The sequence below is a fragment of the Pleurodeles waltl genome, unplaced genomic scaffold, assembly GCF_031143425.1.
Source record: "Pleurodeles waltl isolate 20211129_DDA unplaced genomic scaffold, aPleWal1.hap1.20221129 scaffold_67, whole genome shotgun sequence".
In the NCBI taxonomy this organism is placed as follows: Eukaryota; Metazoa; Chordata; class Amphibia; order Caudata; family Salamandridae; genus Pleurodeles; species Pleurodeles waltl.
In genome coordinates this window covers 763,373-819,438 of record NW_027150384.1, presented here as the reverse complement: position 1 = coordinate 819,438, position 56,066 = coordinate 763,373, and the positions used below count along the sequence as shown (strand labels likewise).

At 45.0% G+C, this 56,066-nt stretch overlaps 7 non-coding genes across 7 annotated transcripts; 3 read left to right on the top strand and 4 right to left on the bottom strand.

Moving 5' to 3' along the window:
* Positions 1–9,070: 9,070 nt before the first annotated feature.
* On the bottom strand, positions 9,071–9,153 carry TRNAL-CAG (transfer RNA leucine (anticodon CAG)). The gene has a single exon. It is a non-coding gene; the product is annotated as a tRNA-Leu (tRNA).
* An 8,985-nt stretch (positions 9,154–18,138) lies between these two features.
* TRNAP-CGG (transfer RNA proline (anticodon CGG)) lies at positions 18,139–18,210 on the bottom strand. The gene has a single exon. It is a non-coding gene; the product is annotated as a tRNA-Pro (tRNA).
* Positions 18,211–19,954: 1,744 nt separating this feature from the next.
* Positions 19,955–20,027, top strand: TRNAF-GAA (transfer RNA phenylalanine (anticodon GAA)). The gene has a single exon. It is a non-coding gene; the product is annotated as a tRNA-Phe (tRNA).
* An 11,930-nt stretch (positions 20,028–31,957) lies between these two features.
* On the bottom strand, positions 31,958–32,040 carry TRNAL-CAG (transfer RNA leucine (anticodon CAG)). Its single transcript has one exon. It is a non-coding gene; the product is annotated as a tRNA-Leu (tRNA).
* A 4,515-nt stretch (positions 32,041–36,555) lies between these two features.
* On the top strand, positions 36,556–36,628 carry TRNAF-GAA (transfer RNA phenylalanine (anticodon GAA)). The gene has a single exon. It is a non-coding gene; the product is annotated as a tRNA-Phe (tRNA).
* Positions 36,629–40,257: 3,629 nt separating this feature from the next.
* TRNAP-CGG (transfer RNA proline (anticodon CGG)) lies at positions 40,258–40,329 on the bottom strand. The gene has a single exon. It is a non-coding gene; the product is annotated as a tRNA-Pro (tRNA).
* Positions 40,330–42,251: 1,922 nt separating this feature from the next.
* Positions 42,252–42,324, top strand: TRNAF-GAA (transfer RNA phenylalanine (anticodon GAA)). Its single transcript has one exon. It is a non-coding gene; the product is annotated as a tRNA-Phe (tRNA).
* The last annotated feature ends 13,742 nt before the right edge of the window (positions 42,325–56,066 follow it).

Sequence of the window (56,066 nt, the reverse complement as noted above, 5' to 3'; positions counted from 1 at the left end):
GTCATGGAGTGGAGTAGAGTAAAGTGTCAGAGTGGAGTGGAGTAGAGTGCCATAGAGTGTTGTGGAGAGTCATATAGTAGAGGATCATAGAGTAGAGTGGCTTAAAGTGAAGCAGAGTGGCGTAGAGTGGAATAGAGTGACATAGTGTTGAGTGGAGTACAATGGAGTGGCATAGAGTGGCATAGAGTGTAGTAGAATGGAGGCGAATAGAGTGGAGTGGAGTGTCATAGATGGAGTGGAGTGATGCAGAGTGGAGTAGAGTGAAGTGGTGTACAGTGGCATAGAGTGTCGAAGAGTGTTTGAGAGTGGAGTAGTGTAGAGTGGAGGGGCAAAAAGCGGCATAATGTAAACTGAAGTTAAGAGTCATAGATTGGAGTAAAGTGTTGTGCAGTGGAGTGGCAAAGCGTAGAATGTAGTAAGGTGCTAGAGTGGCCTAGAATGCGTGGAGTGGAGTAAAGTGGCACAGAGTGTCTCTGAGTGGAGTGTCGTAGAGTGGCGTAGAGTGGAGTGACATAGAGTGCTGTGGAGTGCCATTGAGTGGAATGTCGTAGGATAAAGCGGAATAGACGGAAATAGGATCTAGTAGGGTGGCCTTGAGTCATATGGCATAGAGTCAAGCAGAGTGTCGTAGAGTGTCATATAGTGGAGTAGAGTGGAATGGAGAAGAGTGTCGTGGAGTGGAGTGGTGTGTCGTATACTAGAGTAGAGAATAGTAGTAAAATATAATTGAACTATCCATCTTTTGTCAAATTAATTTGGGAACTTCCCCTGTAAAATGACATTTAAATTGTATTTAGTTTCCACCCCTATTGCAGCCCTAAAATGTTTAAAATAAACTATTTGCCGCTATTTCCCTAAAATGTATTTGATGGAAATGCTCCAAGGTCCCTGTGAAGTTATATTAAATTTGTGGTGAGTTAAATGAAGACTTAATTTATGAAGTTGGGCGGGATTAGGAAACTCCACACTTTTCAGAGTAGGTTAAGTCTCCTAACTTTACTTGAGATAAGGTTTATCCTTTGTGGCCTTCCATGTATGATGTCCTGATGCTGAGTGTCTCATGTAGGACATCCTCCAGCAAACACATGGAGGCAGGGCACCCAGGACTCAGGTAAGAGGAGTGGGATGGAGGGCTCTGAGCTGAGGCCAACTTACATTTATTTGTTTAAAGAACTTCATAAGCTTTGTATTTCGCAAAGCTGGAACAGTTTAGAAAATACACAAAATTGCAAATTAGCTGGCTACAACTGAGTCGTGCAGAATAGTCTAGTTGTGTAAAGTGCAGTGGCATAGAGTGGTGCGGAGTGGAGTAGTGTGGTGTGCAGCTGTGTAGAGTGGTGAAAAGAGCAGAGTGGTTGTGGTGTTATTACTATTTCTTTATTGTGTTTATCTCAGCATGGTTTCCCTTTATATGTATTGTGTTTCTTTTAGTTATGTATTTCTCTTAGTTGGTTTCTCCCAATGCTTCCCCTGCCTTCCTTTAGGCTCATAGACTCTCTGGAATTTGGAATGCTGGGGGAGTCTGGGAAGGAGATGTGAGGAGATTGGAGGATCTTGACTTGTGGGTGGATGAAGTTTCTTTTACGCATCAAACTGGAAATAAACGTACATTTAATCAACTACAAGTGTCAACTTGAATTTCTGCCTTGGATGACAGATTCACTACATTTTGGCGACAAGGGTGGTTCGAGACTTCTGAAACTGTACCTTGGAAACTTCAACATCTTCATTTATTCAGCTTCTAACGTTAAGAAAAAAAAAGGTACTGTAATTTTTTTTTCCTCTGTTTTTTGTGGCTCACATTTTTTTTATTTTTATTTTTTCAACCTGTTTTTGAGCCACATGGTAATTCTTTTTGTGTCTATTTATAAATTTAATAGACGCGTCTTTCAACTGTCTCCTTTCCTCGTGCCTCTGGAGACGCGTGCTGTTGATTTTGTTGCCAAAGCAACGTGAACGCAAGCCTTTCTTTCCCGGCCGCGCTCTCTTGAGATACACGCGCTGTTTATTTACCTGCTGTTGAATTTGTTGCCATGGCAACGTGAACGCGTGCCTTTATTTCCCGGCCGCGCTCTCTTGAGATACACGCGCTGTTTATTTACTCGGCTGTATTCAAGGGAAACACGCTCCACAGGGGATACGACGACTCGTTTTTCAACTCGAGTTATTCAACAAATAAACAGAGTTTAGCTCTAAATTATCCGTTTAAAACTGCTATTTTATTACGTTTATTTTTGGAAACAAGTTGGCCTGCTCTACTCTGTCATTGTTTTTTTCTGGATATTTTATTTCTTTTAAGTGGCACTTCATTTTCTGTGTTACATTTTTTTGTAAATTTTTTTTTCTTTCCCTGTAATAATAAGTGATTATGCAGAACATTACACCTCCACCATTTTTTCTTGCGCTTCCTGGAGAACCTCCTATATCGTGGCAAAAATGGAAAAAGGTTTTCCTGACTTACATGCACGTCTGTGGCAGCAACCTATCCTCTGAAAGAAAGACTTCTGTTTTACAACATTGTCTTGGTGCGGAGGGTCAAGAAATCTTGGAAACTTTACCTGCAATAACAACATCAGATGGTGCGGAAGGTGACAACTCTTTGAATGAATTTGATTCTACTTTACTTAGACTGGACAATCACTTTCTTCCCAAAGTTTCTATCATTTTACAACGTTACTATTTTGGGAAACGTAAGCAGATGGATGATGAATCTATTGAAGATTTTGTCACAGCTTTACGCAAACTAGCTTCATCATGTAACTTCGGAGAAAATCTAGAAGAACGTATTAGAGACCAATTCATGCTTGAATATAAATGCGACAAAGTAAGAGAAGCATTATGGGTCAAAAGTGATCCATCACTAGATGAAGTGTTAATCATTGCTAAGCAAGTTGAACATTCGATGGCTTGTATTGATAATTTGAGGAAATCCAAAGGTGTTTCTATGGAGGTCCAAGCTATAAATACAAAAACTAATAACAAGTTTCAAGCAAACATTAGAGCAAAACTGATGTGTTTTAGGTGTGGTTCTACAACTCATTTAGCTAATAGCCAAGATTGTCCTGCTATTCATATTATTTGTAACAAATGTTCCAAGAAGGGACATTTTGCTAAGTATTGCAAATCATTTTCTAAGTCTAAAGTCAAAGTTCAGGAAATTGATTGTAATGATGATCGAGATTTTGTTCTTCAGATTATTTATGATGTTAATTGTGTGCCAATAATACTTGTCAGTACCCTTCGGATTTTGTGGATGTCAACGGAACATCTATTTCTATGATGATGGATTCGGGCGCGAAACTTTCCTTAGTATCAGTTTCGGATTTCACTAAGCATTTTATGGGAAGAGTTTCTTTACTGGATCCTGATATCATTCCCTACAGTTATGGCGGTAAACCTATTGAGCTCAAGGGTTACTTTGAAGCCGCCATAACCTTTAAAGGGAACACAATTTCAGAGAAAATATATGTTCCAGTTGTTGGTGACACAATTCTGAGTTGGCCACATCAGAAGATGCTTGGGATTATATTAAATCCCAATTCTATTCCTCAAGTATTAGTTCAAAATGTTTGCAGCATCAAAGACGACATCATAGGTGAATTTTCTGATGTATTTTCTTCTAAAGTAGGGTGCGTTACGGGATACAAACATCGTATTTGTCTTAAGGAGGGTGTCAGCCCTGTAGCGTGCAAAGTAAGAAAAATTCCTTTCACTTTACAAGACAAGGTTAAATCTGAATTACAAAGGTTACAATCTGAAGGCATCATTGAAGAAGTCGAGGCTGCACAATGGGTCGCCCCCATTGTTGTTGCTGTGAAGAAATCGGGAGATATTAGACTGTGTGGACCTTAGACATCTCAACAAAGCTGTGATTGAAGACAAATTTCCTTTACCAAACATAAATGAAATGGTCTGTCTTTTAGGAGAGGCAAAATATTTTACGACATTAGATTTGAGTTCAGCTTATCACCAAGTTCAATTGTGTGAAGAATCAAAATTGTTGACATCTTTCATCACTCCCTTTGGTGTGTTTAAGTTTAATAGGATGCCATTTGGTTTGTGCTCTGCTGCTTCTGTATTTCAAAGACTAATGTATCATATTCTTGGGAAAACTGATGGTGTTAGATTTTTTCAAGATGATGTTCTCATTTTTTCTAACACTCTTGAACAACATCTTTCCAAAGTTAGAGAAGTCTTAAAACAATTTCGTAGTAAGGGAATCACACTCAAGGGAGAAAAATGCAAGTTTGCATGTTCAGATATCACGTATTTAGGACATGTAATTTCTTCTCAAGGTGTTAAACCGAAAGAGGATCTAGTTAAAACTGTAGTTAATTTTGCGGATCCTGTTAAAAGAGAAGATGTACAAGTTTTCTTAGGCATGGCGGAATTTTATTCCAAATTTGTTCCTAATTTTGCCAGTAGGTCTTGCTGCATTAGAGAGTTACTTAAGAAAGGTGTTGATTTTGTATGGTCAGAGGCTTGCAAGAAAGAATTTGAGGATCTAAAAAATGCACTATCTTCTGCTCAATGTCTCAACAGTTTTCGTCCAGGGTTTCCCTGTTGGATTATAACTGATGCCTCAGAAAAGGGTTTAGGAAGTGTTCTTAAGCAAAAGTATGATGGTAAGGATGTTACTATGGCATTTGCTTCCAGAGCGTTAAGGGGAGCGGAGTCGAGGTATTCCACCATTGAAAAAGAAGCACTAGCTATCTACTGGGCTATAAAGAAGTTTAAACAGTTTCTATGGGGATCTAGGTTTGTTGTGCAATCTGATCATAAGCCTTTACAAGAGATTTTTGATAAGAAGGGTCTAGACTGTATTTCTTCACGTATTTGCAAGTAGATTGTTGGTCTTCAAGACTTTCAATTTTCTGTCAGATATGTCCCTGGATGTGAGAACCGCACAGCTGACTGTTTGTCAAGGTTAAGATCTTTTAGCTGGGACCAAGATACGGATTGTAGCACATGGTGGGTTGATGAGGATGTGAAAGTGTGCATTTTGACTGATGGTTGTATCACGGAAGATGAGTGGTTAACGGAGTTTAGTAATGATACTAGCTTGAAACGGGTAAAGGATTTGATCGAATCTAATTGTGTTCCTGCTGACTGTGATGAAGAGAATGTGTATAAAAAAATTTGGAATGAACTTTCAGTTGAGAATGGTTTGGTTTTTAGGAGTGGAAGATTAGTACCTCCATCTGGTTTGCGTGAAAGATTTGCAAGACAAAAGAATGGTTGAGAGAATTTTATTGGTGGCCGAGAATGGATTTAGCGTTGGAAAGAGTTGTTCGCGACTGTGTGGAATGCAAATTTGCAGATAAAACTTTCAAGTGTAGGTCACGTCCATTAGAAATCAGGAAAATTCCTAATGAAGTGTGGGAGGATGTTGCAATGGATATTATGGGTCCTGTTGTGTGTGGTTCAACTTCTAAGTATATTGTTGTTGTAATGGACATGTTGTCTCATTGGCCAGAATCAATTACTAATTTTCTTTCAGGGGTATTTTCTAGAGAAGGATATTCCAAATGCATCATAACAGATAATGGGGTTCAATTCACCTCTAAGCACATGTCTGAGTTTTTAGCATCTAGAGGCATATTGCATAAGAAAAGTGCTCTATATCATCCTGAAACTAATGGTATGGTTGAGCGCTTTAACAGGACATTGAAGGAAACTATTCAAGTAGCAAGATTAACAGGATGTAATTGGATGGAAGCTGTTAAATCTAAAGTTGAGAGTTATAGGTTTACACCACATTCCAGTACTGGCCAATCTCCATTTGTATTGTTCAAGAAAAGAGTGCCTAACACTAGCATAAATCCTTCACGGGTGAATAAATATGTTAGTAAAGAGTTGAACCATGAGAAAATAAAAGAACTAGCTGTGACCAGGGATGAGATTTTACAGGAAAAAAGGAAATTGACATATGATCGTCGTAAAGCAGTCAAACCTCTTGTTGTTGCAGTTGGTGATTCTGTTAAGATTAAGTTGCCGAAAATAAATTGTGGAACATTTTCTCATTATAGTAAAATCTTTAAAGTTATCAAAGTGTTTAAAGGTGCTATTAAAGTGGATGATGGGTGTATTTGGAATTTGAATAGAGTTGTGAAGATGTAAAAAAAAAATGTATATATATGTATTTATTTATAATTTAGGGGGAAGATAGTGTGGTGTTATCACTATTTCTTTATTGTGTTTATCTCAGCATGGTTTCCCTTTATATGTATTGTGTTTCTTTTAGTTATGTATTTCTCTTAGTTGGTTTCTCCCAATGCTTCCCCTGCCTTCCTTTAGGCTCATAGACTCTCTGGAATTTGGAATGCTGGGGGAGTCTGGGAAGGAGATGTGAGGAGATTGGAGGATCTTGACTTGTGGGTGGATGAAGTTTCTTTTATGCATCAAACTGGAAATAAACGTACATTTAATCAACTACAAGTGTCAACTTGAATTTCTGCCTTGGATGACAGATTCACTACAGTGGTGTAAAGTGGTGAAGAGTAATGTGGTGTGGAGAAGAGGGGCAAAGAGGACACTGGTGTAGAGTGGTGGATTGAAGAGTGTAGTGGTGTAGAGTAAAGTGATGCAGTGTAGAGTAGAGTGCAGTGGTGTAGAGTAGAGTGGTGCGGAGTAGAGTGCAGTGGTGTAGAGTAGAGTGGTGCAGAGTACAGTGCAGTGGTGTACAGTAGAGTGGTGCAGAGCAGAGTGCTGAAGAGTAGAGTGCAGTGGCATACAGTGCATTGGCATAGAGTAGAGTGCAGGGGTGTAGAGTAGAGGGGTGCAGAGCAGAGTGTTGAAGAGTAGAGTGCAGTGGCATACAGTACAGTGACATACAATGCAGTGGAATACAGTGAGGTGGCATACAGTGCAGTGGCATACATTGCATTGGCATACAGTGCATTGGCATTGAGCAGTGTGCAGGGGTGTAGAGTAGAGGGTGGGAGTGAAAAGAAGCAACACAGAGGGGTAGAAAAGAATGGAAGCAATATAGAAGGGGTGGGTGGGAGGGAATAGAAGCTACATAGATGGTGACTGGGGAGATGGACTGGAAACACCAGCACTAATATGGAGTGCTTGAACAAAGAAAATTAGCACCAAAAACAGGAGCAGTGGATGGACACAAGTACTTGGTACATGCTCCAAGGGAGGGCCAAAAACAAGAAGAGGAAGTGAGGCCTACATGTTGTGACAAATGGGGATGAAGGACTTGTCTTTTCTTATGGTTTTCACTCTATGGTTATATGCGTTCTAACCAGGGCAATGTGTGTGTGGTGGTTTATGGGATATTAAGTATGGGGCTGCCTGTGTCGTACGCAAAACAACAATTTAGGGGTGCAGGGGCTTAGTACCGCATTCCTCTGTCCTACGGCACACTCCCTCACCCCCATGACCACGTTGCCTGGGGGGGTCTAAGATGTTAGAAAAGGGACCTGTCCACTCTCCCTGGGCTGCAGGCGTCCAGTGGTAGTGGGCAGCTGGGAAGGGGCAAAGGGTTAAATACCTGTTGACCTTGGCTCCCATCCTCTTTTGACAGCTTCTAGACAATACCCATCCTACCCTCACCCACTGGATTTATTTAAAGAGTATGATTGCCTGTATATTGGCAACGTTTTTTTCCATTGTTTTGTTTCGCAGCCTGAGTTACAGGGCGATCCAAAGGAATTTGGTGCAGAAAGCAATCATGGCGGAGCACAAAGGGGATGCTCCATGCCAGCTCCTGGGGAATCTTTACGGCAGGACCGCGGGATGAAAGCAACAGTGCCCCGTTAGTCCAATGGACAGTTGTAAATCTGAGCAACCGGGGCCTTGCCTTGGACAGCTTTGTCACTACACGTGAGTTTGGTTTTATCGGATTTACAGTGTGGGAAACCCCCAAAAATGTATAACTCTTGATGGTGTGTAGTACAGGCACTCATTGTCTAATCAGGTGAGTGATGAGCATAGGTTTCTCATCCAATGGCTGCGCTTGGATCATCAGTAAGTTAACCCAATTTTGTCTTGCCTACATAAGCAATAATAAACCTGCAGTCAACTTCTCTCCAACAACTGGTGTGGCCTTGTCTTTTCTTATGGTTTGTAATCTATGGTTATATGCGTTTCAGCCAAGGCAGTATGTGTGTGGTGGGCTATGGGATCCCGGGGCTGTGAGGGAAACGCTGAAGCTAACAAATGATAAGCTGTGGGCGGGCTGTAAGCCCACTGAATGTAAACAACATGTCTCACAGAGACAGGGCATGTGCTGTCCAGGTGGAACCTAAAAAGGACCTGGACTGCTCATCTGGACTCATGGAGTTCTGAACGTCCATGGCCAGACTTTATTTGAGAAGTCACTAAAACAGCTCTCTATGTATACTGGTCCTAGAGATGAGAAGTAACGGGATATGGATCTAAAGTGGTCAGATTACTTAACATTCGGAAAACTTGTTAAATAGCACCCACGTGGCGTGGGAGAGTTGTGAGGGCCTCTAGTAAACCCTAACTTTTTGGTAGTTTTACATAGCGCCAACGTAGCACGGGGCATTGCAGCGCTTTACATGAACACCGGATTACTTACAGTAGGTCAGAATTTAAGTATTAATTAAGTGATAATTTCTCTGAAAGAATGCTGTCCAGTGCCCACTAACTGTTATTTATTTACAACACTGAGAATATCTATTCAAGTTATTTCAGTAGGTTATGTCATTCATTTCTGAATCTGAATTCTTGTCTGAAGATAAAGTGCCACCTTGCGGCTGGAAAATGAATGGTTGCTAGAAAGAAAAAGATAAACAGCGGCTCTGGCAACAGCCTGAACATTTGTGCAACTGTCAGAGAAAAATAATTTGGTTGGGACAAAATGTACACTCACGGTTTACGATGTCACTTCCCAAATCATTTTCTAAATACAAATTTATTCGATCTTTTCGAGTTCCTTACTCGAACTATTTATTGTTCAATAAAAAGATAAATCTTACACTTTGCTTACAAACTTGAATGCATAGCACTCTCAATTGTGACTTCCACCCGTGTTTCTACATGCAGACAGCCAGAACACACATGAAAATTTATAATATTCCAAAAGGGATGGTTGTGTCAGAAGTGGGATTCGAACCCACGCCTCCAGGGGAGACTGCGACCTGAACGCAGCGCCTTAGACCGCTCGGCCATCCTGACAGATGTACATTGCTCTTTCAAGTCGTTTTATAATATGTCACAAGAACCAAGAGTTCATGGATGGATTTCTTGTATCTGCGAACCACGACTGTCCCTTCAGAGGCCTTTGTGTGTCTGAATTGTACTCGGAGAAGGAGCCCCCCACTCTTTCAGCAGGTGCACGAGCCAGGCTGCCTTTGCTCATATCAGCTTCAGCCTCCTTCAAAACCTTCGCAAAAGAGACTGCCAGGTGTGAACCTGAGGTGAGTGGAGTCAATTAGAAGGTGGCTGGGCTGTGCTAACAAGAGTAACAGATGGGGTGGGGGCAGGGTGGGATTGGTCAGGCGGGCAATGGCCAAAGGGCCTGTGTGAGTTGTAGTTGTGGGGGCCGCTTTTTAGGGCAGAGTGGGGGCCGATTTGAGATCCATTTCTGCCTGTTCAGATGCTACCAGCGGCCCAGTGGGGGTCTAAGCGGCCTTTCTGGAGGCCTTGTTACCTTCCCTTCACCAACAGGACAGGAGTCATCAACCCCAGCACCCCCCACTCCACCCCAGGCCCGCACATTGATCCAAAAAGCTAACTTGGGCCGGCTACGGGCACATTAATGTATGCAGATTGAGCAGGGGGCCTGAACAGGAGTTGCCTCAATGATATTCAGCTGTGGTTCACTAGTGTAAAACAATCCATGCACCAGGAGTGCTGGCAAGGTTTACTTTTTTAAAAATCTCAGTGGAGCTAAGAAAACAAAAGTTATACTCATAGATCTTGACAGCTAGACAGATCATTCTGTTTATCCCAGGAGATTGATTTTAAATGATGGTACGTACTCAGTGCTTAATTTGTGCTTGTTGTTTCCGGTGTGGGGTGCCGGCACTTATTTTTGAGGGTCAGCACTTATTTTGTCTGCCTCAAGCATTTACTGCGAGCAAAAGACATATGGGAAAGACGGAGGAAGAGGAAAACGAAAAAGCATCACGAAAGGAGAAAGCAGAAAGCTGCAAGAGTGAGCTGAAGGGGCAGGGAGTGGCTGTAAATAGATTGAAGAGGCCCGAGGTGGCTTCAGGATTACGCTGCCTCAGTATTCCATCTTCGCACATTTAATTGCAGCAGTCACGTGTTTTAGAGGAGAGCTTTGAGCACAGGCATGTTTTTATTTACAAATTAAGCACTGTACATAGTATTTATACACTCTCACTTTCTCATGTACCTTAGGCTCCTATGTTAATGTTGCTTTAAGCTAGTGCCCAATAGAGTGTATGGTAACTCCTTATCTTAAGAAAATGATTTGAAATGTAGTATGCATTTCTTATGCACTTTACTTGCCTATCCTATGTGGATGATATGAATGATGGAATGTACTGTTTATGCACTTTCACTTTTTCATCGATTTTAGGTTTTTATGATAGTGCAGGATAATGCGCCCTTTATCATCTCATGGCGGCGGGTGAATTGCTACGAGGTATTCATCTTAAAGGAGGTGGCTGACTTCATCATAATGAAATACGGCACTTTGCTAACAGTGTAGCATGTTCACTCCTGATAGCAGCTCTTCTCACAACTTTTTCCACCGATTGTTGACAGGTGAGCTGTCCTAGAGTGGTCATCCTTAATTGCTTATACATAGGTAAATGGTGATTTATGATGAGAGAATGTATCTCTGTTTGTATATTTAACCTACATAATCTGTTTGATTTTATTTTGTTCTACTTGTGCAATATAGTGTTTTAGATATGGGCAGAAGATGATTTTTGATGTGGGGATGCGCCTTTGGTCGCATATATCACTTTTCTTATCTTCTTTTAATGTTTTGCCTGTGCAATTATTTTAAGTAATCACAATAAAGCTCATTACACACTTTTCTCAGTAAGGAGTCACACCTCGCTCTTAATAGGGTGGGAGGGAAACAAGAGAATCAGTGTGCCAGCCTGGCTGTAAAGTGCTGGGCCGGGGGCTGGCATCTGCCCACAATGCCCACGCCTAGCGCCCGCCCTGCGTCATTACATAATCACAGCAGACCTAAGTGCATGGCCTAAGAGGGAGCCGAGAGAGGTGCCTGGCTTTGTAGGAAAGCACCCCAGATTCTGATTGGCTAGAGATAACAGACTCAACCCTCACAACCAGGGAAGAGGGGGTGAATTCTGAGAGACCAGATAAGTAGACGCCCCCTGGCGGAGAGGTCGGGCATTGCACCTATAAGTGCTCCTTAAACCCTGTCGCCCTTTCATGCTGCTCTGGAGCACACACCGGTCCAGCCCTAACCGGGCATTATCTCTCATTAATGCTATACCCTGACGTCATAACTATTTGGTGTCCGTGTCTATATCGAATTTATGTGGTCAAAAACCCCAACTCATCTGTGACTGACCTCTAAATAATTTACAAATATCTCTGAAAGAGAAACACATTTGTCTTTTTCTAATAAAAACCTTTAAGGCCCGGGTGAAATAGGGATTAGAGTTGCATTAAATTAACAGGCTCAGACCGTCGCAAGTAATAATGTGTGTAGAGTTGTGTGAAGGCTGTTGCCTTTCTCTCTGCAGCTTTGAATAAAAGGAATCAGATATTTCCTAAAATGAGACTCTCTGTGTCAGAAAACCAACCTCCTCCTCCTGTTCTCTGGGATTGCCAGGCTGTGTCCAAGGGAAATACGGACAAAAATAATATTCAGAATACTGTACATCACGAGGGATGGTGAACACAACACATCCCACTTAACTCTCACACACATCTGGCTCGTTGGTCTAGGGGTATGATTCTCGCTTAGGGTGCGAGAGGTCCCGTTTTTAAATCCCGGACGAGCCCTTTAATATTTTATCATATCACTAAATGGATAATTTGAAAAGTAACAAACTAAAAAACAAGCGCTTTTAAGATAAAATACCCTGGGACGGTTTTGTATTTTAAGCCAGCACGTGTCGCGCTGAAAGGAAGAAACGGAGCCCTGGACCAAGAGGCAGCTGCAGGGGCCGCCGGGAGGCAGGTCTCCATCACTGCCACATCAGCACCCGGGACATTTGTTAATGTTGCTTGGAGACGAATCTTATTACACCGGGGGCTGCACGTCTTTTGTTAAACCACACTGTGGGACAGCGATGGCAGAGGCTTATTTAGAGGTTTAATTTGTAACAAGTCTTTGTGAGGGGTATATTTCGTGGCACAATAATGACACCAGGAATACTTCGAAGTGTTAGTCCGTGGCAGTGGTTGTGATGGGCATATTCTGGGCAAAATGATTTTAATCTGATATTCTGTCTCACTCTCCTGCCATTGGGTGTTGGGGGAGGGGTCCCGTATAGCTATCACGTTTCCCAGACCCATTCGTGATGTGTTGCTCCAGTCCAGTTTTATTCCTTTGAATTGTGGGACTTGTAGTCCTGTTTTATCATAGACTAAAAACGACTACAAGTCCCAGAAGTCAAAGGAAAAATCTGGCCTGGAGCAGGAGATGACGCATGGACCTTGGCATCGACTTCCTCCACTGTCAGAGGGCCACTCAGGTACCTGGACCGTTGCAATGGACCCCTGGCTGAAGCGGGCACCCAGACCTCTGTGGAGAAATGTGTCTAGTAGGCTGTCTCCGGATGCTTGAGGGGGTGTCGCCTCTCTCACGCCCCCTGGGCTCTAGGATGGATCTACATTACCTGAAGAGTTTATATATAGCCAGCTAAAAAGAAATAGCAATGATGGAAGGAGACAATAGACCCTACAATTTAAATTCTCGAAACTTCCTCGTGCCTGATAAGAGGACGGTGTGATCCATGACCTGCCTGCTCGTGAGACGCACGTGTAATACATATGACCCGTACTGCCCTGCTCTGCCCCCTCGCGAGTGTCTGTACTTATACACATGGGCACTGGAGTAACAAAGGCCCCCGCGGTGAAGAGGGAGAGCGAGCTCTAGGGGGCCCTAGAGCTCCCGCGTGAGTCCGGAGGGGGCCCCTGCGTGCACTGTGCAGGGAAGTACGGGAGGGGGCATGAAAGGGTGGTCCCGTGCAGGGAGAGGTCAGACACCTGTGAGGCTGGCGGCACCGGCAGGTGATGCTGGAGTCAGCTGGTGACTGAGGTCCGATGACAGAGCAGCCCTCCCGGCCAGGCTTTTTAGGGTGGGGGCACCTGTAAACTCTTCACTACTGCACTGGACCTCCAGGGTGTTTTTCATGCGAATCAGCACAGTCACTGATAGCGATCAAAGGCCGCCGAAATAGCTCAGTTGGGAGAGCGTTAGACTGAAGATCTAAAGGTCCCTGGTTCGATCCCGGGTTTCGTCAGAAAGTGTTTTTATTGAATGAAAAACTTAGAAATATAAGATATTGTTTAAACAACAATAATATTTTTTCTCTGTCGTATCCCAGCTCCTCATTGGTTTGTGTCCTTCCTCCTTTGCCCCATCCCTTGTTCTTTCTTCATTTTCTTTGCGCTCTCCCTTCCTCCTTCCGGGCCTTCCTTCCTTCGCTTCTCACCGCCCTCATTTCGTTATTTACACGTTTCTCATAATTCTGTCTCCCTCCGTCTCACCCCCATCGTTGTGCGTGCGCCTCACACCAGCGGCCCCATCACACTAAATGCGTGACAGATGTGCACCTAGGAGCTCAGTGCCACGTGCTGTGACGTTCACACCGTGGAGCACATTCCCCCTCCTGGGAGTAAAGTACACTCGTGACATGCAGATCTGGAACAGCGGAGGGTGATCTCACGTGTGCCCTGTGACTGAGGACACACTCGACTCTCACTCACCGTGTGTCTGTAAATCAGGACACCCTCTACTCTCACTCACTGTGTGTCTGTGTACTTAAGGACACACTCCGCTCTCACTCACTGTGTGCCTATAACTCAGGACACACTACTCTCACTCACTGTGTGTCTATAACTCAGGACACACTCTGCTCTCACTCACTGTGCGTCTGTAACTCAGGACACACTCTACTCTCACTCACTGTGTGTCTGTGTACTTAAGGACACACACTGCTCTCACTCACTGTGTGCCTATAACTCAGGACACACTCTGCTCTCACTCACTGTGCGTCTGTAACTCAGGACACATTCTACTCTCACTCACTGTGCGTCTATAACTCAAGACACACTCTACTCTCACTCACTGTGTGTCTGTGTACTTAAGGACACACTCTGCTCTCACTCACTGTGTGCGTCTATAACTCAGGACACACTCTGCTCTCACTCACTGTATGTCTATAACTCAGGACACACTACTCTCACTCACTGTGTGTCTGTGTACTTAAGGACACACTCTACTCTCACTCACTGTGTGTCTATAACTCTGGACACCCTCTGCTCTCACTTACTGTGCGTCTATAACTCAGGACACACTCTACTCTCACTCACTGTGTGCGTCTATAACTCAGGACACACTACTCTCACTCACTGTGTGTCTATAACTCGGGACACACTCTGCTCTCACTCGCTGTGCGTCTGTAACTCAGGACACACTCTACTCTCACTCACTGTGTGCGTCTATAACTCAGGACACACTACTCTCACTCACTGTGTGTCTATAACTCAGGACACACTACTCTCACTCACTGTGCGTCTGTAACTCAGGACACATTCTACTCTCACTCACTGTGCGTCTATAACTCAGGACACACTCTACTCTCACTCACTGTGTGTCTATAACTCTGGACACCCTCTGCTCTCACTTACTGTGCGTCTATAACTCAGGACACACTCTACTCTCACTCACTGTGTGCGTCTATAACTCAGGACACACTACTCTCACTCACTGTGTGTCTATAACTCTGGACACCCTCTTCTCTCACTTACTGTGCGTCTATAACTCAGGACACACTCTACTCTCACTCACTGTGTGCGTCTATAACTCAGGACACACTACTCTCACTCACTGTGTGTCTATAACTCGGGACACACTCTGCTCTCACTCGCTGTGCGTCTGTAACTCAGGACACATTCTACTCTCACTCACTGTGCGTCTATAACTCAGGACACACACTACTCTCACTCACTGTGTGTCTATAACTCAGGACACACTCTACTCCCACTCAGGACACACTCTACTCTCACTGTGTGTGTCTATAACTCAGAACACACTCTACTCTCACTCACTGCGTGTCTATAACTCAGGACACACTCTGCTCTCACTCACTGTGTGTCTATAACTCAGGACACACTCTACTCTCACTCACTGTGTGTCTATAACCGGGGACACACTCTACTCTCACTCACTGTGCGTCTATAACTCAGGACACACTCTGCTCTCACTCGCTGTGCGTCTATAACTCAGGACACACTCTACTCTCACTCACTGTGTGTCTATAACTCAGGACACACTCTACTCCCACTCAGGACACACTCTACTCTCACTGTGTGTGTCTATAACTCAGAACACACTCTACTCTCACTCACTGCGTGTCTATAACTCAGGACACACTCTGCTCTCACTCACTGTGTGCGTCTATAACTCGTGACACACTCTGCTCTCACTCACTGTGTGCGTCTATAACATGTGACACACTACTCTCACTCACTGTGTCTATAACTCAGGACACCCTCTACTCTCACTCACTGTGTACTTAAGGACACACTCTGCTCTCACTCACTGTGTGTGTCTATAAGTCAGGACACACTCTGCTCTCACTCACTTTATGTCTATAACTCAGGACACACTACTCTCACTCACTGTGTGTCTGTGTACTTAAGGACACACTCTACTCTCACTCACTGTGTGTCTATAACTCTGGACACCCTCTGCTCTCACTTACTGTGTGTCTATAACTCGGGACGCACTCTGCTCTCACTCACTGTGTGTCTATAACTTAGGACACACTCTGCTCTCACTCACTGTGTGTCTATAACTTAGGACACACTCTGCTCTCACTCACTGTGTGCGTCTATAACTCAGGACACACTACTCTCACTCACTGTGTGTCTATAACTCAGGACACACTCTGCTCTCACTCACTGTGTGTCTATAACTTAGGACACACTCTGCTCTCACTCACTGTGTGCGTCTATAACTCAGGGCACACTACTCTCACTCACTGTGTGTCTATAACTCAGGACACACTCTGCTCTCACTCACTGTGCATCTATAACTCAGGACACATTCTACTCTCACTCACTGTGTGTCTATAACTCAAGACACACACTACTCTCACTCACTGTGTGTCTATAACTCAGGACACACTCTGCTCTCACTCACTGTGCATCTATAACTCAGGACACATTCTACTCTCACTCACTTTGTGCCTATAACTCAGAACACACTCTACTCTCACTCAGGCCACACTCTACTCTCACTGTGTGTCTATAACTCGTGACACACTACTTTCACTCACTGTGTGTCTATAACTCAGGACACACTACTCTCACTCACTGTGTGTCTATAACTCAGGACACACTTTGCTCTCACTCACTGTGCGTCTATAACTCTGGACACCCTCTTCTCTCACTTACTGTGTGTCTATAACTCGGGACACACTCTGCTCTCACTCGCTGTGTGCATCTATAACTCAGGACACACTACTCTCACTCACTGTGTGTCTATAACTCAGGACACACTCTGCTCTCACTCACTGTGCGTCTATAACTCAGGACACATTCTACTCTCACTCACTGTGCGTCTATAACTCAGGACACACACTGCTCTCACTCACTTTGTGCCTATAACTCAGAACACACTCTACTCTCACTCAGGCCACACTCTACTCTCACTGTGTGTCTATAACTCAGGACACACTCTGCTCTCACTCACTGTGCGTCTGTAACTCAGGACACACACTGCTCTCACTCACTGTGTGTGTGTAGTGTACACTGATGCACACTTTTAAGCATCGATTCTTCTATTTGCACTAGTGTTTCTTTTACCTCGTGGTACAGAGTATGCAGATCCCTGTGCCCAGAATATGCCCATCACAGCACCGTGGTTCAGAATAACCCTATATAGTGTGCGTGACAATTACGGTGGCACCAAATATACAGGGACCGGAATGGAAACGAGGATCAGCTCAGTCTGGGCAAAAAGTTCAAGCCAAACTCTTTCCCATGCAGCCCGCATGGCAGTGCCAGGGGACCGAGCGGGCAGTCCGGCCCTGGCACATGCCTAGCAAGAGGACTGCTCTGCGGAATAGCCCCAGGAAGCGCATCTACGGGGGTTATTGTGCCACCCAATGTACCCCGACGTTGGCACGGCACCTGCCAATCGGAACGGACACGTTCACCAGAATGATTGTGTCATTTCACCTTTAATGTGCCACGGAGGACGCCCGGACAGCTGCACCGTGGAATGCACCATTCAGACTTACCGTCGGTGGCACAGAAAATGCCCCTTTTAAATACGGTCATAAAAGTTATAACTTTGGCAGGTCTCAGAGGAGCGCCCCCTGTAGGAGGAGGGCCTCTGCAGCTCTTACTGTCCAGCCAGTGCTTAATTTGTAAATAAAAAGCTGCCGGTGCCCACAGCCCTCCTCTTAAATACGCGGCTGCAGCGTAATCCTGAACCCATCTCAGGCCTCTTCAATCCATATAAAGCCACTTCCTGCCCCTTCAGCTCACTCTTGCAGCTTTCTCCCTTTGTGACACTTTTTCGTTGTTCCCTTCCTTCGTCTTCCTCATTTGTGTCTTTTTCTCGCAGCAAATGCTAGAGGCAGAAGAATAAGCCCCGGCCCTCAAAAATAAGTGTCGGTGCTCAGCACCGGAAACAAGCACAAATTAAGCACTGTGTCCAGCGCACTTTTCCTAGCGTGGCTCACACTCACGTGCGCCCACACAGCTCACTCAACAGCTCCACGAAGTGTAGCGCCCAAGGTGAGTTTCAACTGCATGTAAGAGAAATCCTCTCTTGGCTGCTGATGTGGCAGGTGTAGGCACCCCCGCCCCCCACCCAACACACACACACATCTGAGTGTTGGGATGAGTGTGACATATTCTGGATTAAAATCCGAAACCAGGCCAGGGTCTTTTTAAAAGATGATGTTGTTTGATAAACCACTTGAAGCATCTGCTTTTTTTAATTTAAAAAAAGAATTCCAAGGAGGGCTCGTCCGGGATTTGAACCCGGGACCTCTCGCACCCGAAGCGAGAATCATACCCCTAGACCAACGAGCCACTCAGATGTCAGTGGAATGTGGACATGTGTGAGGTAGGGTACAGAGCTCCAGACAGCAGCACTTCTGTTTTCACAAGGTGTCTGTTTCCTTTTATTCAAAAGCCGAAGGAGAAGGAAACTTCAATCATGTACCAAGAATACTGTGCGAGAGGCCTCCCTGTGGGTCTGTCACCTTCATACATGTGTGGCCCCATTTCACCTGGAACCCAAGGGATTCCGAGGAGCAAATATGAAAATGTATTCCACCTACAGGGGTGTATTAAACTATTGCCCACTGGCATCAGAAGTGTTTCTCTTTTCTGCGGCTCACAGTACTTTTCAGTCTCTTAAAGACCACAGGCACCAAATAATGAATACGTCACACTCACGGTGTGACACTAATGAGGGATAATGCCCGGTCCGGGGTGGGGCAGATGTGTTTGTTCCAGAGCAGCTGAAAGGGCATCAAGGTTTATGGCACAGGAAGAGGCGCAGTGTCCGAGCTCCCCGCCAGGGGGCTCCTACTTATCAGGGGGGTTCGGATTCACATCGACCCCCTGGTTGTGTGCTCACTGTGAGGCCGTGTGACAGGTTGTGTCTGTCCTCTTTGGTCAGTCAGTGTCTGGGGAACGTCTGAAAGAGAAAGTCCCCTCTGCGGGGGTGGTGGGGACATCACACCTCCTGTTACCCTGGACATCCCCACGCTTACACCCCGGAGGCAATGACGAGGGCCGAAAAGGACAGAGGCCGGGCCGTTATCGACGGTGGGTTCGATGCTTGAATCACCCGTGGAGTGAGATCTGACGAGTCAGACACCAACCGGGCCCTGGTGAGAAGGGGGCGGTGTGGAGGGTCTGAGTAAGATCAGACACCGAAGGGGCCCTGCAGAGAAGGCGGCCAGTGTGGAGGTTACTGAGTGAGGTCTGACAGGTCAGACACCTACCGGGCCCTGGTGAGAAGGGGTCAGTGTTGAAGGACTGAGTGAAGTCTGACGAGTCAGACACCGAAGGGGCCCTGGTGAGAAGGCGGCCAGTGTGGAGGTTACTGAGTGAGTTCTGACGGGTCAGACACCAACCGGGCCCTGGTGAGAAGGCTGCGCGGAATGGAGGGGCTGAGTGAGGTCTGACGGGTCAGACACCGAATTGGCCCTGGAGAGAAGGGGGGAATGTGGAGGTTACAGAGTGAGGTCTCCGAGGGTCCCATGGAGGGGAAGGGGTCGGTGTGCAAGCACCGAGTGAGGTCTCTGAGGGTCCCGATAGAGGGGAAGAGGGGCCGGGGTTAGGTCAGGGGCAGTTTCTCCTGCTCGGATGTGGTTGATCTTCGGGAAGAGTCGGAGCATCGATGGAGTTACTGCTTAAAATGTCAGCTCAGTCTCTGGTCTTCAGTGCTGGGAGGAGGCAGCGACCCCCGGCGAGGCTTGTCAGTGTAAGGGAGGGAGTGATGGTGGTGGTGGATGAGTCCTGTGACACTAGGGGTGAACCCTGTGACCCTGGAGTGAGAATTGTGACCATGAGGATGATACCTTTGAATCTGGGGTGAGACCCGTGTACCTGGGGTGAGACCTCTGAACCTGGGGCTGTCCTGTGACCCTGGGGAGGAGACCTGTGGCCCTGGTAATGAGCTCTCTGACCCTGGCGGAGAGTCCTGTGACCCTGGCGGAGAGTCCTGTGCGTCTGGGGTAAAACCTGTGAACACTTTAGGCCTGTACATGCCCCCCACGGTATCTGCAGTAAAATCATTATGATCACACAGGAATACATGGTCGCCGAAATAGCTCAGTTGGGAGAGCGTTAGACTGAAGATCTAAAGGTCCCTGGTTCGATCCCGGGTTTCGGCAGAAGTCTTTTATCAGTTCTTATCAGGCAAACATTGCATCACATTATTAGAAACCTGGAGAACCACAGGCTCTCGTATTCCACCTGTGCCCTCCTTCCACGCCTCTCGCTTCTTCCCTTCTTTATCCCTCTTCCTCCCCACCTTCCTTATCTGCACTCCCTCTCTCCCTGCCCTTCATTCCTCCCCCCTCTGTCATTATTTCAGTCTCATCAACTTGTATCATTCCGGCACAATCATACTGCTAGCTTGGGAGTTTCCAGGTCTCCAGACACTGTATGCATACTCCACAGTCCCACTCTTGATGTGACTCACACACTGCAGGTACACTCACACCCAGAGTGACTCCACAGTCCCACTGTCTGCGATGTGACTCACACACTGCGGGTGCACTCACTCCCAGTGAGTGACTCCACAATCCCACTCTCTGTGGTGTGATCCGACACTGCGGGCGCACTCAACCAGGAGCGGATGCGTGGCTGGGTGGGGCAGCAGGGATGGGGGGAGGGGGTGAGGTGGGGGGGGGGGGGGGCACGGGAAAAATAATCAAAGAATAATTTTTTTTTTTTAAAACGTACCTCTGCTCCCGTGCCGTGCGCCGCTCCTCTCCCGTCGCTGCTGCAGACACAGGCTCCCAGCCTGCCCTGCGCCGATCCTGACAGCACTGGCTGGGAGCGCCCTTGGAAGCGCCCAGCCAGGGCTCTCCCTGGCAGACTGGGAGATTGTGCTGCTCTCTCCAGCCCGGCAGCAGTGCGCATGTGTGTTTGGCCGCCTGAGACATGGGCAGTGAGGGGGAGCACTCGGCCCGTCACCCCCCAGTGCCACGCCACTTTTACACAGAAAGGATAATAAACCGAGTTTATCATCCTTCCCCTGTAAAAGGATTTGCAGCGGTTGCTGCTGGCGGGGGGGGATGCTCCTCCCCATACTGAGGAGCCGCCCCATGTTTTCTTTTGCATTTGGATAAATTAAAGATTAAAAAAAATCTGTGTAGTCCGTGTTTTATGAATGATATATGCAACATTTCGGACAGTAACTATGCATTGGTCCCTCAACAACCTCGCTTATTACAGACCCGTCTCACACGGTGAGATCTCACACATTTGAGCTGTGTCCGTGGTGGGCCTTGGGAGAGGGTTCAGCATCCTCCAGAACCGGGGGTCTCCCTGTAACGCAGCCCCCGCAGTTTCTGCATCTTCATCCCCCAGACCGCCCTTTAACCACCCACTGAACATCTAAACGCCGAGGAAAACACGTGCAGGTTTGCAGAGCCAGGATCCATCCATCTCTCACTATTACAAATAATTGTGGTTTTACCATTTGTTTTTTGACACTCAAACCGCCAGGCACTCAGTCCTGGTCATATGTGAGGCTTTCATCCTACCTGACTTTTTGTTTTACAAGCACGATTTTTCTTTCTGGGAATTGCACTTTCTTACATTATTATGTGTTTATTTTTTATCTTTATAATGATTATTTGCTTGCTAAGTGCACGTGGTTTGAACATTAGCTGATGGGACCAGTTTAGGGTTGTACAGGCCACTGTTGTTTCACAAATCATTGAAAACAGAGCTCTCAAGTCTCCCACTGTGCTCTAAGTGATGCTCTAGGCCGGACCTTCTTCCCGTTGTAATGTCAAACTCATTATAAAGAGACATTGGCAAAGCCAGTGGGTCTCACCCATGCACGAGCTATTGACTTTGCCAATGTGTTTTTCATCCATAATGTACATCAGCATGGCTGCTGTTCAGCATGGCTAAGTTAGTGCCAAAGAGGAGAGTGGCGTGGAGTGGCATGGCATAGTGTGGAGCAAAGTGTCATAGAGTGTAGTGGTGTAGCATGGAGTGGAACGACGTAGAGTAAAGTGGCCAAGAGACTAGTGTCGTAGAGTGTCATGGAGTGTGGCAGGATGGAGAGGACTAGAGTCAAGTGGCGTAGAGTGTCATAGAGTGGAGAGAGGTAGAATGTCATAGAATGGAGTGGAATAGTGTGGAGTGGCATAGAGTGAAGTAAAGTAGCATAGAGTGTCATAGAGTGGAGGGGTGTAAAGTGGCATATAGGGTCATAGAGTGGGGTGTTTTAGAGTGGAGTGTAATAGAGTGGGGTGCAGTGGCCTAGTAGAGTGGAGTAGAGTGTCATGGAATAGAGTGTCGTAGAGTGGAGGGGCGTAGAGTGGAGAAGAATGTCGGAGATTAGAGGGGTATACAGTGGAGTGGCATCGAGTGGAGTAGAGAGTTGTATAGTGTTAAGGAGTGGTTTAGGTGGAGAAGAATGTCATATAGTGGAGTGGCATAGAGAGGCATGGCATAGAGTGAAGTGTCATTGAGTGGAGGGAGGTCATAGATTGTCCTGGAGTTGCGTAGAGTGGCAAAGAAAGGAGTAGAGTAGAGTAGAATGGAGTAGAATGTCATAGAGTGGAGTGGCATAGAGTAGCATAGCATAGAGTGGAGTGTCATTGAGTGGAGGGCTCTCATAGATTGTCCTGGAGTTGCGTATAGTGGTGTAGAGTGGTATAGAGTGGAGTGTCATAGAGTAAAGTGTCGTATAGTGGAGTGGAGTAGAGTGCCATAGAGTGTTGTGGAGAGTCATATAGTAGAAGATCATAGAGTATAGTGGCGTAAAGTGAAGCAGAGTGGCGTAGAGTGGAATAGAGTGACAGAGTGTTGAGTGGAGTACAATGGAGTGGCATAGAGAGGCATAGAGTGGAGTAGAGTGGAGTGGCATTGAGTGGAGGGAGGTCATAGATTGTCCTGGAGTTGTGTAGAGTGGCATAGGTAGAGTAGAATGGAGTAGAATGGCATAGAGTGGAGTGTGGTAGAGTAAAGTGTCATGGAGTGGAGTAGAGTAAAGTGTCAGAGTGGAGTGGAGTAGAGTGCCATAGAGTGTTGTGGAGAGTCATATAGTAGAGGATCATAGAGTAGAGTGGCTTAAAGTGAAGCAGAGTGGCGTAGAGTGGAATAGAGTGACATAGTGTTGAGTGGAGTACAATGGAGTGGCATAGAGTGGCATAGAGTGTAGTAGAATGGAGGCGAATAGAGTGGAGTGGAGTGTCATAGATGGAGTGGAGTGATGCAGAGTGGAGTAGAGTGAAGTGGTGTACAGTGGCATCGAGTGTCGAAGAGTGTTTGAGAGTGGAGTAGTGTAGAGTGGAGGGGCAAAAAGCGGCATAATGTAAACTGAAGTTAAGAGTCATAGATTGGAGTAAAGTGTTGTGCAGTGGAGTGGCAAAGCGTAGAATGTAGTAAGGTGCTAGAGTGGCCTAGAATGCGTGGAGTGGAGTAAAGTGGCACAGAGTGTCTCTGAGTGGAGTGTCATAGAGTGGCTTAGAGTGGAGTGACATAGAGTGCTGTGGAGTGCCATTGAGTGGAATGTCGTAGGATAAAGCGGAATAGACGGAAATAGGATCTAGTAGGGTGGCCTTGAGTCATATGGCATAGAGTCAAGCAGAGTGTCGTAGAGTGTCATATAGTGGAGTAGAGTGGAATGGAGAAGAGTGTCGTGGAGTGGAGTGGTGTGTCGTATACTAGAGTAGAGAATAGTAGTAAAATATAATTGAACTATCCATCTTTTGTCAAATTAATTTGGGAACTTCCCCTGTAAAATGACATTTAAATCGTATTTAGTTTCCACCCCTATTGCAGCCCTAAAATGTTTAAAATAAACTATTTGCCGCTATTTCCCTAAAATGTATTTGATGGAAATGCTCCAAGGTCCCTGTGAAGTTATATTAAATTTGTGGTGAGTTAAATGAAGACTTAATTTATGAAGTTGGGCGGGATTAGGAAACTCCACACTTTTCAGAGTAGGTTAAGTCTCCTAACTTTACTTGAGATAAGGTTTATCCTTTGTGGCCTTCCATGTATGATGTCCTGATGCAGAGTGTCTCATGTAGGACATCCTCCAGCAAAAACATGGAACGAGGGTACCCAGGACTCAGGTAAGAGGAGTGGGATGGAGGGCTCTGAGCTGAGGCCAACTTACATTTATTTGTTTAAAGAACTTCATAAGCTTTGTATTTCGCAAAGCTGGAACAGTTTAGAAAATACACAAAATTGCAAATTAGCTGGCTACAACTGAGTCGTGCAGAATAGTCTAGTGGTGTAAAGTGCAGTGGCATAGAGTGGTGCGGAGTGGAGTAGTGTGGTGTGCAGCTGTGTAGAGTGGTGAAAAGAGCAGAGTGGTTGTGGTGTTATTACTATTTCTTTATTGTGTTTATCTCAGCATGGTTTCCCTTTATATGTATTGTGTTTCTTTTAGTTATGTATTTCTCTTAGTTGGTTTCTCCCAATGCTTCCCCTGCCTTCCTTTAGGCTCATAGACTCTCTGGAATTTGGAATGCTGGGGGAGTCTGGGAAGGAGATGTGAGGAGATTGGAGGATCTTGACTTGTGGGTGGATGAAGTTTCTTTTACGCATCAAACTGGAAATAAACGTACATTTAATCAACTACAAGTGTCAACTTGAATTTCTGCCTTGGATGACAGATTCACTAAATTTTGGCGACGAGGGTGGTTCGAGACTTTTGAAACTGTACCTTGGAAACTTCAACATCTTCATTTATTCAGCTTCTAACGTTAAGAAAAAAAAAGGTACTGTAATTTTTTTTTCCTCTGTTTTTTGTGGCTCACATTTTTTTTATTTTTATTTTTTCAACCTGTTTTTGAGCCACATGGTAATTCTTTTCGTGTCTATTTATAAATTTAATAGACGCGTCTTTCAACTGTCTCCTTTCCTCGTGCCTCTGGAGACGCGTGCTGTTGATTTTGTTGCCAAAGCAACGTGAACGCAAGCCTTTCTTTCCCGGCCGCGCTCTCTTGAGATACACGCGCTGTTTATTTACCTGCTGTTGAATTTGTTGCCATGGCAACGTGAACGCGTGCCTTTATTTCCCGGCCGCGCTCTCTTGAGATACACGCGCTGTTTATTTACTCGGCTGTATTCAAGGGAAACACGCTCCACAGGGGATACGACGACTCGTTTTTCAACTCGAGTTATTCAACAAATAAACAGAGTTTAGCTCTAAATTATCCGTTTAAAACTGCTATTTTATTACGTTTATTTTTGGAAACAAGTTGGCCTGCTCTACTCTGTCATTGTTTTTTTCTGGATATTTTATTTCTTTTAAGTGGCACTTCATTTTCTGTGTTACATTTTTTTGTAAATTTTTTTTTCTTTCCCTGTAATAATAAGTGATTATGCAGAACATTACACCTCCACCATTTTTTCTTGCGCTTCCTGGAGAACCTCCTATATCGTGGCAAAAATGGAAAAAGGTTTTCCTGACTTACATGCACGTCTGTGGCAGCAACCTATCCTCTGAAAGAAAGACTTCTGTTTTACAACATTGTCTTGGTGCGGAGGGTCAAGAAATCTTGGAAACTTTACCTGCAATAACAACATCAGATGGTGCGGAAGGTGACAACTCTTTGAATGAATTTGATTCTACTTTACTTAGACTGGACAATCACTTTCTTCCCAAAGTTTCTATCATTTTACAACGTTACTATTTTGGGAAACGTAAGCAGATGGATGATGAATCTATTGAAGATTTTGGCACAGCTTTACGCAAACTAGCTTCATCATGTAACTTCGGAGAAAATCTAGAAGAACGTATTAGAGACCAATTCATGCTTGAATGTAAATGCGACAAAGTAAAAGAAGCATTATGGGTCAAAAGTGATCCATCACTAGATGAAGTGTTAATCATTGCTAAGCAAGTTGAACATTCGATGGCTTGTATTGATAATTTGAGGAAATCCAAAGGTGTTTCTATGGAGGTCCAAGCTATAAATACAAAAACTAATAACAAGTTTCAAGCAAACATTAGAGCAAAACTGATGTGTTTTAGGTGTGGTTCTACAACTCATTTAGCTAATAGCCAAGATTGTCCTGCTATTCATATTATTTGTAACAAATGTTCCAAGAAGGGACATTTTGCTAAGTATTGCAAATCATTTTCTAAGTCTAAAGTCAAAGTTCAGGAAATTGATTGTAATGATGATCGAGATTTTGTTCTTCAGATTATTTATGATGTTAACTGTGTCGCCAATAATACTTGTCAGTACCCTTCGGATTTTGTGGATGTCAACGGAACATCTATTTCTATGATGATGGATTCGGGCGCAAAACTTTCCTTAGTATCAGTTTCGGATTTCACTAAGCATTTTATGGGAAGAGTTTCTTTACTGGATCCTGATATCATTCCCTACAGTTATGGCGGTAAACCTATTGAGCTCAAGGGTTACTTTGAAGCCGCCATAACCTTTAAAGGGAACACAATTTCAGGGAAAATATATGTTCCAGTTGTTGGTGACACAATTCTGAGTTGGCCACATCAGAAGATGCTTGGGATTATATTAAATCCAAATTCTATTCCTCAAGTATTAGTTCAAAATGTTTGCAGCATCAAAGACGACATCATAGGTGAATTTTCTGATGTATTTTCTTCTAAAGTAGGGTGCGTTACGGGATACAAACATCGTATTTGTCTTAAGGAGGGTGTCAGCCCTGTAGCGTGCAAAGTAAGAAAAATTCCTTTCACTTTACAAGACAAGGTTAAATCTGAATTACAAAGGTTACAATCTGAAGGCATCATTGAAGAAGTCGAGGCTGCACAATGGGTCGCCCCCATTGTTGTTGCTGTGAAGAAATCGGGAGATATTAGACTTTGTGTGGACCTTAGACATCTCAACAAAGCTGTGATTGAAGACAAATTTCCTTTACCAAACATAAATGAAATGGTCTGTCTTTTAGGAGAGGCAAAATATTTTACGACATTAGATTTGAGTTCAGCTTATCACCAAGTTCAATTGTGTGAAGAATCAAAATTGTTGACATCTTTCATCACTCCCTTTGGTGTGTTTAAGTTTAATAGGATGCCATTTGGTTTGTGCTCTGCTGCTTCTGTATTTCAAAGACTAATGTATCATATTCTTGGGAAAACTGATGGTGTTAGATTTTTTCAAGATGATGTTCTCATTTTTTCTAACACTCTTGAACAACATCTTTCCAAAGTTAGAGAAGTCTTAAAACAATTTCGTAGTAAGGGAATCACATTCAAGGGAGAAAAATGCAAGTTTGCATGTTCAGATATCACGTATTTAGGACATGTAATTTCTTCTCAAGGTGTTAAACCGAAAGAGGATCTAGTTAAAACTGTAGTTAAGTTTGCGGATCCTGTTAAAAGAGAAGATGTACAAGTTTTCTAAGGCATGGCGGAATTTTATTCCAAATTTGTTCCTAATTTTGCCAGTAGGTCTTGCTGCATTAGAGAGTTACTTAAGAAAGGTGTTGATTTTGTATGGTCAGAGGCTTGCAAGAAAGAATTTGAGGATCTAAAAAATGCACTATCTTCTGCTCAATGTCTCAACAGTTTTCGCCCAGGGTTTCCCTGTTGGATTATAACTGATGCCTCAGATAAGGGTTTAGGAAGTGTTCTTAAGCAAAAGTATGATAGTAAGGATGTTACTATTGCATTTGCTTCCAGAGCGTTAAGGGGAGCGGAGTCGAGGTATTCCACCATTGAAAAAGAAGCACTAGCTATCTACTGGGCTATAAAGAAGTTTAAACAGTTTCTATGGGGATCTAGGTTTGTTGTGCAATCTGATCATAAGCCTTTACAAGAGATTTTTGATAAGAAGGGTCTAGACTGTATTTCTTCACGTATTTGCAAGTAGATTGTTGGTCTTCAAGACTTTCAATTTTCTGTCAGATATGTCCCTGGATGTGAGAACCGCACAGCTGACTGTTTGTCAAGGTTAAGATCTTTTAGCTGGGACCAAGATACGGATTGTAGCACATGGTGGGTTGATGAGGATGTGAAAGTGTGCATTTTGACTGATGGTTGTATCACGGAAGATGAGTGGTTAACGGAGTTTAGTAATGATACTAGCTTGAAACGGGTAAAGGATTTGATCGAATCTAATTGTGTTCCTGCTGACTGTGATGAAGAGAATGTGTATAAAAAAATTTGGAATTAACTTTCAGTTGAGAATGGTTTGGTTTTTAGGAGTGGAAGATTAGTACCTCCATCTGGTTTGCGTGAAAGATTGTTACATCTAGCTCATTTGGGTCACTATGGTATTTGCAAGACAAAAGAACGGTTGAGAGAATTTTATTGGTGGCCGAGAATGGATTTAGCGTTGGAAAGAGTTGTTCGCGACTGTGTGGAATGCAAATTTGCAGATAAAACTTTCAAGTGTAGGTCACGTCCATTAGAAATCAGGAAAATTCCTAATGAAGTGTGGGAGGATGTTGCAATGGATATTATGGGTCCTGTTGTGTGTGGTTCAACTTCTAAGTATATTGTTGTTGTAATGGACATGTTGTCTCATTGGCCAGAATCAATTACTAATTTTCTTTCAGGGGTATTTTCTAGAGAAGGATATCCCAAATGCATCATAACAGATAATGGGGTTCAATTCACCTCTAAGCACATGTCTGAGTTTTTAGCATCTAGAGGCATATTGCATAAGAAAAGTGCTCTATATCATCCTGAAACTAATGGTATGGTTGAGCGCTTTAACAGGACATTGAAGGAAACTATTCAAGTAGCAAGATTAACAGGATGTAATTGGATGGAAGCTGTTAAATCTAAAGTTGAGAGTTATAGGTTTACACCACATTCCAGTACTGGCCAATCTCCATTTGTATTGTTCAAGAAAAGAGTGCCTAACACTAGCATAAATCCTTCACGGGTGAATAAATATGTTAGTAAAGAGTTGAACCATGAGAAAATTAAAGAACTAGCTGTGACCAGGGATGAGATTTTACAGGAAAAAAGGAAATTGACATATGATCGTCGTAAAGCAGTCAAACCTCTTGTTGTTGCAGTTGGTGATTCTGTTAAGATTAAGTTGCCGAAAATAAATTGTGCAACATTTTCTCATTATAGTAAAATCTTTAAAGTTATCAAAGTGTTTAAAGGTGCTATTAAAGTGGATGATGGGTGTGTTTGGAATTTGAATAGAGTTGTGAAGATGTAAAAAAAAAATATATATATATGTATTTATTTATAATTTAGGGGGAAGATAGTGTGGTGTTATCACTATTTCTTTATTGTGTTTATCTCAGCATGGTTTCCCTTTATATGTATTGTGTTTCTTTTAGTTATGTATTTCTCTTAGTTGGTTTCTCCCAATGCTTCCCCTGCCTTCCTTTAGGCTCATAGACTCTCTGGAATTTGGAATGCTGGGGGAGTCTGGGAAGGAGATGTGAGGAGATTGGAGGATCTTGACTTGTGGGTGGATGAAGTTTCTTTTATGCATCAAACTGGAAATAAACGTACATTTAATCAACTACAAGTGTCAACTTGAATTTCTGCCTTGGATGACAGATTCACTACAGTGGTGTAAAGTGGTGAAGAGTAATGTGGTGTGGAGAAGAGGGACAAAGAGGACACTGGTGTAGAGTGGTGGATTGAAGAGTGTAGTGGTGTAGAGTAAAGTGGTGCAGTGTAGAGTAGAGTGCAGTGGTGTAGAGTAGAGTGGTGCGGAGTAGAGTGCAGTGGTGTAGAGTCGAGTGGTGCAGAGTAGAGTGCAGTGGTGTACAGTAGAGTGGTGCAGAGCAGAGTGCTGAAGAGTAGAGTGCAGTGGCATACAGTGCATTGGCATAGAGTAGAGTGCAGGGGTGTAGAGTAGAGGGGTGCAGAGCAGAGTGTTGAAGAGTAGAGTGCAGTGGCATACAGTACAGTGACATACAATGCAGTGGAATACAGTGAGGTGGCATACAGTGCAGTGGCATACATTGCATTGGCATACAGTGCATTGGCATTGAGCAGTGTGCAGGGGTGTAGAGTAGAGGGTGGGAGTGAAAAGAAGCAACACAGAGGGGTAGAAAAGAATGGAAGCAATATAGAAGGGGTGGGTGGGAGGGAATAGAAGCTACATAGATGGTGACTGGGGAGATGGACTGGAAACACCAGCACTAATATGGAGTGCTTGAACAAAGAAAATTAGCACCAAAAACAGGATCAGTGGATGGACACAAGTACTTGGTACATGCTCCAAGGGAGGGCCAAAAACAAGAAGAGGAAGTGAGGCCTACATGTTGTGACAAATGGGGATGAAGGACTTGTCTTTTCTTATGGTTTGCACTCTATGGTTATATGCTTTCTAACCAGGGCAATGTGTGTGTGGTGGGTTATGGGATATTAAGTATGGGGCTGCCTGTGTCGTACGCAACACAACAATTTAGGCGTGCAGGGGCTTAGTACCGCATTCCTCTGTCCTACGGCACACTCCCTCACCCCCATGACCACGTTGCCTGGGGGGGTCTAAGATGTTAGAAAAGGGACCTGTCCACTCTCCCTGGGCTGCAGGCGTCCAGTGGTAGTGGGCAGCTGGGAAGGGGCAAAGGGTTAAATACCTGTTGACCTTGGCTCCCATCCTCTTTTGACAGCTTCTAGACAATACCCATCCTACCCTCACCCACTGGATTTATTTAAAGAGTATGATTGCCTGTATATTGGCAACGTTTTTTTCCATTGTTTTGTTTCGCAGCCTGAGTTACAGGGCGATCCAAAGGAATTTGGTGCAGAAAGCAATCATGGCGGAGCACAAAGGGGATGCTCCATGCCAGCTCCTGGGGAATCTTTACGGCAGGACCGCGGGATGAAAGCAACAGTGCCCCGTTAGTCCAATGGACAGTTGTAAATCTGAGCAACCGGGGCCTTGCCTTGGACAGCTTTGTCACTACACGTGAGTTTGGTTTTATCGGATTTACAGTGTGGGAAACCCCCAAAAATGTATAACTCTTGATGGTGTGTAGTCCAGGCACTCATTGTCTAATCAGGTGAGTGATGAGCATAGGTTTCTCATCCAATGGCTGCGCTTGGATCATCAGTAAGGTAACCCAATTTTGTCTTGCCTACATAAGCAATAATAAACCTGCAGTCAACTTCTCTCCAACAACTGGTGTGGCCTTGTCTTTTCTTATGGTTTGCAATCTATGGTTATATGCGTTTCAGCCAAGGCAGTATGTGTGTGGTGGGCTATGGGATCCCGGGGCTGTGAGGGAAACGCTGAAGCTAACAAATGATAAGCTGTGGGCGGGCTGTAAGCCCACTGAATGTAAACAACATGTCTCACAGAGACAGGGCATGTGCTGTCCAGGTGGAACCTAAAAAGGACCTGGACTGCTCATCTGGACTCATGGAATTCTGAACGTCCATGGCCAGACTTTATTTGAGAAGTCACTAAAACAGCTCTCTATGTATACTGGTCCTAGAGATGAGAAGTAACGTGATATGGATCTAAAGTGGTCAGATTACTTAACATTCGGAAAACTTGTTAAATAGCACCCACGTGGCGTGGGAGAGTTGTGAGGGCCTCTAGTAAACGCTAACTTTTTTGTAGTTTTACATAGCGCCAACGTAGCACGGGGCATTGCAGCGCTTTACATGAACACCGGATTACTTACAGTAGGTCAGAATTTAAGTATTAATTAAGTGATAATTTCTCTGAAAGAGTGCTGTCCAGTGCCCACTAACTGTTATTTATTTACAACACTGAGAATATCTATTCAAGTTATTTCAGTAGGTTATGTCATTCATTTCTGAATCTGAATTCTTGTCCGAAGATAAAGTGCCACCTTGCGGCTGGAAAATGAATGGTTGCTAGAAAGAAAAAGATAAACAGCGGCTCTGGGCAACAGCCTGAACATTTGTGCAACTGTCAGAGAAATATAATTTGGTTGGGACAAAATGTACACTCACGGTTTACGATGTCACTTCCCAAATCATTTTCTAAATACAAATTTATTCGATCTTTTCGAGTTCCTTACTCGAACTATTTATTGTTCAATAGAAAGATAAATCTTACACTTTGCTTACAAACCTGAATGCATAGCACTCTCAATTGTGACTTCCACCCGTGTTTCTACATGCAGACAGCCAGAACACACATGAAAATTTATAATATTCCAAAAGGGATGGTTGTGTCAGAAGTGGGATTCGAACCCACGCCTCCAGGGGAGACTGCGACCTGAACGCAGCGCCTTAGACCGCTCGGCCATCCTGACAGATGTACATAGCTCTTTCAAGTCGTTTTATTATATGTCACAAGAACCAAGAGTTCATGGATGGATTTCTTGTATCTGCGAACCACGACTGTCCCTTCAGAGGCCTTTGTGTGTCTGAATTGTACTCCGAGGGGGAGCCCCCCACTCTTTCAGCAGGTGCACGAGCCAGGCTGCCTTTGCTCATATCAGCTTCAGCCTCCTTCAAAACCTTCGGAAAAGAGACTGCCAGGGGTGTCCCTGAGGTGAGAGGAGTCAATTAGAAGGTGGCTGGGCTGTGCTAACAAGAGTAACAGAAGGGGTGAGGGCAGGGTGGGATTGGTCAGGCGGGCAATGGCCAAAGGGCCTGTGTGAGTTGTAGTTGTGGGGGCCGCTTTTTAGGGCAGAGTGGGGGCCGATTTGAGATCCATTTCTGCCTGTTCAGATGCTACCAGCGGCCCAGTGGGGGTCTAAGCGGCCTTTCTGGAGGCCTTGTTACCTTCCCTTCACCAACAGGACAGGAGTCATCAACCCCAGCACCCCCCACTCCACCCTAGGCCCGCACATTGATCCAAAAAGCTAACTTGGGCCGGCTACGGGCACATTAATGTATGCAGATTGAGCAGGGGGCCTGAACAGGAGTTGCCTCAATGATATTCAGCTGTGGTTCACTAGTGTAAAACAATCCATGCACCAGGAGTGCTGGCAAGGTTTACTTTTTTAAAAATCTCAGTGGAGCTAAGAAAACAAAAGTTATACTCATAGATCTTGACAGCTAGACAGATCATTCTGTTTATCCTAGGAGATTGATTTTAAATGATGGTACGTACTCAGTGCTTAATTTGTGCTTGTTCTTTCTGGTGTGGGGCGCCGGCACTTATTTTTGAGGGTCAGCACTTATTTTGTCTGCCTCAAGCATTGACTGCGAGCAAAAGACATATGGGAAAGACGGAGGAAGAGGAAAACGAAAAAGCATCACGAAAGGAGAAAGCAGAAAGCTGCAAGAGTGAGCTGAAGGGGCAGGGAGTGGCTGTAAATAGATTGAAGAGGCCCGAGGTGGCTTCAGGATTAAGCTGCCTCAGTATTCCATCTTCGCACATTTAATTGCAGCAGTCACGTGTTTTCGAGGAGAGCTTTGAGCACAGGCATGTTTTTATTTACAAATTAAGCACTGTACATAGTATTTATACACTCTCACTTTCTCATGTACCTTAGGCTCCTATGTTAATGTTGCTTTAAGCTAGTGCCCAATAGAGTGTATGGTACCTCCTTATCTTAAGAAAATGATTTGAAATGTAGTATGCATTTCTTATGCACTTTACTTGCCTATCCTATGTGGATGATATGAATGATGGAATGTACTGTTTATGCACTTTCACTTTTTCATCGATTCTAGGTTTTTATGATAGTGCCGGATAATGCGCCATTTATCATCTCATGGCGGCGGGTGAATTGCTACGAGGTATTCATCTTAAAGGAGGTGGCTGACTTCATCATAATGAAATACGGCACTTTACTAACAGTGTAGCATGTTCACTCCTGATAGCAGCTCTTCTCACAACTTTTTCCACCGATTGCTGACAGGTGAGCTGTCCTAGAGTGGTCATCCTTAATTGCTTATACATAGGTAAATGGTGATTTATGATGAGAAAATGTATCTCTGTTTGTATATTTAACCTACATAATCTGTTTGATTTTATTTTGTTCTACTTGTGCAATATAGTGTTTTAGATATGGGCAGAAGATGATTTTTGATGTGGGGATGCGCCTTTGGTCGCATATATCACTTTTCTTATCTTCTTTTAATGTTTTGCCTGTGCAATTATTTTAAGTAATCACAATAAAGCTCATTACACACTTTTCTCAGTAAGGAGTCACACCTCGCTCTTAATAGGGTGGGAGGGAAACAAGAGAATCAGTGTGCCAGCCTGGCTGTAAAGTGCTGGGCCGGGGGCTGGCATCTGCCCACAATGCCCTCGCCTAGCGCCCGCCCTGCGTCATTACATAAACACAGCGGACCTAAGTGCATGGCATAAGAGGGAGCCGAGAGAGGTGCCTGGCTTTGTAGGAAAGCACCCCAGATTCTTATTGGCTAGAGATAACAGACTCAACCCTCACAACCAGGGAAGAGGGGGTGAATTCTGAGATTACAGATAAGTAGACGCCCCCTGGCGGAGAGGTCGGGCATTGCACCTATAAGTGCTCCTTAAACCCTGTCGCCCTTTCATGCTGCTCTGGAGCAAACACCGGTCCAGCCCTAACCGGGCATTATCTCTCATTAATGCTATACCCTGACGTCATAACTATTTGGTGTCCGTGTCTATATCGAATTTATGTGGTCAAAAACCCCAACTCATCTGTGACTGACCTCTAAATAATTTACAAATATCTCTGAAAGAGAAACACATTTGTCTTTTTCTAATAAAAACCTTTAAGGCCCGGGTGAAATAGGGATTAGAGTTGCATTAAATTAACAGGCTCAGACCGTCGCAAGTAATAATGTGTGTAGAGTTGTGTGAAGGCTGTTGCCTTTCTCTCTGCAGCTTTGAATAAAAGGAATCAGATATTTCCTAAAATGAGACTCTCTGTGTCAGAAAACCAACCTCCTCCTCCTGTTCTCTGGGATTGCCAGGCTGTGTCCAAGGGAAATACGGACAAAAATAATATTCAGAATACTGTACATCACGAGGGATGGTGAACACAACACATCCCACATAACTCTCACACACATCTGGCTCGTTGGTCTAGGGCTATGATTCTCGCTTAGGGTGCGAGAGGTCCCGTTTTTAAATCCCGGACGAGCCCTTTAATATTTTATCATATCACTAAATGGATAATTTGAAAAGTAACAAACTAAAAAACAAGCGCTTTTAAGATAAAATACCCTGGGACGGTTTTGTATTTTAAGCCATCACGTGTCGCGCTGCAAGGAAGAAACGGAGCCCTGGACCAAGAGGCAGCTGCAGGGGCCGCCGGGAGGCAGGTCTCCATCACTGCCACATCAGCACCCGGGACATTTGTTAATGTTGCTTGGAGACGAATCTTATTACACCGGGGGCTGCACGTCTTTTGTTAAACCACACTGTGGGAGACAGCAGGGTGAGACGTGGGAGTGCACGAGTGTGAGACACACTGGGCAGGGGGAGGGGATTGTGAGGTCACCAGCAGCAGGGCAGAGACCCGGGGCACAAGCTGGGGTGGGCGCGGGTGAACGGAGCCCCCACACTGTTTTTAGAGCGTGGGCTCCGTTCCCTGTACCGGAGGCTGGCAGAGGCCGAATAGTGCCACCTTGGACTCCATTAAATTAATTGTACAACTTTACTTTGGCACAGAAGTTTTGAATGAAGTGCTTAGAGGCTCCGTCGTTCTGTTTAGCACAGTTAATTTGACGGGTATCTTTGGTGGCACAGCGATGGCAGAGGCTTATTTAGAGGTTTATTATGTAGCACGTCTTTGTGAGGGGTATATTTCGGGGCACAATAATGACACCAGGAATACTTCGAAGTGTTAGTCCGTGGCAGTGGTTGTGATGGGCATATTCTGGGCAAAATGATTCTAATCTGATATTCTGTCTCACTCTCCTGCCATTGAGTGTGGGCGGAGGGGTCCCCCATAGCGGCCACGTTTTCCAGACCCATCGTGATGTGTTGCTCCAGTCCAGTTTTATTTCTTTGAATTCTCGGACTTGTAGTCCTGTTTTATCATAGACTAAAAAAGACTACAAGTCCCAGAAGTCAAAGGAAAAATATGGCCTGGAGCAGGAGATGACGCATGGACCTTGGGAACTTGACAGGGCTGGTATCGACTTCCTCCACTGTCAGAGGGCCACTCAGGTACCTGGACCGTTGCAATGGACCCCTGGCTGAAGCGGGCACCCAGACCTCTGTGGAGAAATGTGTCTAGTAGGCTGTCTCCGGATGCTTGAGGGGGTGTCGCCTCTCTCACGCCCCCTGGGCTCTAGGATGGATCTACATTACCTGAAGAGTTTATATATAGCCAGCTAAAAAGAAATAGCAATGATGGAAGGAGACAATAGACCCTACAATTTAAATTCTCGAAACTTCCTCGTGCCTGATAAGAGGACGGTGTGATCCATGACCTGCCTGCTCGTGAGACGCACTTGTAATACATATGACCCGTACTGCCCTGCTCTGCCCCCTCGCGAGTGTCTGTACTTATACACATGGGCACTGGAGTAACAAAGGCCCCCGTGGTGAAGAGGGAGAGCGAGCTCTAGGGGGCCCTAGAGCTCCCGCGTGAGTCCGGAGGGGGCCCCTGCGTGCACTGTGCAGGGAAGTACGGGAGGGGGCATGAAAGGGTGGTCCCGTGCAGGGAGAGGTCAGACACCTGTGAGGCTGGAGGCACCGGCAGGTGATGCTGGAGTCAGCTGGTGACTGAGGTCCGATGACAGAGCAGCCCTCCCGGCCAGGCTTTTTAGGGGGGGGCGGAGGGGGGAACCTGTAAACTCTTCACTACTGCACTGGACCTCCGGGGTGTTTTTCATGGGATCAGCACAGTCATTAAATGCGATCACAGGCCGCCGAAATAGCTCAGTTGGGAGAGCGTTAGACTGAAGATCTAAAGGTCCCTGGTTCGATCCCGGGTTTCGGCAGAAAGCTTGAATGAAAAACTTAGAAATATAAGACATTGTTTAAACAACAATAATATTATTTCTCTGTCGTGTCCCAGCTCCTCATTGGTTTGTGTCCTTCCTCCTTTGCCCCATCCCTTGTTCTTTCTTCCTTTTCTTTGCGCTCTCCCTTCCTCCTTCCCGGCCTTCCTTCCTTCGCTTCTCACCGCCCTCATTTCGTTATTTACACGTTTCTCATAATTCTGTCTCCCTCCGTCTCACCCCCATCGTTGTGCGTGCGCCTCACACCAGCGGCCCCATCACACTAAATGCGTGACAGATGTGCACCTAGGAGCTCAGTGCCACGTGCTGTGACGTTCACACCGTGGAGCACATTCCCCCTCCTGGGAGTAAAGTACACTCATGACATGCAGATCTGTAACAGCGGAGGGTGATCTCACGTGTGCCCTGTGACTGAGGACACACTCGACTCTCACTCACCGTGTGTCTGTAATTCAGGACACCCTCTACTCTCACTCACTGTGTGTTTGTGTACTTAAGGACACACTCCGCTCTCACTCACTGTGTGCCTATAACTCAGGACACACTCTACTCTCACTCACTGTGTGCGTCTATAACTCAAGACACACTCTGCTCTCACTCACTGTGTGTCTGTGTACTTAAGGACACACTCTGCTCTCACTCACTGTGTGCGTCTATAACTCAGGACACACTACTCTCACTCACTGTGTGTCTATAACTCAGGACACACTCTGCTCTCACTCGCTGTGCGTCTATAACTCAGGACACACTCTGCTCTCACTCACTGTGTGCGTCTATAACTCAGGACACACACTGCTCTCACTCACTGTGCGTCTATAACTCAGAACACACTCTACTCTCACTCAGGAGACACTCTACTCTCACTGTGTGTCTATAACTCGTGACACACTACTCTCACTCACTGTGCGTCTATAACTCGGGACACACTCTACTCTCACTCACTGTGCGTCTATAACTCAGGACACACTCTACTCTCACTCACTGTGTGCATCTGCTGTCACTCACTGTGCGTCTATAACTCAGGACACACTCTACTCTCACTCACTGCGTGTCTATAACTCAGGACACACTCTACTCTCACTCACTGCGTGTCTATAACTCAGGACACACTCTACTCTCACTCACTGTGTGTCTATAACTCAGGACACACTCTGCTCTCACTCACTGTGTGCGTCTATAACTCGTGACACCCTCTGCTCTCACTCACTGTGTGCGTCTATAACATGTGACACACTCTGCTCTCACTCACTGTGTCTATAACTCAGGACACCCTCTACTCTCACTCACTGTGTGTCTATAACTCAGGACACACTCTGCTCTCACTCACTGTGCGTCTATAACTCAGGACACACTCTACTCTCACTCACTGTGTGTCTATAACTCAGGACACACTCTGCTCTCACTCACTGTGCGTCTATAACTCAGAACACACTCTACTCTCACTCACTGTGTCTATAACTCAGGACACCCTCTACTCTCACTCAGGCCACACTCTACTCTCACTGTGTGTCTATAACTCGTGACACACTACTCTCACTCACTGTGCATCTATAACTCAGGACACATTCTACTCTCACTCACTGTGCGTCTATAACTCAGGACACACTCTACTCTCACTCACTGTGTGTCTATAACTCAGGACACACTCTGCTCTCACTCACTGTGCATCTATAACTCAGGACACACTCTGCTCTCACTCGCTGTGTGCATCTATAACTCAGGACAGACTCTGCTCTCACTCACTGTATGTCTATAACTCAGGACACACTCTGCTCTCACTCACTGTGTGTCTATAACTCAGGACACACTCTGCTCTCACTCACTGTGTGTCTGTAACTCAAGACACACTCTGCTCTCACTCACTGTGCGTCTGTAACTCAGGACACCCTCTGCTCTCACTCACTGTGTGTCTGTGTACTTAAGGACACACTCTACTCTCACTCGCTGTGTGCATCTATAACTCAGGACACACTCTACTCTTACTCACTGTGCGTCTATAACTCAGGACACACTCTACTCTCACTCACTGTGTGTCTATAACTCAGGACACCCTCTGCTCTCACTCACTGTGCGTCTATAACTCAGGACACACTCTGCTCTCACTCACTGTGCATCTATAACTCAGGACACATTCTACTCTCACTCACTGTGCGTCTATAACTCAAGACACACTCTACTCTCACTCACTGTGTGTCTATAACTCAGGACACACTCTACTCTCACTCAGGCCACACTCTACTCTCACTGTGTGTCTATAACTCGTGACACACTACTCTCACTCACTGTGCGTCTATAACTCAGGACACACACTGCTCTCACTCACTGTGCGTCTGAAACTCAGGACACACACTGCTCTCACTCACTGTGTGTGTGTAGTGTACACTGATGCACACTTTTAAGCATCGATTCTTCTATTTGCACTAGTGTTTCTTTTACCTCGTGGTACAGAGTATGCAGATCCCTGTGCCCAGAATATGCCCATCACAGCACCGTGGTTCAGAATAACCCTATATAGTGTGCGGGACAATTACTGTGGCACCAAATATACAGGGACCGGAATGGAAACCAGGATCAGCTCAGTCTGGGCAAAAAGTTCAAGCCAAACCCTTTCCCATGCAGCCCGCATGGCAGTGCCAGGGGACCAAGCGGGCAGTCCGGCCCTGGCACATGCCTAGCAAGAGGACTGCTCTGCGGAATAACCCCAGGAAGCGCATCTACGGGGGTTATTGTGCCACCCAATGTACCCCGACGTTGGCACGGCACCTGCCAATCGGAACGGACACGTTCACCAGAATGATTGTGTCATTTCACCTTTAATGTGCCACGGAGGACGCCCCGGACAGCTGCACCGTGGAATGCACCATTCAGAGTTACCGTCGGTGGCACAGAAAATGCCCCTTTTAAATACGGTCATAAAAGTTATAACTTTGGCAGGTCTCAGAGGAGCGCCCCCTGTAGGAGGAGGGCCTCTGCTGCTCTTACTGTCCAGCCAGTGCTTAATTTGTAAATAAAAAGGTGCCGGTGCCCAAGCCCTCCTCTTAAATACGCGGCTGCAGCGTAATCCTGAACCCATCTCAGGCCTCTTCAATCCATATAAAGCCACTTCCTGCCCCTTCAGCTCACTCTTGCAGCTTTCTCCCTTTGTGACACTTTTTCGTTGTTCCCTTCCTTCGTCTTCCTCATTTGTGTCTTTTTCTCGCAGCAAATGCTAGAGGCAGAAGAATAAGCCCCGGCCCTCAAAAATAAGTGTCGGTGCTCAGCACCGGAAACAAGCACAAATTAAGCACTGTGTCCAGCGCACTTTTCCTAGTGTGGCTCGCACTCACGTGCGCCCCCACAGCCCACTCAACAGCTCCACGAAGTGTAGCGCCCACAGTGAGTTTCAACTGCATGTAAGAGAAATCCTCTCTTCCCTGCTGATGTGGCAGGTGTAGGCACCCCCGCCCCCCACCCAACACACACACACACAAATCTGAGTGTTGGGATGAGTGCGACATATTCTGGATTAAAATCCGAAACCAGGCCAGGGTCTTTTTAAAAGATGATGTTGTTTGATTAACCACTTGAAGCATCTGCTTTTTTTTAATTTAAAAAAAGAATTCCAAGGAGGGCTCGTCCGGGATTTGAACCCGGGACCTCTCGCACCCGAAGCGAGAATCATACCCCTAGACCAACGAGCCACTCATATGTCATTGGAATGTGGACGTGTGTGAGGTAGGGTACCGAGCTCCAGATAGCAGCACTTCTGTTTTCACAAGGTGTCGGTTTCCTTTTATTCAAAAGCCGAAGGAGAAGGAAACTTCAATCATGTACCAAGAACACTGTGCGAGAGGCCTCCCCGTGGGTCTGTCACCTTCATACATGTGTGGCCCCATTTCACCTGGAACCCAAGGGTTTCCGAGGAGCAAATATGAAAATGTATTCCACCTACAGGGGTGTATTAAACTATTGCCCACTGGCATCAGAAGTGTTTCTCTTTTCTGCGGCTCACAGTACTTTCAGTCTCTTAAAGACCACAGGCACCAAATAATGAATACGTCACACTCACGGTGTGACACTAATGAGGGATAATGCCCGGTCCGGGGTGGGGCAGATGTGTTTGTTCCAGAGCAGCTGAAAGGGCATCAAGGTTTATGGCACAGGAAGAGGCGCAGTGTCCGAGCTCCCCGCCAGGGGGCGCCTACTTCTCTGGGGGGTTCGGATTCTTGCTCACTGTGAGGCCGTGTGACAGGTTGTGTCTGTCCTCTTTGGTCAGTCAGTGTCTGGGGAACGCCTGAAAGAGAAAGTCCCCTCTGCGGGGGTGGTGGGGACATCACACCTCCTGTTACCCTGGACATCCCCACGCGTACACCCCGGAGGCAATGACGAGGGCCGAAAAGGACAGAGGCCGGGCCATTATCGACGGTGGGTTCGATGCTTGAATCACCCGTGGAGTGAGATCTGACGAGTCAGACACCCAACGGGCCTGGTGAGAAGGGGACGGTGTGGAGGGTCTGAGTAAGATCAGACACCGAAGGGGCCCAGGAGAGAAGGCGGCCAGTGTGGAGGTTACTGAGTGAGGTCTGACGGGTCAGACACCGAAGGGGCCCTGGTGAGAAGGGGGCAGTGTGCAGGTTACTGAGTGAGGTCTGACGGGTCAGACACCGAAGGGGCCCATGAGAGAAGGGGTCAGTGTTGAAGGACTGAGTGAAGTCTGACGAGTCAGACACCGAAGGGGCCCTGGTGAGAAGGCGGCTAGTGTGGAGGTTACTGAGTGAGGTCTGACGGGTCAGACACCGAGGGGCCCTGGAGAGAAGGGGTCAGTGTTGAAGGACTGAGTGAGGTCTGACGAGTCAGACACCGAAGGGGCCCTGGTGAGAAGGCGGCCAGTGTGGAGGTTACTGAGTGAGTTCTGACGGGTCAGACACCAACCGGGCCCTGGTGAGAAGGCGGCGCGGAATGGAGGGGCTGAGTGAGGTCAGACGGGTCAGACACCGAATTGGCCCTGGAGAGAAGGGGGCAATGTGGAGGTTACAGAGTGAGGTCTCCGAGGGTCCCATGGAGGGGAAGGCGTCGGTGTGCAAGCACCGAGTGAGGTCTCTGAGGGTCCCGATGGAGGGGAAGAGGGGCCGGGGTTAGGTCAGGGGCTGTTTCTCCTGCTCGGATGTGGTTGATCTTCGGGAAGAGTCAGAGCATCGATGGAGTTACCGCTTAAAATGTCAGCTCAGTCTCTGGTCTTCAGTGCTGGGAGGAGGCAGCGACCCCCGGCGAGGCTTGTCAGTGTAAGGGAGGGAGTGATGGTGGTGGTGGATGAGTCCTGTGACACTAGGGGTGAACCCTGTGACCCTGGAGTGAGAATTGTGACCCTGGGGATGATACCTTTGAATCTGGGGTGAGACCCGTGTACGTGGGGTGAGACCTCTGAACCTGGGGCTGAGTCCTGTGACCCTGGGGAGGAGACCTGTGGCCCTGGTAATGAGCTCTCTGACCCTGGCGGAGAGTCCTGTGACCCTGGCGACGAGTCCTGTGCGTCTGGGGTAAAACCTGTGAACTCTTTAGTCCTGTACATGCCCCCCACGGTATCTGCAGTAAAATCATTATGATCACAGAGGAATACGTGGCCGCCGAAATAGCTCAGTTGGGAGAGCGTTAGACTGAAGATCTAAAGGTCCCTGGTTCGATCCCGGGTTTCGGCAGAAGTGTTTTATCTGTTCTTATCAGGCAAACATTGCATCACATTATTAGAAACCTGGAGAACAACAGGCTCTCGTATTCCACCTGTGCCCTCCTTCCACGCCTCTCGCTTCTTCCCTTCTTTATCCCTCTTCCTCCCCACCTTCCTTATCTGCACTCCCTCGCTTCCCGCCCTTCATTCCTCCCGCCCTCATTGTCATTATTTCAGTCTCATCAACTTGTATCATTCCGGCACAATCATACTGCTAGCTTGGGAGTTTCCAGGTCTCCAGACACTGTATGCACACTCACGAGGAGTGAGTGACTCCACAGTCCCACTCTTGATGTGACTCACACACTGCAGGCACACTCACACCCAGAGTGACTCCACAGTCCCACTGTCTGCGATGTGACTCACACACTGCGGGTGCACTCACTCCCAGTGAGTGACTCCACAGTCCCACTGTCTGCGATGTGACTCACACACTGCGGGTGCACTCACTTCCAGTGAGTGACTCCACAATCCCACTCTCTGTGGAGTGATCCGACACTGCGGGCGCACTCAACCAGGAGCGGATGCGTGGCTGGGTGGGGCAGCAGGGATGGGGGGAGGGGATGAGGGTGAGGTGGGGGAGGGGGGGGACACGGGAAAAATAATCAAAGAATAATTTTTTTTTTTTAAAACGTACCTCTGCTCCCGTGCCATGCGCCGCTCCTCTCCCGTCGCTGCTGCAGACACAGGCTCCCAGCCTGCCCTGCGCCGATCCTGACAGCACTGGCTGGGAGCGCCCTTGGAAGCGCCCAGCCAGGGCGCTTCCTGGCAGACTGGGAGATTGTGCTGCTCTCTCCAGCCTGGCAGCAGTGCGCATGTGTGTTTGGCCGCCTGAGACGGCTGGCTACACATACCTGGGCAGTGAGGGGGAGTGCACAGAGCACTCCCCTCGGCCCGTCACCCCCCAGTGCCCCGCCCCTTTTACACAGAAAGGATAATAAACCGAGTTTATCATCCTTCCCCTGTAAAAGGATTTGCAGCGGTTGCTGCTGGCGGGGGGATGCTCCTCCCCATACTGAGGAGCCGCCCCATGTTTTCTTTTGCATTTGGATAAATTAAAGATTAAACAAAATCTGTGTAGTCCGTGTTTTATGAATGATATATGCAACATTTCGGACAGTAACTATGCATTGGTCCCTCAACAACCTCGCTTATTACAGACCCGTCTCACACGGTGAGATCTCACACATTTGAGCTGTGTCTGTGGTGGGCCTTCGGAGAGGGTTCAGCATCCTCCAGAACCGGGGGTCTCCCTGTAACGCAGCCCCCGCAGTTTCTGCATCTTCATCCCCCAGACCGCCCTTTAACCACCCACTGAACATCTAAACGCCGAGGAAAACACGTGCAGGTTTGCAGAGCCAGGATCCATCCATCTCTCACTATTACAAATAATGGTGGTTTTACCATTTGTTTTTTGACACTCAAACCGCCAGGCACTCAGTCCTGGTCATATGTGAGGCTTTCATCCTACCTGACTTTTTTGTTTTACAAGCATGATTTTTCTTTCTGGGAATTGCACTTTCTTACATTATTATGTGTTTATTTTTTATCGTTATAATGATTATTTGTTTGCTAAGGGCACGTGGCTTAACATTAGCTGATGGGACCAGTTTAAGGTTGTACAGGCCACTGTTGTTTCACAAATCACAAATCATTGAAAACAGTGCTCTCAAGTCTCCCACTGTGCTCTAAGTGATGCTCTAGGCCGGGCCTTCTTCCCGTTGTAATGTCAAACTCATTATAAAGAGACATTGGCAAAGCCAGTGGGTCTCACCCATGCACGAGCTATTGACTTTGCCAATGTGTTTTTCATCCATAATGTACATCAGCATGGCTGCTGTTCAGCATGGCTAAGTTAGTGCCAAAGAGGAGCGTGGCGTGGAGTGGCGTGGAGTGGCGTGGCATAGTGTGGAGCAAAGTGTCATAGAGTGTAGTGGTGTAGCATGGAGTGGAACGACGTAGAGTAAAGTGGCCAAGAGACTAGTGTCGTAGAGTGTCATGGAGTGTGGCAGGATGGAGAGGACTAGAGTCAAGTGGCGTAGAGTGTCATAGAGTGGAGAGAGGTAGAATGTCATAGAATGGAGTGGAATAGTGTGGAGTGGCATAGAGTGAAGTAAAGTAGCATAGAGTGTCATAGAGTGGAGGGGTGTAAAGTGGCATATAGGGTCATAGAGTGGGGTGTTTTAGAGTGGAGTGTAATAGAGTGGAGTGCAGTGGCCTAGTAGAGTGGAGTAGAGTGTCATGGAATAGAGTGTCGTAGAGTGGAGGGGCGTAGAGTGGAGAAGAATGTCGGAGATTAGAGTGGAGTGGAGTAGAGAGTTGTATAGTGTTAAGGAGTGGTTTAGGTGGAGAAGAATGTCATATAGTGGAGTGGCATAGAGGGGCATGGCATAGAGTGAAGTGTCATTGAGTGGAGGTAGGTCATAGATTGTCCTGGAGTTGCGTAGAGTGGCAAAGAAAGGAGTAGAGTAGAGTAGAATGGAGTAGAATGTCATAGAGTGGAGTGGCATAGAGTAGCATAGCATAGAGTGGAGTGTCATTGAGTGGAGGGCTCTCATAGATTGTCCTGGAGTTGCGTATAGTGGTGTAGAGTGGTATAGAGTGGAGTGTCATAGAGTAAAGTGTCATATAGTGGAGTGGAGTAGAGTGCCATAGAGTGTTGTGGAGAGTCATATAGTAGAAGATCATAGAGTATAGTGGCGTAAAGTGAAGCAGAGTGGCGTAGAGTGGAATAGAGTGACAGAGTGTTGAGTGGAGTACAATGGAGTGGCATAGAGAGGCATAGAGTGCAGTAGAGTGGAGTGGCATTGAGTGGAGGGAGGTCATAGATTGTCCTGGAGTTGTGTAGAGTGGCATAGGTAGAGTAGAATGGAGTAGAATGGCATAGAGTGGAGTGTGGTAGAGTAAAGTGTCATGGAGTGGAGTAGAGTAAAGTGTCAGAGTGGAGTGGAGTAGAGTGCCATAGAGTGTTGTGGAGAGTCATATAGTAGAGGATCATAGAGTAGAGTGGCTTAAAGTGAAGCAGAGTGGCGTAGAGTGGAATAGAGTGACATAGTGTTGAGTGGAGTACAATGGAGTGGCATAGAGTGGCATAGAGTGTAGTAGAATGGAGGCGAATAGAGTGGAGTGGAGTGTCATAGATGGAGTGGAGTGATGCAGAGTGGAGTAGAGTGAAGTGGTGTACAGTGGCATAGAGTGTCGAAGAGTGTTTGAGAGTGGAGTAGTGTAGAGTGGAGGGGCAAAAAGCGGCATAATGTAAACTGAAGTTAAGAGTCATAGATTGGAGTAAAGTGTTGTGCAGTGGAGTGGCAAAGCGTAGAATGTAGTAAGGTGCTAGAGTGGCCTAGAATGCGTGGAGTGGAGTAAAGTGGCACAGAGTGTCTCTGAGTGGAGTGTCGTAGAGTGGCGTAGAGTGGAGTGACATAGAGTGCTGTGGAGTGCCATTGAGTGGAATGTCGTAGGATAAAGCGGAATAGACGGAAATAGGATCTAGTAGGGTGGCCTTGAGTCATATGGCATAGAGTCAAGCAGAGTGTCGTAGAGTGTCATATAGTGGAGTAGAGTGGAATGGAGAAGAGTCTCGTGGAGTGGAGTGGTGTGTCGTATACTAGAGTAGAGAATAGTAGTAAAATATAATTGAACTATCCATCTTTTGTCAAATTAATTTGGGAACTTCCCCTGTAAAATGACATTTAAATTGTATTTAGTTTCCACCCCTATTGCAGCCCTAAAATGTTTAAAATAAACTATTTGCCGCTATTTCCCTAAAATGTATTTGATGGAAATGCTCCAAGGTCCCTGTGAAGTTATATTACATTTGTGGTGAGTTAAATGAAGACTTAATTTATGAAGTTGGGCGGGATTAGGAAACTCCACACTTTTCAGAGTAGGTTAAGTCTCCTAACTTTACTTGAGATAAGGTTTATCCTTTGTGGCCTTCCATGTATGATGTCCTGATGCAGAATGTCTGATGTAGGACATCCTCCAGCAAACACATGGAGGCAGGGCACCCAGGACTCAGGTAAGAGGAGTGGGATGGAGGGCTCTGAGCTGAGGCCAACTTACATTTATTTGTTTAAAGAACTTCATAAGCTTTGTATTTCGCAAAGCTGGAACAGTTTAGAAAATACACAAAATTGCAAATTAGCTGGCTACAACTGAGTCGTGCAGAATAGTCTAGTTGTGTAAAGTGCAGTGGCATAGAGTGTTGCGGAGTGGAGTAGTGTGGTGTGCAGCTGTGTAGAGTGGTGAAAAGAGCAGAGTGGTTGTGGTGTTATTACTATTTCTTTATTGTGTTTATCTCAGCATGGTTTCCCTTTATATGTATTGTGTTTCTTTTAGTTATGTATTTCTCTTAGTTGGTTTCTCCCAATGCTTCCCCTGCCTTCCTTTAGGCTCATAGACTCTCTGGAATTTGGAATGCTGGGGGAGTCTGGGAAGGAGATGTGAGGAGATTGGAGGATCTTGACTTGTGGGTGGATGAAGTTTCTTTTACGCATCAAACTGGAAATAAACGTACATTTAATCAACTACAAGTGTCAACTTGAATTTCTGCCTTGGATGACAGATTCACTACATGTTGGCGACAAGGGTGGTTCGAGACTTCTGAAACTGTACCTTGGAAACTTCAACATCTTCATTTATTCAGCTTCTAACGTTAAGAAAAAAAAAGGTACTGTAATTTCTTTTTCCTCTGTTTTTTGTGGCTCACATTTTTTTTATTTTTATTTTTTCAACCTGTTTTTGAGCCACATGGTAATTCTTTTCATGTCTATTTATAAATTTAATAGACGCGTCTTTCAACTGTCTCCTTTCCTCGTGCCTCTGGAGACGCGTGCTGTTGATTTTGTTGCCAAAGCAACGTGAACGCAAGCCTTTCTTTCCCGGCCGCGCTCTCTTGAGATACACGCGCTGTTTATTTACCTGCTGTTGAATTTGTTGCCATGGCAACGTGAACGCGTGCCTTTATTTCCCGGCCGCGCTCTCTTGAGATACACACGCTGTTTATTTACTCGGCTGTATTCAAGGGAAACACGCTCCACAGGGGATACGACGACTCGTTTTTCAACTCGAGTTATTCAACAAATAAACAGAGTTTAGCTCTAAATTATCCGTTTAAAACTGCTATTTTATTACGTTTATTTTTGGAAACAAGTTGGCTCTGTCATTGTTTTTTTCTGGATATTTTATTTCTTTTAAGTGGCACTTCATTTTCTGTGTTACATTTTTTTGTAAAAATGTTTTTCTTTCCCTGCAATAATAAGTGATTATGCAGAACATTACACCTCTACCATTTTTTCTTGCGCTTCCTGGAGAACCTCCTATATCGTGGCAAAAATGGAAAAAGGTTTTCCTGACTTACATGCACGTCTGTGGCAGCAACTTATCCTCTGAAAGAAAGACTTCTGTTTTACAACATTGTCTTGGTGCGGAGGGTCAAGAAATCTTGGAAACTTTACCTGCAATAACAACATCAGATGGTGCGGAAGGTGACAACTCTTTGAATGAATTTGATTCTACTTTACTTAGACTGGACAATCACTTTCTTCCCAAAGTTTCTATCATTTTACAACGTTACTATTTTGGGAAACGTAAGCAGATGGATGATGAATCTATTGAAGATTTTGTCACAGCTTTACGCAAACTAGCTTCATCATGTAACTTCGGAGAAAATCTAGAAGAACGTATTAGAGACCGATTCATGCTTGAATGTAAATGCGACAAAGTAAGAGAAGCATTATGGGTCAAAAGTGATCCATCACTAGATGAAGTGTTAATCATTGCTAAGCAAGTTGAACATTCGATGGCTTGTATTGATAATTTGAGGAAATCCAAAGGTGTTTCTATGGAGGTCCAAGCTATAAATACAAAAACTAATAACAAGTTTCAAGCAAACATTAGAGCAAAACTGATGTGTTTTAGGTGTGGTTCTACAACTCATTTAGCTAATAGCCAAGATTGTCCTGCTATTCATATTATTTGTAACAAATGTTCCAAGAAGGGACATTTTGCTAAGTATTGCAAATCATTTTCTAAGTCTAAAGTCAAAGTTCAGGAAATTGATTGTAATGATGATCGAGATTTTGTTCTTCAGATTATTTATGATGTTAATTGTGTCGCCAATAATACTTGTCAGTACCCTTCGGATTTTGTGGATGTCAACGGAACATCTATTTCTATGATGATGGATTCGGGCGCGAAACTTTCCTTAGTATCAGTTTCGGATTTCACTAAGCATTTTATGGGAAGAGTTTCTTTACTGGATCCTGATATCATTCCCTACAGTTATGGCGGTAAACCTATTGAGCTCAAGGGTTACTTTGAAGCCGTCATAACCTTTAAAGGGAACACAATTTCAGAGAAAATATATGTTCCAGTTGTTGGTGACACAATTCTGAGTTGGCCACATCAGAAGATGCTTGGGATTATATTAAATCCCAATTCTATTCCTCAAGTATTAGTTCAAAATGTTTGCAGCATCAAAGACGACATCATAGGTGAATTTTCTGATGTATTTTCTTCTAAAGTAGGGTGCGTTACGGGATACAAACATCGTATTTGTCTTAAGGAGGGTGTCAGCCCTGTAGCGTGCAAAGTAAGAAAAATTCCTTTCACTTTACAAGACAAGGTTAAATCTGAATTACAAAGGTTTCAATCTGAAGGCATCATTGAAGAAGTCGAGGCTGCACAATGGGTCGCCCCCATTGTTGTTGCTGTGAAGAAATCGGGAGATATTAGACTGTGTGGACCTTAGACATCTCAACAAAGCTGTGATTGAAGACAAATTTCCTTTACCAAACATAAATGAAATGGTCTGTCTTTTAGGAGAGGCAAAATATTTTACGACATTAGATTTGAGTTCAGCTTATCACCAAGTTCAATTGTGTGAAGAATCAAAATTGTTGACATCTTTCATCACTCCCTTTGGTGTGTTTAAGTTTAATAGGATGCCATTTGGTTTGTGCTCTGCTGCTTCTGTATTTCAAAGACTAATGTATCATATTCTTGGGAAAACTGATGGTGTTAGATTTTTTCAAGATGATGTTCTCATTTTTTCTAACACTCTTGAACAACATCTTTCCAAAGTTAGAGAAGTCTTAAAACAATTTCGTAGTAAGGGAATCACACTCAAGGGAGAAAAATGCAAGTTTGCATGTTCAGATATCACGTATTTAGGACATGTAATTTCTTCTCAAGGTGTTAAACCGAAAGAGGATCTAGTTAAAACTGTAGTTAATTTTGCGGATCCTGTTAAAAGAGAAGATGTACAAGTTTTCTAAGGCATGGCGGAATTTTATTCCAAATTTGTTCCTAATTTTGCCAGTAGGTCTTGCTGCATTAGAGAGTTACTTAAGAAAGGTGTTGATTTTGTATGGTCAGAGGCTTGCAAGAAAGAATTTGAGGATCTAAAAAATGCACTATCTTCTGCTCAATGTCTCAACAGTTTTCGCCCAGGGTTTCCCTGTTGGATTATAACTGATGCCTCAGATAAGGGTTTAGGAAGTGTTCTTAAGCAAAAGTATGATGGTAAGGATGTTACTATGGCATTTGCTTCCAGAGCGTTAAGGGGAGCGGAGTCGAGGTATTCCACCACTGAAAAAGAAGCACTAGCTATCTACTGGGCTATAAAGAAGTTTAAACAGTTTCTATGGGGATCTAGGTTTGTTGTGCAATCTGATCATAAGCCTTTACAAGAGATTTTTGATAAGAAGGGTCTAGACTGTATTTCTTCACGTATTTGCAAGTAGATTGCTGGTCTTCAAGACTTTCAATTTTCTGTCAGATATGTCCCTGGATGTGAGAACCGCACAGCTGACTGTTTGTCAAGGTTAAGATCTTTTAGCTGGGACCAAGATATCTATTGTAGCACATGGTGGGTTGATGAGGATGTGAAAGTGTGCATTTTGACTGATGGTTGTATCACGGAAGATGAGTGGTTAACGGAGTTTAGTAATGATACTAGCTTGAAACGGGTAAAGGATTTGATCGAATCTAATTGTGTTCCTGCTGACTGTGATGAAGAGAATGTGTATAAAAAAATTTGGAATGAACTTTCAGTTGAGAATGGTTTGGTTTTTAGGAGTGGAAGATTAGTACCTCCATCTGGTTTGCGTGAAAGATTTGCAAGACAAAAGAACGGTTGAGAGAATTTTATTGGTGGCCGAGAATGGATTTAGCGTTGGAAAGAGTTGTTCGCGACTGTGTGGAATGCAAATTTGCAGATAAAACTTTCAAGTGTAGGTCACGTCCATTAGAAATCTGGAAAATTCCTAATGAAGTGTGGGAGGATGTTGCAATGGATATTATGGGTCCTGTTGTGTGTGGTTCAACTTCTAAGTATATTGTTGTTGTAATGGACATGTTGTCTCATTGGCCAGAATCAATTACTAATTTTCTTTCAGGGGTATTTTCTAGAGAAGGATATCCCAAATGCATCATAACAGATAATGGGGTTCAATTCACCTCTAAGCACATGTCTGAGTTTTTAGCATCTAGAGGCATATTGCATAAGAAAAGTGCTCTATATCATCCTGAAACTAATGGTATGGTTGAGCGCTTTAACAGGACATTGAAGGAAACTATTCAAGTAGCAAGATTAACAGGATGTAATTGGATGGAAGCTGTTAAATCTAAAGTTGAGAGTTATAGGTTTACACCACATTCCAGTACTGGCCAATCTCCATTTGTATTGTTCAAGAAAAGAGTGCCTAACACTAGCATAAATCCTTCACGGGTGAATAAATATGTTAGTAAAGAGTTGAACCATGAGAAAATTAAAGAACTAGCTGTGACCAGGGATGAGATTTTACAGGAAAAAAGGAAATTGACATATGATCGTCGTAAAGCAGTCAAACCTCTTGTTGTTGCAGTTGGTGATTCTGTTAAGATTAAGTTGCCGAAAATAAATTGTGGAACATTTTCTCATTATAGTAAAATCTTTAAAGTTATCGAAGTGTTTAAAGGTGCTATTAAAGTGGATGATGGGTGTATTTGGAATTTGAATAGAGTTGTGAAGATGTAAAAAAAAAAATGTATATATATGTATTTATTTATAATTTAGGGGGAAGATAGTGTGGTGTTATCACTATTTCTTTATTGTGTTTATCTCAGCATGGTTTCCCTTTATATGTATTGTGTTTCTTTTAGTTATGTATTTCTCTTAGTTGGTTTCTCCCAATGCTTCCCCTGCCTTCCTTTAGGCTCATAGACTCTCTGGAATTTGGAATGCTGGGGGAGTCTGGGAAGGAGATGTGAGGAGATTGGAGGATCTTGACTTGTGGGTGGATGAAGTTTCTTTTATGCATCAAACTGGAAATAAACGTACATTTAATCAACTACAAGTGTCAACTTGAATTCCTGCCTTGGATGACAGATTCACTACAGTGGTGTAAAGTGGTGAAGAGTAATGTGGTGTGGAGAAGAGGGGCAAAGAGGACACTGGTGTAGAGTGGTGGATTGAAGAGTGTAGTGGTGTAGAGTAAAGTGGTGCAGTGTAGAGTAGAGTGCAGTGGTGTAGAGTAGAGTGGTGCGGAGTAGAGTGCAGTGGTGTAGAGTAGAGTGGTGCAGAGTACAGTGCAGTGGTGTACAGTAGAGTGGTGCAGAGCAGAGTGCTGAAGAGTAGAGTGCAGTGGCATACAGTGCATTGGCATAGAGTAGAGTGCAGGGGTGTAGAGTAGAGGGGTGCAGAGCAGAGTGTTGAAGAGTAGAGTGCAGTGGCATACAGTACAGTGACATACAATGCAGTGGAATACAGTGAGGTGGCATACAGTGCAGTGGCATACATTGCATTGGCATACAGTGCATTGGCATTGAGCAGTGTGCAGGGGTGTAGAGTAGAGGGTGGGAGTGAAAAGAAGCAACACAGAGGGGTAGAAAAGAATGGAAGCTATATAGAAGGGGTGGGTGGGAGGGAATAGAAGCTACATAGATGGTGACTGGGGAGATGGACTGGAAACACCAGCACTAATATGGAGTGCTTGAACAAAGAAAATTAGCACCAAAAACAGGAGCAGTGGATGGACACAAGTACTTGGTACATGCTCCAAGGGAGGGCCAAAAACAAGAAGAGGAAGTGAGGCCTACATGTTGTGACAAATGGGGATGAAGGACTTGTCTTTTCTTATGGTTTGCACTCTATGGTTATATACGTTCTAACCAGGGCAATGTGTGTGTGGTGGGTTATGGGATATTAAGTATGGGGCTGCCTGTGTCGTACGCAACACAACAATTTAGGCGTGCAGGGGCTTAGTACCGCATTCCTCTGTCCTACGGCACACTCCCTCACCCCCATGACCACGTTGCCTGGGGGGGTCTAAGATGTTAGAAAAGGGACCTGTCCACTCTCCCTGGGCTGCAGGCGTCCAGTGGTAGTGGGCAGCTGGGAAGGGGCAAAGGGTTAAATACCTGTTGACCTTGGCTCCCATCCTCTTTTGACAGCTTCTAGACAATACCCATCCTACCCTCACCCACTGGATTTATTTAAAGAGTATGATTGCCTGTATATTGGCAAGGTTTTTTTCCATTGTTTTGTTTCGCAGCCTGAGTTACAGGGCGATCCAAAGGAATTTGGTGCAGAAAGCAATCATGGCGGAGCACAAAGGGGATGCTCCATGCCAGCTCCTGGGGAATCTTTACGGCAGGACCGCGGGATGAAAGCAACAGTGCCCCGTTAGTCCAATGGACAGTTGTAAATCTGAGCAACCGGGGCCTTGCCTTGGACAGCTTTGTCACTACACGTGAGTTTGGTTTTATCGGATTTACAGTGTGGGAAACCCCCAAAAATGTATAACTCTTGATGGTGTGTAGTCCAGGCACTCATTGTCTAATCAGGTGAGTGATGAGCATAGGTTTCTCATCCAATGGCTGCGCTTGGATCATCAGTAAGTTAACCCAATTTTGTCTTGCCTACATAAGCAATAATAAACCTGCAGTCAACTTCTCTCCAACAACTGGTGTGGCCTTGTCTTTTCTTATGGTTTGCAATCTATGGTTATATGCGTTTCAGCCAAGGCAGTATGTGTGTGGTGGGCTATGGGATCCCGGGGCTGTGAGGGAAACGCTGAAGCTAACAAATGATAAGCTGTGGGCGGGCTGTAAGCCCACTGAATGTAAACAACATGTCTCACAGAGACAGGGCATGTGCTGTCCAGGTGGAACCTAAAAAGGACCTGGACTGCTCATCTGGACTCATGGAGTTCTGAACGTCCATGGCCAGACTTTATTTGAGAAGTCACTAAAACAGCTCTCTATGTATACTGGTCCTAGAGATGAGAAGTAACGGAATATGGATCTAAAGTGGTCAGATTACTTAACATTCGGAAAACTTGTTAAATAGCACCCACGTGGCGTGGGAGAGTTGTGAGGGCCTCTAGTAAACCCTAACTTTTTTGTAGTTTTACATAGCGCCAACGTAGCACGGGGCATTGCAGCGCTTTACATGAACACCGGATTACTTACAGTAGGTCAGAATTTAAGTATTAATTAAGTGATAATTTCTCTGAAAGAGTGCTGTCCAGTACCCACTAACTGTTATTTATTTACAACACTGAGAATATCTATTCAAGTTATTTCAGTAGGTTATGTCATTCATTTCTGAATATGAATTCTTGTCTGAAGATAAAGTGCCACCTTGCGGCTGGAAAATGAATGGTTGCTAGAAAGAAAAAGATAAACAGCGGCTCTGGGCAACAGCCTGAACATTTGTGCAACTGTCAGAGAAATATAATTTGGTTGGGACAAAATGTACACTCACGGTTTACGATGTCACTTCCCAAATCATTTTCTAAATACAAATGTATTCGATCTTTTCGAGTTCCTTACTCGAACTATTTATTGTTCAATAAAAAGATAAATCTTACACTTTGCATACAAACTTGAATGCATAGCACTCTCAATTGTGACTTCCACCCGTGTTTCTACATGCAGACAGCCAGAACACACATGAAAATTTATAATATTCCAAAAGGGATGGTTGTGTCAGAAGTGGGATTCGAACCCACGCCTCCAGGGGAGACCGCTCGGCCATCCTGACAGATGTACATAGCTCTTTCAAGTCGTTTTATAATATGTCACAAGAACCAAGAGTTCATGGATGGATATCTTGTATCTGCGAACCACGACTGTCCCTTCAGAGGCCTTTGTGTGTCTGAATTGTACTCGGAGAAGGAGCCCCCCACTCTTTCAGCAGGTGCACGAGCCAGGCTGCCTTTGCTGCTATGAGCTTCAGCCTCCTTCAAACCAGCGGCCCAGTGGGGGTCTAAGCGGCCTTTCTGGAGGCCTTGTTACCTTCCCTTCACCAACAGGACAGGAGTCATCAACCCCAGCACCCCCCACTCCACCCCAGGCCCGCACATTGATCCAAAAAGCTAACTTGGGCCGGCTACGGGCACATTAATGTATGCAGATTGAGCAGGGGGCCTGAACAGGAGTTGCCTCAATGATATTCAGCTGTGGTTCACTAGTGTAAAACAATCCATGCACCAGGAGTGCTGGCAAGGTTTACTTTTTTAAAAATCTCAGTGGAGCTAAGAAAACAAAAGTTATACTCATAGATCTTGACAGCTAGACAGATCATTCTGTTTATCCTAGGAGATTGATTTTAAATGATGGTACGTACTCAGTGCTTAATTTGTGCTTGTTGTTTCCGGTGTGGGGCGCCGGCACTTATTTTTGAGGGTCAGCACTTATTTTGTCTGCCTCAAGCATTTACTGCGAGCAAAAGACATATGGGAAAGACGGAGGAAGAGGAAAACGAAAAAGCATCACGAAAGGAGAAAGCAGAAAGCTGCAAGAGTGAGCTGAAGGGGCAGGGAGTGGCTGTAAATAGATTGAAGAGGCCCGAGGTGGCTTCAGGATTACGCTGCCTCAGTATTCCATCTTCGCACATTTAATTGCAGCAGCCACGTGTTTTCGAGGAGAGCTTTGAGCACAGGCATGTTTTTATTTACAAATTAAGCACTGTACATAGTATTTATACACTCTCACTTTCTCATGTACCTTAGACTCCTATGTTAATGTTGCTTTAAGCTAGTGCCCAATAGAGTGTATGGTACCTCCTTATCTGAAGAAAATGATTTGAAATGTAGTATGCATTTCTTATGCACTTTACTTGCCTATCCTATGTGGATGATATGAATGATGGAATGTACTGTTTATGCACTTTCACTTTTTCATCGATTCTAGGTTTTTATGATAGTGCCGGATAATGCGCCATTTATCATCTCATGGCGGCGGGTGAATTGCTACAAGGTATTCATCTTAAAGGAGGTGGCTGACTTCATCATAATGAAATACGGCACTTTGCTAACAGTGTAGCATGTTCACTCCTGATAGCAGCTCTTCTCACAACTTTTTCCACCGATTGTTGACAGGTGAGCTGTCCTAGAGTGGTCATCCTTAATTGCTTATACATAGGTCAATGGTGATTTATGATGAGAGAATGTATCTCTGTTTGTATATTTAACCTACATAATCTGTTTGATTTTATTTTGTTCTACTTGTGCAATATAGTGTTTTAGATATGGGCAGAAGATGATTTTTGATGTGGGGATGCGCCTTTGGTCGCATATATCACTTTTCTTATCTTCTTTTAATGTTTTGCCTGTGCAATTATTTTAAGTAATCACAATAAAGCTCATTACACACTTTTCTCAGTAAGGAGTCACACCTCGCTCTTAATAGGGTGGGAGGGAACAAGAGAATCAGTGTGCCAGC